This window comes from Hemicordylus capensis, chromosome 2 (assembly GCF_027244095.1).
Source record: "Hemicordylus capensis ecotype Gifberg chromosome 2, rHemCap1.1.pri, whole genome shotgun sequence".
Classification (NCBI taxonomy): domain Eukaryota; kingdom Metazoa; phylum Chordata; class Lepidosauria; order Squamata; family Cordylidae; genus Hemicordylus; species Hemicordylus capensis.
In genome coordinates, this window is record NC_069658.1 from 124,842,394 (window position 1) to 124,914,482 (window position 72,089).

At 44.8% G+C, this 72,089-nt stretch overlaps 1 long non-coding RNA gene across 2 annotated transcripts; it reads right to left on the reverse strand.

Annotated features, from left to right (window-relative positions):
• Positions 1 to 28,606: 28,606 nt before the first annotated feature.
• Positions 28,607 to 59,399, reverse strand: LOC128342417 (uncharacterized). Of its 2 annotated transcripts, none has more exons than XR_008314968.1 (4): positions 59,279 to 59,399; positions 47,701 to 49,435; positions 46,004 to 46,104; positions 28,607 to 30,237 (listed from the first exon to the last, which is right to left on the reverse strand). It is a non-coding gene; the product is annotated as an uncharacterized LOC128342417 (long non-coding RNA). The 2 variants fall into 2 exon arrangements; XR_008314969.1 differs by lacking the exon at positions 28,607 to 30,237 and adding an exon at positions 35,104 to 35,984.
• Between the last annotated feature and the right edge of the window lie 12,690 nt (positions 59,400 to 72,089).

Genomic DNA, 72,089 nt, shown 5'->3' on the forward strand with positions numbered 1-72,089 from the left:
AAGCAGGCCTACAAGAAAGAACAAGTCAAGAACCAAGCAGAAAAATGAAAAATTAAGCCACTGCATGGTCAATATTTGCACAATATAAGTGGAAAATAAGACATCACCAAGACCTGGCAATGGCTTAAGAATGGCAACTTGAAGAAAGAAAAAGAGGGTTTAACACTGGCTGCACAAGAACAGGCACTAAGAACAAATGCAATAAGAGCAAAAGTCGAAAAATCCACAACAAACAGCAAGTGTCGCCTTTGTAAAGAAGCAGATGAAACCATGGACCACCTAATCAGCTGTTGTAAAAAGATCACACAGACTGACTACAAACAAAGGCATGACAAAGTAGCAGGGATGATACACTGGAACATCTGCAAAAAATACAAGCTACCTGTAGCCAAAAATTGGTGGGACCATAAAATTGAAAAAGTTGAAGAAAATGAAGATGTAAAAATATTTGGGACTTCCGACTACAAACAGACAAACATCTGCCACACAATACACCAGATATAACTGTAGTTGAGAAGAAAGAAAAACAAGTCAAATTAATCGACATAGCAATACCAGGGGATAGCAGAATAGAAGAAAAAGAAATAGAAAAAATCACCAAATACAAAGATCTACAAATTGAAAGGCTGTGGCAGAAAAAGACCAAACTAATCCCAGTGGTAATTGGCGCCCTGGGTGCAGTTCCCAAAGACCTTGAAGAGCACCTCTACACCATAGGGGCCACAGAAATCACCACCAGCCAATTACAAAAAGCAACTTTACTGGGAACAGCCTACATTCTGCATCAATATTATCATAGATCTTTTAAACTAGCTCATAGTTGTTCTTGTATGCATTTATGTTGAAATAATGAGCCTATTCAAACATTGAAACTGTTCTCATGAGCAGCTTAGCCCAGGCTAGGGCAGCCTAGTCTGGGCTAAGCTGCTTGTGTGGAGCACCAGGATCCACACGGATCCTGGCACTCCCACCTGGCCTAACTTCATTCTTAAGCTCAGCTGTTAGCCGAGGTTCAGGGAGCAAGCACTCCCTTAAACCTGATTGCCGGAGTTGTATGTCGACTCGGGCTCCATGAAGCTCAAGGAGACACAGAGATGGGCACCTTGAGTGCCCATCTGATGGGGGAATCCCCCAAGAAACTGTGCTTATCACGCGGTTCATTGTGGGATACATGGAGGCCTGTTGATCCACGCTGCTCCTGGGTGGGTGGATGGCTTGCATGCTGCAAGGGCAAAGAGGGATCATCTGGGGGAAGGTAAGTTGAACCCTGCCTTCTGCCTGCCTGCCTGCCCGCCCGGTCCTGTAAATAACCCCATGTAGTACCTGAGTTCAGATGTCCATACACTTACTTATTTACTTATTTTATATACCACCTGACTCCACAGAGTCAGGCACCTCTAGATGGTTCACAAAAATAAACACAACAAAAACAAAATAAGACAAACTGTTAAAACAATTTAAAACATTAAAAACAATTCAAAATGTTGTACATCTTTGTGTGTAAATGACTGTTTCTGTATTCATCTTAAAAGAGAACCTGGGTACAAGTCCCTCAAATGCAGGATAAAGAGATACTTGCATTCAACATACAGTGGTCCCTCGACTTACAAACTACTCGACATAAGTATTTTTCGAGTTACAAACGGCAGTTTTAGATCCGGTTTTAGATGCGGTTTTTTCGACTTACAAATTTTTAGATGGGGTTTCCTCGACTTACAAATTTTTAGATGGGGTTTCCTCGACTTACGAATTTTACATGCGGTTTCCTTGACTTGCCTGCCTGTTTACTGCCTGTTTATTCTTGAAAAGAAATGTTCCTGTGCAGTTTGCAAGCCTTACTGGGGGTCTGGGTCTTTTTTCTAGGCTCCGGAATGCATTAATCCGTTCCCAATGCATTCCTATGGGAAACCGCTTTTCGACTTACGAATTTTTCGACTTACAAATGTGCATTCGGAACAGATTAATTTCGTAAGTAGAGGGACCACTGTAATGTGAATTACAGTAGCTGTGTGCAGATTGGCATAGATTGTACGGACATAACTTATGGACAGGGCTATGATTAAGTCTTTTCACTAAAGTAAACAGTGTGTAGAGACAAAGCACACAATTGGTTGTTTCACATGATGTATTTTGTCCCTAACATATATCACTTCAAATTATAGGTGTGGATCAAATAGTTGAATCTCCCTTCAAGTCGAAAACTCCCTGAACATTCAAAGCAGGGGCGTAACTACTATTAGGCAAGGGGAGGCGGCTGCCTGGGGGCCCCCATGCCTCGAGGGCCCCCCCCCCAGAGGCAAGTCACATGTGAAGTGTGTGTGTGTGTATCAGTGAGGGGCCCATTTTAAAATTTTGTCTCTGGGCCCACTCCAGCCTTGTTATGCCCCGATTCAAAGCTAGCATATCTCTAGGCTTGAAATGTCTAAATAGACTTTTTCCTCCTCTGACATGCAAGATTTGTATGTCCAGAGCTTTTATTTTATTTTATTTTGTAAGTGGGGGGGGGGATTTTTAGCATTCTAATCCAGCCAATAGTGGTGCAGTCTACCAACAGATGCATCAGATGCTGTAGCTAAGAGGGATGTTAGTTAAAAGGGATGAATTTGGTACAGGAGCAGGGAGGTAATTGCCCTCTGGGTCCTACATCTACGGAATCATTTTTCAGAATGACATCCTGTGCTTTCCTATACTTTTTCTTTTTTCTTTTGCCTCACAGATGTATATTTGAAGCTCATTTGCTGCGCACAGTCCATATACCCTTGAGACTGCCATTCGTTTGTGGGAATATTGAATTTTTGCAGCTCTCTGACCATGAATATTTTCTCCTTGGAAAAATGAAATTCTTCTCCTAGAATCCAGGGCCTAGAAAGCACGGATCCATTTTCATTGTAACTGTTACATGGAATTTGGCTGGCTGTATGAGACTCACAGGCCCCTTCTGGATAGTGTCTGTGACAATAAATAGCTGCTTCGCCATTTTTTAACCTTTAGGAGCAGAGCCAAGAAGATGAGGCTGCGCAGGCAACACATCTTTAATATCTAAAAGAGAGATGTATCAAATGTCTTACATTTTTATCCTCCCCTTCTTCCAAAGAGTGGCACACATATTTCCTCCGCCTATTTTATCCTAATAACAACACGGCAGGATATGGTAGGATGGGATACAGTGATCTGCCAAAGGTCACCCAGTGAATGGTGCACCATCTTGCCACCACTTAATCATATGGGAGCAATCTTTCCAATTCCACCCCCCCACACACACACCCGGATGTGCATGGAACCAGTTTGCCTAGTTTGGTTCAAATCTGGAAAGGATTCAAACCAAACTGGGCATGTTCGGTTCTGGCACCCCAAATGAGGGCCTGTCTCAGTTCGAATTAGAACCGGTTCAGGGCTGGCTTGGGGGTACTAACAGGCATCTTTATTTAAAGTCAGACTCACCACTGCCACTGGGTTCAGCGGCTCTGGGTGGGGTGCTACTGCAGCTGCTGGGGGGTCTCCAGCAGCTCCCCCTCCTCCTCCCAGCCTCCTCCCGGTCTCCGAAGGGCCGGTTTGGCTCATTTCAGGACCGTTTCAGCCCTTTGAGAGTGTGTGGTGGCTATCACTGAGGCAGTCATGCATGCACACTGGCCATTTGTGTGGCCAAATCATGACCCGCTTGAGCTCGAACTGACTCACACATTGTCCACCACCACACACATTTAAACAATACTTTGAAGTTTAATTTCATAGGCACATTGAGGTGCTGTTTGAAGCTTGAAGAAAAGAACTTAACAATTTTACATAGGCTCTTGCATGACTCTTCTGAAAATGAAACTTCAACATTTAGGAAATTGTACCTAGTGTAATCCAAATTTACTGAAGGAAATTCCAAATTTCCATCTTTAGTAAAATCTGAGGATGTTTCTCTGATCCACAGAGTTTTCATCCAGTCACTGGAAACACGATTAAATGTAGTTAAAAATCACCACTTGTTGAATATTGTAACAAACCACACTGAATAAGAGTGATAGACTGCACATAGGAAGAGAGGAAAAATATTAGCAAAAGTTCTTGCTGGGTATTGTTGGGCAGGGAAAGTGGAGGTCATCTCTGTGTCAACTGCAGAGGTATTTGCAGGAAAGAGGTGATAAGGAAAAGTACAAGATGTGCAAGAAGTCAGCAGGAGAGGGGGATAAACCGCTAATCTGATTGAAATGCCTATGTACAAGTGACTTGCAGCTTTGCCTTGTAATAAAAGCACTTTTCCCAATGCTGAGCTAATAGAAATTGGTCCACTCCCTAAGCAAGATGGCAAAGTTTGCACTACGCCTACATGCTTTCTCAAAGTATTTAAAGAATTTAAAGCAAAGGTCCTGAAAATCCATATTCTTAGGTTGTTCTGTTGAAACCACTTGAACGACATCAGATTCATATTTTGATCTTGTGGTTCAGTGCCCTAATCTACAGAGGACATAGAATCAAGCTTGCAAATCCCTTCAGGCCCAGCTCTCTCCAGATTCATGCCCCGCTCATAATGAGGTTCACTGCCACCATCCAGGCCCTCCTTGCAAGCTCTCTATCCTCTGGGCAGCTTTTGGCAAGAACAGCCAAACATTGCCAAGAAATAAGGTGACATTTCAGAATGGGCAACTTCTGTATGCACAGAAATGACTGTTGCCTTTTTCTCCAGAAAGTGTTCCAAGCATCAGAACTGTAGTTTGCCACCCAAACTGATTTCAACAAGCAGTCAGGTTTCATAAATAAATTTGGTACTGCCTAGCAGGAAAGGATTCACACACTTACATAACACAGGCTCCTGGAGCTACAGAACTCAGAGCATGATAGAACAAATGTAATGAGATATATAATCTTAACATGTGAAATGTCACATTTCTTACAACTTGAAAACATTGTTGGCAGGGGGCTTAAGAAAGACACTTTTGGCTAATTGTATGTGTTTGTAAACCTTGACATTTAATTTATCTGATAGCCTTCTGTACTGCCCCATCAGCACCACAGGTTTGGTATGTATGAAAGTATACCAATATGTGCGGCAAAGAAGCAATTCTTTTCTGCCCATATTGCTTCTGCAAATTCATGTCCAGTGGAGTTGTTCAGGGTTGTGAGGGAACTAGTATCTGCCCCCCCCTCCCTTGAACCAGAATTTGGAAGCATCAGTCACCTGTTGTGATGTGTTTAATGAATTTTTCGCAAACAAAATCTCTCGGATTCGGGCCGACTTAGATGGAGACTCCACAATTAATTTGATGTCTGAACTAGAGGTGTCCAACAATTCCTCTTATACGATTCGACTAGATCAATTTCAGTTTGTGACTCCTGAGGATGTGGACAAGCTGCTTGGATCGGTGAGGCCTACCATTTGCTCTCTTGACCCTTGTCCAACATGGCTTATTCTATCTAGCAGGGAGGCTGTTGTAGGCGGCCTGGTAGAAATCATAAATGCTTCTCTGAGGGAGGGCAGGATGCCTCATTGTCTTAAGGAGACAATTATTAGACCTCTTCTAAAGAAGCCTGCACTAGATCCCTCAGAGTTGAGCAATTATAGGCCTGTCTCCAATCTCCCATGGCTAGGCAAGGCAATTGAGAGGGTGGTGGCCTCTCAGCTCCAGACGGTCTTGGAGGAAACTGATTATCTAGACCCATTTCAAACTGGTTTTCGGGTGGGCTATGGGGTGGAGACTGCCCTGGTTGGCCTGATGGATAATCTCCAATTGGGAATTGACAGAGGAAGTGTGACTCTGTTGGTCCTTTTGGACTGCTCGGCGGCTTTCGATACTTTCGACCATAGTATCCTTCTGGAGCGTCTGAGGGGGTTGGGGGTGGGAGACACTGTTTTAGAGTGGTTCTGCTCCTACCTCTCGGACAGGTTCCAGATGGTGTCGATTGGAGATTGTTGCTCTTCAAAATCCGAGCTTAAGTATGGTGTCCCTCAAGGCTCCATACTCTCTCCAGTGCTTTTTAACATCTACATGAAACCGCTGGGAGAGATCATCAGGGGATTTGGAGCTGGGTGTTACCAGTACGCTGATGACACCCAGATCTACTTCTCCATGTCAACTTCTTCAGGTGATGGCATATCCTCCCTAAATGCCTGCCTGGAAGCAGTAATGGGGTGGATGAGGGAGAATAAACTGAAGATGAATCCAGATAAGACGGATAAGACTTATTGTGCGGGGTCAGAACTCCAGAGATGATTTTGATCTACCTGTTCTAGATGGGGTCACACTTCCCCAAAAGGAACAGGTCCGCAGTCTGGGAGTGCTCCTGGATCCACACCTCTCCTTGCTTTCTCAGGTTGAGGCGGTGGCCAGGGGTGCTTTCTATCAGCTCCGGCTGATACACCAGCTGCGTCCATTTCTTGAGATCAGTGATCTCAAAACAGTGGTACGTTTGTTGGTAACCTCCAGACTTGACTTCTGTAATGCGCTCTACATGGGGCTGCCATTGTACGTAGTCCGGAAGCTTCAATTGGTTCAGAATGCGGCAGCCAGGTTGGTCTCTGGGTCATCTCGGAGAGACCACATTACTCCTTTGCTGATGGAGTTACACTGGCTGCCGATAGGTTTCCGGGCAAAATACAAAGTGCTAGTTATAACTTATAAAGCCCTAAATGGCTTAGGTCCTGGGAATTTAAGAGAGCGTCTTCTTCACTATGAACCCCACCGCCCATTGAGGTCATCCGAGGAGGTCTTTCTCCAGTTACCGCCAACTCGTTTGGTGGTCACACAGAGACGGGCCTTCCCGGATACTGCCCCGAGATTGTGGAATGCGCTCCCTGCTGAGTTATGATCCTCCCTCTCTCTGGCAATTTTTAAAAAACATTTGAAAATCCATTTTTTTTACCCAAGCCTTCTCAGGTTTTTAATTAAAATGTACTGTTAATTTTATGGTTTTTAAATTACTGTATTGTTTTAACTTTTATATGTGTTATATGTTTAACTGTTTTAACTTTTATATGTGTTTTAATTGTTGTTAGCCACCCAGAGATGTAAGTTTGGGTGGGTTATAAATTTAATAAACAAACAAACAAACAAACAAATAAATAAATAAAGTAGCAAGTCAGGTTAAAATTGTTAGACTTCACGTTGCTGAATGTAACTCTAGAAAAACAATTTAGTTTATTTTGCTAGATGAACCAGAATCATGTTGTTCAGGTAAGCAGAAAACAGCTAGTACAGCCTATTCAGAATCAATGTTTGGTAATAGATTAGTAGGGCTGTCTCAGTCTGAGAGCCAAAAAAACACTGGCTCCTCATTTGTTTGGGCCTTTCACCTTTTCCCTGCCAGTCCTACCAGTAGCAGAAAAGGGCCCTCTCTGGGAAATAGGCCTTCAGTCCTCATCTGAACCCAGCTGAAGACAATGGCCTTTTTACCCTAATGGGTTTAATATCCAAGTATCACCAATCTGAATGAACACATTATGAGGAAACAGCATCTACTATATGTGACTTATTCTTTGCATGTTAGACAATAAAAATCATTTAACCTTCGTAGATGATATCTCGTTTGAGTAGACTGCATGAAATCATCTGATGTTCAGAACACCTTCATTTCCTATGATTATGCTATATACTAGCTGAACCCGCACAGAGTTTCTGTGCGATAGTTTACTTACTTTTTGGAGTTGTGTTGTGAGAATTTGGCTGGTTGTGAGAATTTTGCCTTCTGCCCCAGTGTCTCGCCTGCCATCTCCCCGCCTTCTGCCCCACTGTCTGGCCTGCCATCTCCCCGCCTTCTGCCCCACTGTCTGGCCTGCCATCTCCCCGCCTTCTGCCCCACTGTCTCGCCTGCCATCTCCCCGCCTTCTGCCCCACTGTCTCGCCTGCCATCTCCCCGCCTTCTGCCCCACTGTCTGGCCTGCCATCTCCCCGCCTTCTGCCCCACTGTCTGGCCTGCCATCTCCCCGCCTTCTGCCCCACTGTCTGGCCTGCCATCTCCCCGCCTTCTGCCCCACTGTCTCGCCTGCCATCTCCCCGCCTTCTGCCCCTCTGTCTGGCCTGCCATCTCCCCGCCTTCTGCCCCACTGTCTGGCCTGCCATCTCCCCGCCTTCTGCCCCACTGTCTCGCCTGCCATCTCCCCGCCTTCTGCCCCACTGTCTGGCCTGCCATCTCCCCGCCTTCTGCCCCACTGTCCGGCCTGCCATCTCCCCGCCTTCTGCCCCACTGTCTGGCCTGCCATCTCCCCGCCTTCTGCCCCTCTGTCCGGCCTGCCATCTCCCCGCCTTCTGCCCCACTGTCTCGCCTGCCATCTCCCCGCCTTCTGCCCCACTGTCCGGCCTGCCATCTCCCCGCCTTCTGCCCCACTGTCCGGCCTGCCATCTCCCCGCCTTCTGCCCCACTGTCCGGCCTGCCATCTCCCCGCCTTCTGCCCCACTGTCCGGCCTGCCATCTCCCCGCCTTCTGCCCCTCTGTCCCGCCTGCCATCTCCCCGCCTTCTGCCCCTCTGTCCCGCCTGCCATCTCCCCGCCTTCTGCCCCACTGTCCCGCCTGCCATCTCCCCGCCTTCTGACCCACTGTCCCGCCTGCCATCTCCCCGCCTTCTGCCCCTCTGTCCCGCCTGCCATCTCCCCGCCTTCTGCCCCACTGTCCCGCCTGCCATCTCCCCGCCTTCTGCCCCTCTGTCCCGCCTGCCATCTCCCCGCCTTCTGCCCCACTGTCCCGCCTGCCATCTCCCCGCCTTCTGCCCCACTGTCCGGCCTGCCATCTCCCCGCCTTCTGCCCCACTGTCCGGCCTGCCATCTCCCCGCCTTCTGCCCCTCTGTCCCGCCTGCCATCTCCCCGCCTTCTGCCCCTCTGTCCCGCCTGCCATCTCCCCGCCTTCTGCCCCACTGTCCCGCCTGCCATCTCCCCGCCTTCTGCCCCACTGTCCCGCCTGCCATCTCCCCGCCTTCTGCCCCTCTGTCCCGCCTGCCATCTCCCCGCCTTCTGCCCCACTGTCCCGCCTGCCATCTCCCCGCCTTCTGCCCCTCTGTCCCGCCTGCCATCTCCCCGCCTTCTGCCCCTCTGTCCCGCCTGCCATCTCCCCGCCTTCTGCCCCACTGTCCGGCCTGCCATCTCCCCGCCTTCTGCCCCACTGTCCCGCCTGCCATCTCCCCGCCTTCTGCCCCTCTGTCCCGCCTGCCATCTCCCCGGCTTCTGCCCCACTGTCCCGCCTGCCATCTCCCCGCCTTCTGCCCCACTGTCCGGCCTGCCATCTCCCCGCCTTCTGCCCCTCTGTCCCGCCTGCCATCTCCCCGCCTTCTGCCCCACTGTCCCGCCTGCCATCTCCCCGCCTTCTGCCCCTCTGTCCCGCCTGCCATCTCCCCGCCTTCTGCCCCACTGTCCCGCCTGCCATCTCCCCGCCTTCTGCCCCACTGTCCGGCCTGCCATCTCCCCGCCTTCTGCCCCACTGTCCGGCCTGCCATCTCCCCGCCTTCTGCCCCTCTGTCCCGCCTGCCATCTCCCCGCCTTCTGCCCCTCTGTCCCGCCTGCCATCTCCCCGCCTTCTGCCCCACTGTCCCGCCTGCCATCTCCCCGCCTTCTGCCCCACTGTCCCGCCTGCCATCTCCCCGCCTTCTGCCCCTCTGTCCCGCCTGCCATCTCCCCGCCTTCTGCCCCACTGTCCGGCCTGCCATCTCCCCGCCTTCTGCCCCTCTGTCCCGCCTGCCATCTCCCCGCCTTCTGCCCCTCTGTCCCGCCTGCCATCTCCCCGCCTTCTGACCCACTGTCCCGCCTGCCATCTCCCCGCCTTCTGACCCACTGTCCCGCCTGCCATCTCCCCGCCTTCTGCCCCTCTGTCCCGCCTGCCATCTCCCCGCCTTCTGCCCCACTGTCCCGCCTGCCATCTCCCCGCCTTCTGCCCCACTGTCTCGCCTGCCATCTCCCCGCCTTCTGCCCCACTGTCTCGCCTGCCATCTCCCCGCCTTCTGCCCCACTGTCCGGCCTGCCATCTCCCCGCCTTCTGCCCCACTGTCCGGCCTGCCATCTCCCCGCCTTCTGCCCCTCTGTCCCGCCTGCCATCTCCCCGCCTTCTGACCCACTGTCCCGCCTGCCATCTCCCCGCCTTCTGCCCCACTGTCCGGCCTGCCATCTCCCCGCCTTCTGCCCCACTGTCCGGCCTGCCATCTCCCCGCCTTCTGCCCCTCTGTCCCGCCTGCCATCTCCCCGCCTTCTGCCCCTCTGTCCGGCCTGCCATCTCCCCGCCTTCTGCCCCACTGTCCGGCCTGCCATCTCCCCGCCTTCTGCCCCACTGTCCGGCCTGCCATCTCCCCGCCTTCTGCCCCACTGTCCGGCCTGCCATCTCCCCGCCTTCTGCCCCACTGTCCGGCCTGCCATCTCCCCGCCTTCTGCCCCACTGTCCGGCCTGCCATCTCCCCGCCTTCTGCCCCTCTGTCCCGCCTGCCATCTCCCCGCCTTCTGCCCCTCTGTCCCGCCTGCCATCTCCCCGGCTTCTGCCCCACTGTCTCGCCTGCCATCTCCCCGCCTTCTGCCCCACTGTCCGGCCTGCCATCTCCCCGCCTTCTGCCCCACTGTCCGGCCTGCCATCTCCCCGCCTTCTGCCCCTCTGTCCCGCCTGCCATCTCCCCGCCTTCTGACCCACTGTCCCGCCTGCCATCTCCCCGCCTTCTGCCCCACTGTCTCGCCTGCCATCTCCCTGCCTTCTGCCCCACTGTCTCGCCTGCCATCTCCCCGCCTTCTGCCCCACTGTCTCGCCTGCCATCTCCCTCACCTCTTTCCCCAGTGTTGTCTCTAAAAGCCCCCAGGTTTTTGTGTTTGTTTCTTTGAATGTTTTTATGGAATCACACAGAACATCTTTCTCCTCCCTAGCTCTTACCCCTGTGTTTGCCCTAGAAGTCCTTGGGGGTTTTGTTTTTGATTTTAGTGTTGAGTGTGGCTACTGTTGGACCGATGTTTTTCAAGGTAGTACTTGGGCGGGGCGGGGGGAGAGATCTGGTGTTTGTTTCTCCTCACAGTCTGGCTCTCCGTGGCTTCCCCCCCCCCACCAGCCCTTCAGTTTTCTCCCCCGCTGATACAGTGTGGGAGACTAAGCTGAGTCTTGCCTGTCAACCGTCTCCTCTGTCCCCGCTTGCCCCTACAGCCGGGCCCCCTGCAATCTTTGGCCTCCCAGACATGCCCGCGGATGCTGCCTCCACGGCCGCCATGTCCTCCACCGCCACTTGCCCTCAGGCTGCGCCTCTTGCAATCTTTGGCCATGCCCCCCAATGCTGCCTCTTGTTTGCTGCCGGCCAGGCCTGCCGCTGCCGCTTGGCTCCACGGCTGCCGGGCCCGCCTGCCACCTCTGGCGTCCTCGGCCATGCCTGTGGGGCCACCAGCCAGGCCCGCTGCTGCTGCCGCCGCTTGCCTGCGCAGCCGCTGAACCCTCCGCCGCCGCTTGCCCCTGTGTCCGGGCCCACCTGCTGCATGTCTCCCCGGCCATGGCCTCCTCCTCCCTCCACACACCCCTTTTCCTCCTGGCGGCGGCGGCGCTCCGCCCGCCGGCCCAACCTGCTCCTGTTGCACGCTCTTTCCTCCAGTGCCCGGCCCCAGAGTGCCACCACCGCTGGCCCCAGAGTGCCGCCGCCAGGCCCGCCACCTCGCCTCCATGGCCGGGCCCAGCCCACTCCGCCTCTGCAGCTAGGACTGCCTGGCTCCCCGGCCATGGCCGCCGCCGCCTCGCATAATTCTCCTGGGTGTGCCACCAGGACCAATCAGGTTCCCCCTGCAGCCCAGCCAATCAGCTGGGCTGCCGGGATGCATTTTTCCTGGGCACACCCAGGAAAATTATATATATAGATTTCTGTCTCAAGGTTGCATGATATCTTTGTTAAGGTGTGTATGCATTTTATCTTTGCATCATGTTGAAAATGCCAATAAAAATCACTTTAATTCTTTAAAACACTTTCCTCACAAGTGGATTTTTAAAATCTCACCTTGATTAATGTTTGGAGGGCCCTCAGGACCTAAGGAACTTGGTTCATAGACCACACTCTAAATGTGGGCCACATGTTATCCATCCCAGCTGCAGCTTCCCAACCTCATCAGTGCTTTCTGGATTAATGGTTGTAACCACAGAAGACAAAAGAGGGCCTGAGTTGAAATTCAAGCTATGTTGTGAATGATGGTTTCAGTACTTCTTAAATACACTGCTTGTGCTCCACTTGAGTAGCCAAAAAGCAAGCAAGTTTACTGACCTGTTAAAAAAAGGCATCTCCTATTGAGCTTTCAGAAAAAGAGAGAATGAATCCGGTTGCTGTGTAATTAACTCACAATTATGTGGGCAATAAAGACGTAATTTAGGATTATTAATATGTTAAAATTGTGAGGAATTTTCTGGCATTTAATTAACATTTACCAAGACAGTCTATGGCAAATTAAATATCAATTAATAAAATAACTGACATTTAGATAGATACTCTATTAGTTGTCGCAATTATTAACTTGATATTGCTGGCTTTTTAAATTCTAATTAAGTGTCTAAATATTCCTTACAATTTTTATGTGTTGAAAATCTAATTATATTTGTGTCTTATAAATTTAAACTTGATTACACATCATCTTTCCTATTAAATTTCAATAAATGCTCTTTTAACTGTCAATTGATGCTTAATTGACACAACGGTCTTGTATAATGGCAGACATTTCTCCCCTCAAACACATACACTCACTATATAAAGTGTTAGGCATGTTGTGTGGTGGGTTTTATTTCTATGTACTGTAACTACAATTGTCTAAAAATAGTGCCTGACACAAGGAAGAAAATTACTCAGAGTAGTCACACTGAAATTAAAAAGATAATTGGGCAATGTCCTTTTGATTTCAATGGAACTACTTTGAGTAATTTCCTCATGTCAGCCACTATTTTAATAATACAGTCATCTCTTGTCAGCCGCGGATTTGCCTATCATCATTTTAAGTATACGTGACTGGAGGTGTGTAGAGTGTAGACTATCTTGCCTACCATGCCTTGAGCATGCTTGAGACAGAGAGAAGTGGGAGAGAGGGAGAGGGATAGGAACAGAGGAGAGAGGGGACAGAAGTGAGAGGGGGCAGAAGTGAGGCGGAGGGAGAGAGTCCCCCCCCCCCAGAGTTCCTCCACCCCACCCCAGCATGTGCTGAGGCAGCAGTGTTCCTCCTCATTTGCTGTTCCTTCTACCACCAATGTTTCTCTCCTCCCCACCCCACAGTCTGAAGCTGGGGCGGAGGCATTTTCTCAGCAACGTTCCTCCCCACTTGCAGTTCCTCCCTCCCGCCTACTACCACTGTTTTTTCTCCTCCTCACCCCACACTCTGGAGCTAGGGTCGAGGCATTTCTCCTCCTTCTCCCCTGCCGCTCAGGCACCAAGTTTCTCCCCCCTATGCAGAGAAACAGACATGCTGAATTTCTACCCCCCCCATGCCCAGAAGCAGAAGTGACAGAGAGGGGGAGACAGTCTCTCCATGCTGTCCCACACACCCCCATCCTGGCACGTGCTGAGGCATCAACATTCCTCCCCATTTGCTGTTTCCTTTCCTTTTCCTCCTGCAACTACTGTTTCTCAAGATGAAGTGGGTGGAGGGCTGGGGAGGGAGGTGGAAAGGATTGATTCCTGGTTATTTCTAGTAATTTTTAACCGTTTTTAGTGGGGGGTTTTCAGCTTTTCATGGCCTTGGTTCCCCTAACCCCTCATTCCCATTTATTTCTGTGCCTTGCCAACTGCAGTTTTGCCAGCCACGGGTTTTTGCAAGAATGGAACCTTTGCAGTTGGCAAGAGAGGACTGTAATATTGTTGATAATCCCTAACTCACCTATACACTTTGCACTGGAAAGGGTGCATCCTTTCAGAACCTTGACTATGAATATCAGAATTACTAAAACTGCAAGCCTGGCCGCATATACTTCAGAGTCAGAGCAACTAAACTCATAAAACATAGGCAAGAATTAGGCCCAACTGCATGCATAAGAGACACATGCAGCAGAATGAGTTAGGAATGGGCTGGAAGAGACCTAACTTAAGACAAGCCCTACTGGATAGTACTAAAAAACCATCAATTTCAGCATCCTGCTCCCCACAGAGGCCAACCAGAGGCAGTAAAAAAGTTTCTGAAGTGGTGGTAGAATGGTTGTAGAATGAATCCCAAGATGGCAGAATAGACTGTACCACCACAGCAGGTCTTGTATTTCATTTATGAATGTTCTTCCACACTGAAGAAGAAAAAAACCCCACCTTGTAAATAGAAAAATATCACAACAAGCAACAAAATTGGATTCTCCCGTGGTAAGCTAGTTTGCTTTTTAAATTTTCATGGAGCTTTTTCCCCCAAGAGGGAATACCCTAAAACAGTATCCACTTGCTGTCAGAAGTGATACAATCCCCACTACCACATGAGGATCCTACCTCATCCTGCTGCATGTATAGATCAGGTCTTACCTTTGAGTTAACATGCATAGGATTGGGCTACATATGTTGAAGTTTAACTAAAGTGTTGAACAAACCATCTCCCCCCATGAAAAATAAAAACCCCACCCCCACATGAGTTAGGTGCATAATTTTTACAGTTCTTCTCCCTCCCACCCCCCATGTTTCCCCTTCAGTGGTGTTCTTATGTTCATTTTTCATGTTATGCTTGCTACATGGAGGTCATTTTCACAGAAATGTCTAAAGTTATTGTGGAGATGTGATTTTTAACTTCTATAGTTGGTTGTTGGCATTGGTTGGCCTTGTTTTCATTTGATTGGTGATCAGTTTAAATTTGATGATATTAGGGTTTGCTTTTTCTTCTTCTTCTTCTTCTTCTTCTTCTTCTTATTATTATTATTATTATTATTATTATCATCATCATCATTATTATTTCTTGTTTACACAGTCAGACAGGTGTTATTGACTGGTTTGTTTTAGCCAGACATTGAGTCCTTCCCAAGGACCTGGGATGGCTGAATTTTATTGTTATAGAAATAGTCGCAGAATATAGGCTGTTCCCAGTAAAGCTGCTCTTTGTAATTGGCTGATGGTGATTTCTGTGGCCCCTATGGTGCTGAGGTGCTCTTCAAGGTCTTTGGGAACTGCACCCAGGGCGCCAATTACCACTGGTATTATTTTGGTCTTTTTCTGCCACAGCCTTTCAATTTCAATTTGTAGATCTTTGTATTTGGTGATTTTTTTCTATTTCTTTTTCTCCTATTCTGCTATCCCCTGGTATTGCTATGTCGATTATTTTAACTTGTTTTTCTTTCTTCTCGACTACAGTTATATCTGGTGTATTGTGTGGCAGATGTTTGTCTGTTTGTAGTCGGAAGTCCCATAATATTTTTACATCTTCATTTTCTTCAACTTTTTCAATTTTATGGTCCCACCAATGTTTGGCTACAGGTAGCTTGTATTTTTTGCAGAAGTTCTAGTGTATCATTGCTGCTACCCTGTCATGCCTTTGTATTATTATTATTATTATTATTATTATTATTATTATTATTATTATTTCGATTTCTACACCGCCCTTCCAAAAATAGCTCAGGGCGGTTTACAAAGAGAAATAACAAATAGATAAGATGGCTCCCCAAAGGGCTCACATTCTAAAATGAAACATAAGACACACACCAGCAACAGTCACTAGAAGTACTGTGCTGGGGGTGGATAGGGCCAGTTACTCTCTCCCTGCTAAATAAAGAGAATCACCACGGTAAAAGGTGCCTCTTTGCCTAGTTAGCAGGTTTTTTTTAAAAATATTATATGCTGCTTTGCTTCTAAATATTATATGCTGCTTTGAATGCTGTGTCAGTAGTGAATGGACTCATTTCTTGAAAAGGGATTTTATCTCGCCTTTCTGCCCCAATATAGGACAGCTCACAATAGACCATGATGGTCTCAACACAACAATACAAAGCAACAACCATCCAAATAGTATAAATCAAACACAGCAGAGGGGGGAAATTTAACACACACACAATTCAGAGCCAAACAAAATCTTGAGCTTGATTAATAAGGAATGCAATTTATGATTTTTACTAACAAAATTGTGACCCAAAGAGTTTTGCGTATATCTTGACTTTTTAGTCCTGGATAGCAAGTGACTGCATGGTCCATCTGCCTTGCTCTTTCCAGTAATGCTGCTGTATGTGGGAAGGGTGGAACTAAGTGGTAGGTCTGCATTCTCTGCCAGGGGCCTCCTGCAACGTGACAAATCATAATAGGATACTATACTTTGAACAGGGTTTGCTGTTCAGATAACTTCATCTTCAGACCCTGATAACTTGGACTGTAATCTACTCCCAGCTTGTTTAATTAGAGAAACAATTGAGGGATTCAAAACAAAACCTAATAAACAAGTACTTAAATTAGACTTATTTCCTCCGAAAAAGAGATTACTAAAGAAAGGCTAGAATATATTGCACTGCTTTCCCACCACATGAATGGTTATTTAAGAGAGGCAGGCACTAATGTAATGCATAAATGAGGAAACAAAGCAGCATTTTTTTTTCTGGTGCGTTAAAGACTATAATCATCCCCGTGAAGGGTATCTGGGATAAATAAGCAAAGAGAAAGAAATTAGGGTTATTAGACTTGGATGCTGAGTACTATGTATCAAGCTCATGAAAGTCAAAACTCACTTTTCTTGAGCATGGATTTTGCGGAAGCTTTTCAGCTGCCTGGAGATAAAAGCTGTAATTATCACCGTTAACTCAGCCCAATCTATCAATCAGCAAGTCCAGGCATACACGGTACAAAGAGAGAAATGGAAACCCAAATTTTGTTCTCCCACTCCTTTAGTGTATACTACAGGGACAGGCAATGTGAGTGTGTTTGAGACTGACAGAATATCTTTTTCAGACATGGTATCATTCATTCTCTTCTAGGATGGGCATAACCTATTGAGACGTTTTGCTAATCTGATCAACAGTCTTTTTGCTTCATTTCACAGTTCCCCAGAAGTTTCCCCCCAAGCAGGAACCTTAAAAATTCACCTTGAAATTTTGCTTCAGACAAAGTTCAGTGACAACTTTAGCACTAGGTCTTATAAGCTTTACTCACTTCATGGAGGGAAGTGGCTCTCTACCAGTCCTAGACTTCCAACAGGACCTCTGATGGCGATGAGTGCCAGGCAGTACTTACAGCACAGCTTCACTAATAACTTTTGCTAGCAAGATGGGTCTCTGGGTCATGTCATAGATTTGAACCCTGGGTTTGTTTCCCAGCTTGGCTATTAAAACTTCATCTGTTAAGCCTTGGCATTTAAATCAGATCCCAGAGCTCTGTTTTGGTGAGTCTGCACAAATAAGCCCTGGTTGAGTCTCAAGAGCTTTTAGGTGAGCTTTTTGGGGTGTTTACAATTTCTGGCAGGTTCACCAAGCCGCAGAGTCATTAGAAAATTCCTACATTTAAAAAGCAATCCATAAATGCTAATAAAATGTCCTCCCCGAGTCTTTGATGAGTACTTCACTATGTATGCAGTTGCCGCCTTCTCTTCAGTGAGGCATAGAATTCCCATCATGCATATGGGAATTTCCATCACACACATTTCCTGCCTAAGGAGATCTACCTAGCCATTTCCCCTGTTCACTTTTTGCCTACAAATAAAGATCATTTATGTCCCTGGCCACTGATGTTGATGCTGTTTCTCTTTTTAACTTCCATTTTAATTAGTTTTCATATAAGACAGTAGAATGTATCCTACAAAGCAAAAATAAGATCACCACCAACAAAAATAAAATTAAAATAAACCAGCTAAACTCAAGATTTTTAGAAAGCTAAACAGATTCTCCTCTTTCTTCTGCTTACCTTACCTAGTAAAATATAATAATGAAGCATTTTTATTTTTTTAAACTGATACCACTCTTCTTGTAAGATCACAAGGGAGGCTTACAAAGGCCATATTTAAAATCATTTTTAAAATAAAAATATATAGTTTTATTGCTTCAAAACTATGGATAGATTCTTTAAACAAAGAAACAAACCAATGATAAGAGACAGAGGGCCCTTTCCCATGAGCAGAGAAAGGGCCCCAATGGGGTGAGGGGAGGATGCCTTGAAAAGCTTACCTCCCCCACAGATGAGCAGATCCTTGCCACTGACGATCACTGGCTACTGCCAGCTGCTCCGAGGGTAAGTGTGTTGGGATGCATTGCCCTGCATTTCCCGGCCCCCCACAGCTCCAATAATGCACCACGTGAGTGCGTAGTGCATTATGGGGATCTCCCCTCCCCTCCCCAAGTCTGCAAGCTGTGGCTGCTTCAAGCCGCAGCTGACAGACGACTGGAAAAAACGGGGTTAGGAGAGTGTTTACTCTCCTAACTCGTTTAAGAGGGAGGCTTCCAAGCTGGGTTTGCCGCCATGGTGCTGCTGGGATTGGGCTGGATCCTGGCAGTTCACATGCATGTGCAAAACTGGACTGGGTTCCCCTTAGCCCGATTTTGCATGCGCGTGTGAATAGCCTCCGAAAATGCTGGGAGTAAATTACTGTGAGAGAATACAAAAGGCTGCTTCAAAGAAGAGCATCTACTAGAAATGCATTGATCCCAATCATAAATAACATTTTGAGAGCACTTTTCTTTCAGGCTTCTTCTCCTGTTGTTTCTATATTGGTGTCCTACTTCTTTCATTAGGAGAAAAGTCTGGCAATAATAAATTGGTGCTGTGGAAAAGAGATAAGAAGAAGGCAGAACTACATGGTTCTGTAGAGCAAGGATGGGGAAAAGACAGGCCTACTGATCAATTTCTGGTGGACTGCTTATTGTCTGCTGCTTGGATTCTTGCAAAGTATACTGAAATGAGTGGACTCTCATCTAATTCTGCAAGGCATTTTTCTAGCAACTGTGCATACTTGGGATCACGTAACGCAGGTTTGTTAAGCTTTAATCTTTAAGTATGAAGCGCTACAATCCCCAACATGCACTCTTACTGTAAAACACATTGGTGGTCCGTGGGGTTTTTCTATATCTGTATAGCTATGTCTAAAGGTAAACCCAGCAAAAATAGTTCACCCCTGCTATAAAGGTATAAATCCCTGACTTAGTTTCATGGGCGTGCAGAACAGAACCCTTGGGCATAGGTAATTGCGAGCTCATAACTCTTTGGAGGAAATTAGCAGCCACTGCAATGCTTTCTAGGATTTTACAGGATACCCAGCTGGCTTTCACAAAATGAGCTCAGAGCATAATAGTGGTTGTGGTTTTAAAACAAAAATACCAATATTGACTAATTCCTGCAGGGTTAATCAACAGCATTTTCAGCAAGGTATTCATCTTTTTTCATAAATAATATTCAAATATAAGGCTTGAGCATTTTGGTGACACTCATAAAGTCCTTTTTAAAAAAGAAAAGAAAAGATAGAAAAGAAAATGTGGAGTCTTGGATAGAAATGTTATGTGGAGCTGCTTTTGCGGAAGAAATTTATTGTATTAGGCCACAGCTGTAAATTTTCTCCCTCCAATCCTATAAATTTCCTCTAAATGTTTAATGGTTTATAACTGTAATTATTCTTGTGTGCCAACATTAAACTTTAAAAAGTTTAATTTGGAGACTATTCGGAGAAACTCATCTTTTTTACAGCCCCATAAATAGTTCTTTGATGAAATGAGCAGAGGCTCACTGTCTGCCCTCGGTGAATACAAATGATATGGTGTCATTTCTCACTTCACAGAAAAGGAGATAATACTTTGATGTCTCAAGCGATCCTCTGTATATTAGGTGCCAACCATGGTATGAAGTCATGTGTCCTTAGGTGAGTAAGCATGAGATGTGACAGCAGTAATTCCCAAACAGTGTGCCATGAAAGAACAGCTCAGGTGCCATAAGTGAATTAAATAATTAAAGGCTCCTGTGTGGCCGAAGTGTCCACCCCAAAAGGAGGATATTTATCGCTACCTGGCCTTGTCTATCAAATCCCTCTCTGCTGGAGGCTGGTAGTACTATTATATCTCTGCATTGGGTATGACAGAAAGGAGGCATACCCAGAGCAATGGGCATGGATTTAGCATTCAGTCTCCTCTCAGAAGAGGTAATTCTGCTGTCACACCCAGTTCACAGACACTAAAGGCTGTCCTGCCCTCAGAGGAGGCTTCATCATCATCATCATCATCATCATTATTCATTTCAGGCCCAAGCATCAGTGGCTGGTCTTTAAGGGCAAGAAGGGTGTCATTCCCCCTCCACCGAACAGACATAATCAATCTGTTCTTCAACCTCCCTCTCTCCCTCTCGCTTTCTTTCTCTGATATCTTACTAGATTTGATTTGACTGCAGTCCCACTGCTATCCAAGAGGGGGCTTCCTCTGCCTCTGTTTGTTGTGTGCAAAGACAGGTTCCAAAGAAATCTGGTGTGTCACAAATGCAACAAATATCGTATGAAATCCTGATCTGATCTCGACAGCAGTATTATGCAAGTTAACATCAACATCTCATTGATATGGTGCCGATTCATATTAATGCTTGCTAACACACTGTGCAGGCTCAGGGACATATATTCAGGTGGCACAAACAACTGAGGAAGGAAGGGGAGATCATTCCTCCCCATGAGTGCCGCTACAACCTTAGTCTGGAACACAACACTGCTGCAACAGCACTTTGTTAATCAGGATATCAGCCATGTTTAGCTTACTTTCCAGTAGGCTTATGGGATCACCTGGCATTCTATGTGTGTCCCCTCCCCCCCCGCCATCAACTTCGCAACGCCTGGACCACTATGAACCAAATCGGATACAGTTGTAGGGACACATAGGGACACTTCAACGGCATTGTTTGTGATGATGTCATCCACCCCAATCCAATATGGCGAACGTGTAAACTTTTGAGGCGCAAGTGGGCTAACTTGTGAACCGCCTAACCGATTAGACCCAAATTTGCTACAGATGTAGGGGCACATAGGGATGCCCAAAGAATGTGGTGTGTGATGATGTCATCCACTCCAATTCAAGATGGCGGCCGCATTAACATCTGAGCTGCAAGCAAGCTAATTTTTGGACTCTCTAACCAATTTAAACCAAATTAGGTACAGTTGCCGTGAGTGACACATAGGGACACCTCAATGGTGTAGTTTGTGATGATGTCATCCACCCTGATCCAAGATGGCAGACACATAAACTTTTAAGGCGCAAGTGGGCTAACTTGTGAACCACTTGACCGATTTGAACCAAATTTGCTGCAGCTCTAGGGACACATAGGGACACCTCAGTGGCAAAGATTGTGACTATGTCACCCACCTCAATTCAAGATGGTGGACATGTAACCCTTTGAGGCACAAGTGCACTAACTTGAGGACTGTCTAACTAATTTGAATCAAATTTGGAACAGCTGTAGTGAATGCCACATAAGGACACCTCAATGGTGCAGTTTGTAATGACGACATCCACCCCAATCCAAGATGGAGGACACATGAACATTTGAGCTGCAAGAGATCTAACTTGTGGACCTTGATTTACACCAAATTTAGTCCAGATGTAGAGACATTGAAAGGAATGTAGGCTGACTTGTGGACCGATTTGAACCAAATTTGCTACAGATGTAGGGACACATAGGGATGCCCAAAGGGTGTGGTGTATGATGATGTCATCCACTCCAATTCAAGATGGTGGCCTCGTTAACATCGGAGATGCAAGCAGGCTAATTTGTGGACTGAACCAATTTAAACCAAATTAGGCACAGTTGCAGTGAGTGACACATAGGGACACCTCAACGGCATAGGTTGTGATGATGTCATCCACTCTGATGCAAGGTAGCATACACGTAAACCTTTGAGGCACAAGTGGGCTAACTTGTGAACCGCCTAGCTGATTTGAACCAAATTTGCTACAGATATAGGTAAACATAAAGATGCCTAAATGGCATGGTATGTGATGATGTCATTCACTCCCGTTCAAGATGGTGGCCTCATGAACATCTGAGGTGCAAGCGGACTAATTTGTGGACTAACCTATTTGAACCAAATTTGGTACAGTTGCAGTGAGTGACACACACAGACACCTCAATGGCTTGTGATGATGTAGCTTGTGATGATGTCATCCACACAAATTCAAGATGGCAGACACAAACTTTTGAGGCGCAAGTGGGATAACTTGTGAACCACTTCACCTATTTGAATCAAATTTGTTGCAGCTGTAGGGACACATAGGGACACTTCAATGGCGAAGATTGTGACAATGTCATCCACCTCAATTCAAGATGGTGGACACGTAAACTTTGGAGGCAGATGTGCACTAACTTTGGAGGCAGATGTGCACTAAATGGACACATAGGGATGCCCTATGTGGGGTCCTGCAGGGTTAGGTCTTGTCTCCTTTGCTGTTCAACAGCTACATGAAACCACTGGGAGAGGTAATCCGAGGGATTGGACTGAGTTGTCAGTAATATGCAGATGACACTCAGCTCTATCTCTCTTATCATCTGATACTGGGGAGGCAGGGGATGTCCTGAACCAGTGACTAGAGGCTCTGAGGGGCTGGATGTGGGTTTGTAAACTGAGATTGAATCCAGACAATAGGTACTGTTGGTCAGTAGGAAAGCCAATTGGGATGAAGGGATTCATCTGGTTCATGATGGGGTTGCACTCCCCTTGAAATAGCAAGTGCGCAGCTTGGGAGTACTGCTGGACACTGCTGTGCTTTAGGATGTTCAGGTGGAGACAGTGGCCGGAGGTGCTTTTGCACAGCTTTGACTAGTAAGCCAGCTTTCCTGAGAAGATAGATTTGGCCACTGTTACCCACACATCACAGCTAGATTACTGCAATGCACACTACATGGGACTGCCCTTGAAAAACATTAGGAAGCTTCAGTTGGTGCAGAATGCAGCTGCGAGGGTTCTCTCTGGAACTGCTCACTCAGAGCTTATTACACCTATTCTGAAAGAGCTGCATTGGCTACCAATTTGTTTTCAAGGTGCTGGTTTTCCCTGGTGGGTCCTGGATATCTGAAGTACTGTGTCAAGCGTTTCTGCCTGTTTAACAAGATCGTCAGGGGGCTCTGCTCTATGTGCCAATGGTGAAAGAGGTTCGGCTGTCGAGCACGTGGGACATGGCCTTCTCAGTCATTGCCCCCAGGCTTTGGAATGATCTTCCAGCTGGTATTTGCTTCTCTGCTACTATCTTTACTTAGGAAACAAGTAAATATGTCGGTCTTCATGCAGGCTTTTCAATGAGATTAGCTTTTACTTCTGCTGTTCTGTGTTTTGTGCATTATTGTTTTATATTGGTTTTTAAATAGAGATTATTTATATATTTATATTAATAGCTGTACTTTCTGTATTTTAATTGTATATTTTTAACTATATTGTAAACTGTTTTGAGATTATTTTAATGAAAAGCAGTTTATAAATTGAACGATAAAATAAATACTCACATACTGTACAGAGAAATGCTGGTGGGCAAGAGAGGCACCTGTACTACTGTGAAGCTCTCTAAAACACATCGGCACTGCTGCTGAGGCAGGCTGCTCCATGCCTACTAACTGTTGCACAATTGCAGTTGTGACACTACTTCCATTATTATATGACATTACTTCCAAAGGGCTGTTATAGCCCCCTATTTCTCAGGACATTATTCTATTGACTCCTAGTCCTTTTCTCACCAGGAGATCCCACAAACTCATTCCGAGAACTCCTCCCTTGAAAATGAATCAAATGGGGTTGCACTCTTGCCTTCCTTTCTGCCTACAAAGTGGGAGCACCCAAGGTAAGACCCCATTTGATGTCATCCCTTCAGGCATTGACCCACCACTGGTAGTGACCAACCTCCTTTTTCAGGCCTAGGGAATATCCTCCTCTCCCTGCATTTTGTGTCTCTACATGATTTCCTGCCCTGGGCTTACCTTCTTTTACTCAAGATGCAGACCCACAACAGTGCCTTTTGCTGACCCGTAGATGGGCTTCTTTACATTCTGACTCTTACATACTCTAAAAGTCAACTTTTTCCAGTCTAAGAATGAGGTATGCCTCCAGTTTTAATGCCAAAACAAGTACTTCCTTCTTCCTTCACTATCAGAAAGTGTCTGGAAAACACTTGCCATGACTATTATTTGTCAGGACAGACTTTTGCTAATGAGACAAAGTAGTTTGAAAGAAAATACCACATGACAACCAAATCTCAAGCACGTTGACACCAATAATTCTGACTTGCCATGTCTGAGCATCATGTTAGCATGAAAAGTGCAATAAATTGCCTAGCTAGCAAATCTATCTCATCCAAAAGGTAAACTGCTCTAACAAATTTCATGTGGAGATAAAGAAGACTTGAGAAGAATAATAACAGCAAAGAATTACTTAGTCTTTCAGGATTAGTAATGGAAGGATGCTCAGAAGCGTCTACTGAAAATAGTAATTGTGTAACATCATATTACAGTTACCTGTTCTAAACCCTCATGTTTAGAATGGCCTTTGCCATTAGCTGAGGATAATGGGAGTTGTGGTCCAACAACATTGGGAACCAAAGGCTACTGTAAGCTTCTTGTGTTGAGCTGTATTTTTTATTTTATTTTATTTATTTTATTATACTCTGTGTGCATCTTTGGGGCAGATACTATTGCTTTTATGCCTTTTGCTATGTTAACAGCTTTGAGAACTCTTTGTGGAAAGGCAATATATAAATACTAACAATCATCATGGTGCATTATGGGATATTTCTTGGGGCATTAGGTGGGCAGAGTTCATAAAAGTGACACAGTATTCTTTAAATTACAACTCATATTCCCTGAGGCAACCTGAGAAAATTTAAGTGACACTTCTTCCTTTTTCCTTATTCCTAATTCCTCCTTTTGAGTTTGTCTTCAAGACAGATTGCCAGAAGTATGTACAACTGTGGGAATTAGATAATAAAACAGAGAAAAACACTGTGGCGTTTTTCACACAATGGTGTGAATGCACTCGAAGGCTGCAATCTTAAGCACACTTACTTAGATGCAAGTTCTGCTGAAGTCAATGGGATTTCCTTTCAAGTAAATATGTTTAGTATTCAGTGCCAATCTTTTTAGGATCTGATTTCAACTTTGGAATGAATATGTCTTTTTCTACAACTCACCCTGCTGTTCCCAGCCGCTTCAGGAGTCATAGAGCAGTGTGTGATCTTACATACCATATGTTTGGCAATCATAAGGAAGCTATATACATAGTGAGAAGTTCTTCTCCCCATGTTACCTTTCGTAATGCTGTGCTGAGTAAGACAGATGCCATTTCCTTCCACATGTCTGATGCTAATTATTTCCCCTTTGTTTTTCATGGCTGCTTGAAAAATAACCTTTTAAAATGCTAGTGTTTTGCTAGCTTCAAAAGGAACTTCAGAATTGAACCCCAGTTTTGACTGTAAGGGAATAGTACCTAAATATCAATTGGGTTTATAAAGAGAGGAACACAGACGCTGGCATGTAGAGATGAAATAACTCACTGTGCCAATTGGCATATATGAGCTGAGCAACTTCAAGGACCACATATTCCCTCCTGCTTGCACACAAGCAAAGGAAGAGGTTTTACTTCCTTCAGAAGGCAGTCCAATATTTAGTACAGTCAAAAGCCGCTTTAGAATTCTGGTACCATCTTGAAGGTTGATCTCTAGGTACCAAAAGTTCTTCTGGTGATGACTCAAACTGGGCCTTCTCTCTAGCTGCTCCAGGCCTGTGGAATGCACTCCTGGCAGATATCTGTAGTTTGGGCTAATTGTTGGCCTTCTATAGAGCCTGAAAAACTTACTTGTTTGGCCTGGCCTTCCAAGGTTATATTGCTTTTATATTGCTTTTAAGCAGTTTGTTTTGAATGGTCTTTGCTTTTGCTTTTGTTTTACATGTTGTGTACTGCCTAGAGTTGTTGGATGAGGCGGTATAAAAATGTATAAATAAATAAGGGGAGGGAAATGGCTTCCATGGAATATCAAGGAGTCACTTGGCATTGTGGTGCACTAAATGCATTCTATAGAGGGGTTGATGAAGAAAATCAATCAGGAGGTGGAAGATGGCCAAGAAAGAGCTAACAGGTAAGCAGGGAGGTGAGTTGAGTCCAGGAGTTATGTCCATGTCTTTACTCTTCACTGCAGAGGCTTTTAGTCTCTTCGTGTAACCTGGGCTGGAAAATGGCACTGGAGACCCCAGTAGACACACAGAAGGTAAACTTTGTTTTTCTTTGAGAAGGAATGTATCCAAGAAAATATTCTATGTATTAAACCATCCAATGTGTCTTCCGGGGGGAAATTAAGCTTAGAAGGGTTAAGAATCTTATGCATCACCACCAGCATCACAAAGAGAACCTAAAAAATCCCCCACAAAACTGTCCAAAAAGAATAAACACAATATGATAGAGTATTATTATAGTAGAAAATATATTCTTTGTAGATCAGTTGATGAATATGGATAGAACAATTGTATTTTCAACAAGAAACAATAGGAACCATAGTGGAAATGAATAGGGATATGCGAAACGTTTCGGGTACAGAACAATCTGTACCCGAATCTGCCTCTTTCGGGCAATTTGTATACAAAACAAATTGCCCCTCTGCAAGCCTGGAAAGATTCGGGTCCAAAACAAATCACCCAAATTTCAGAGCTGAATGTTTTGTTGTTTGGGACCTCCATTTTGTGTCGATCTCCGTGTAGTCTCCATTTTGTGTTTGACATCAATTTCAATATCCCGCCCTTCCAAGCTTCAGATCGGTGAATGAAAGCATGGGCTGATCTGTTGATGATTCCCTCCTGGTTTCAGATTGGCTCTTTTGGCTCTTGCCACTCCTGATTGACCCCACATTGGCCAGGGGAAGGGTTGAATTAGGGGCAAGGGTGGGGGGAGTTCAAGGAGGGATTTTCAATGAAATTTAAAGAGGCAGCAGCCACCATTCTGCCTTTCTGCCTCGTGGGAGAAGAGAGAGAGAGCTTTGCCTTGCCTAGTGCCTATTGCCTTCTGCCTTGCCAGCCTGAGCCTAGCCTGTCTTGCCACCCCGCCTGCCTGCCCCTGCTGCATGCCAGCCTGGAATGGATTATCTGCTGCATTGCTTTTTTGTTCCTGAGAAGAAGAGAATTCTTTTTTCAGCCCCTTCCTGCTGCTGAGAGAATCACTGCCTGCCTGTGCCTGCTGTGTCTCTGTCAGCCACCAGCCCCAGCCCCTGTGGCCACTGGCCACCTGGCCAGCCACCCCTCCCCCCTTGATTTTCCAGGCTTTTGCTCCAGCCACGCCCCCCCCCCGCCAATTCTGAAGACTGAAGAAGGAGAAGGAGACTCAGACCAGTCCACAACTGGACACACAATATGGGTGAAGCCCTAGACTGAGTGAGTACCCATTTTAACACACACACACCATACACACAAACGTCTCTGGAATTGTGTATTCTTTGGGGTTTTTTTCCTGTTTGGAGGGAGGTTTGGGGTTGCAATTGAATTTTAAAAGTTGTGTGTTGTTTAGTTTAGAAGAAGTTTAAACAGGGGTTCTGTCTGTGGGAGGGATCCCCGTTAGCTAGTACTAATAGGTGGTTAGAAGGGTAGTGTAGCCTCGTTGTTTTAAAAAACAATTCTGTCTTTTCCCCCATTCCATATATATATATATATATATATATATATATATATATATATATATGGCATTTAAAAAAAAAAAAACAGAAGGCTGTCCTCCAGCCCTATGCACCCATAATATATCAGTATTAATATTCTCTGCCCAGCAGCCTACAGGCTCTGAGGGGCAGGAAGGCACAGACTCTAGCCTCCTCTCTGTGCCCATTTACCCCCCCCCCCCACTGCAGCATTCTGAGGCCATCGCAAAAATGAACTCTAAATCCACTAACCCTTTCGCAGAGCACACACGCACAGGTATACTGTGCTTCCCCCCTACATAATCTCAAGTCTAGCAGTATATATATTATGCAATTCAAATGCTTTGGATGGTTTGTTGTTGTGCCTGTATTTTCGGGACCTCATGGATGGGCACAGGACAGGGTGTGTGTGTGTGTGTGTGTGTGTGGACTTTGCAATGAAGATTGGGTCATATTGTGACTTCTATCATCATCATCATTTTTATTCAAACTAGATTGCTTGCATCTACAATAGGTTGTGCTGGTGCCACAGGCTCTAATCCATTGCAGAAATGTCCACACATACACCCCCCCCCCCAAAATGCACCAAAAATTGTGTGCTGTTGTTATCATCATTATTCTACAGTGAGGGGGGAACCTCGCTGTTCCTCTGGCAGGATATTGTTTTGCATCCTTCCTTACTTAACCCGCTTTTATGGCTGGGTGCCACAGATGTAGCTGTGTCTCTCTTGCTTGTGGACAAAAATGCTTGTGGGAGAGAGGGCATGGCACCTTTGATGCTGTTGTTGGCCCTAGTCTGCTGCATCTGTGATATTATACTTACTGTACTTACTTGCTTGTTGCTGGCTGTTGCTGTTACCCTGCATTGGGAGGGGCGCATGGGGCAGTTCATGTCATTGTTGTTGTTTCCAACTGTTGTGTGTAGATCAATTGCATTTCTGTTGCGGGGGATGGTGGGGCTCAGTGGATTTGCATGACCTTTGGAAACCTTGTTCTTTCAAAGCACTGCTGTTGTTGATGATGTGTGCTGCATCCACCCTATGGAACAATGAGGATAGATAGTGCCCATTTCTGCCTATGGGTGCTTCCCAGGAGTGCCACAGTGGGTCAGGTGGTAGTGCCCCAATGGATGCCTGCTACCACCCAGGTTGCAGAGTGATTGGGCAAATGGTTGATTTTTAAAGGATTTCTGAAGTTTGTGTCTTTGGTGGAGAAAAGGGGCTTTGGGGGCAGAACAGTGAGTTGAGTAGTAGTGCCCCAATGAGTACCTGCTACCACTCAGATTCCAAAGAAATGGGTGAAAGGGGTGATTTTTAAAGAATATGTGAAGTCTGCGCATCTTTAAGCTTTTCCCCCATAGGGAATAATGGGGATTTCATCAGCCTCATAACTTTACTTGGGGGACACTGGGGTGGCCCAGAGTGAGTGGTGGTGCACTAGCACATAGGGTGCCAACCACCCCCATACCCACAAGCCCATGGGGGCACTGGGTTTTGTTGTTTCTGAGGTGTTCTGAGGAAATGAGAGTGGATTCATTGTTTGTCATTTATAACAATGTGTAAACTTCAAAAATTCATAAAAAATATCACCCCCTTGCCCATTTTTTTTGAAATTTGGGTGGTAGCTCCCACCCATTGGGCACTACCACCACCAGCACTCTTTTGGCCCTGGGACCCCTTTTTATCCAAATTGATTTGGATTTGGATTCAAAAAAATAGGGTCCAAATCGAATCTGGTGTGATTTGTGGTGGGGGGGGATCAGATTCAGACTCCAAACAAATCAGAGGTGTTTTGATTTGGGTACAAATCGAAATGAAAAAATCAATTCATACACATCTCTAGAAATGAATACAACACATAGGTGATAGAGTCTACAAACTATCAAAATGGAGCAATGGAATCCATAAGGTGAAAATATGAATGAAGAAGTCCACACACTACATTGACCCAGTGACCTCCCTTTCGAGAGACTTCTTTGTCAAGTGCCAGTGGACATTGGTATTGTGAATTGACGTTGGTCAGCGTACTCCAATGTATTGATCTTAATGGACTGGTTATATTGCCAAATATAGTGGAAACATGTTTCTGTTTCAATCCCAAAGGTAGAGAGATATTTGAGCTGGAAAAACACTCAATGTTATGCTACCTCTTCTATTACTTCTAGCAAATTCTCTTACAGAAGTAGGAGCAAGCTTTGATACATTATCAACTGATTTACCATCATCAATATTCCACTTTTCAGGAAAAAGACTCAAAGTGATCTATAAATAAAAATAATAATGGTTCGAAGTCCCCCAAGGACTCATAATACAAAAAGAATCACAAGGTAGACACCAGCAGCCAGTGTAGAGACACTGATTGATATCCTGACCATTGAACTTGCATGTGTTAAAAGGGTCTGTGAGGATGTGTCGGGAGCTCTGGTGCAACTCCTCCATTCCTCCTGCACATGCTCCGTTGTGCAAGAAAGATAATTCTTCCAAGTGCTGCTCACATTCCGGAAGACTGGAAATACGCCGCTGACCCTCTTCGGTCATTTAGCACAGTAGGAATACACAAAATTGCACTTGTATATCTCCTGTAGAAAGTTCTTTGAGATTCATCCTATTTCTGTTTACATTGGGTTCATTCCTCCTTGACTTGACGTGTTTGCTATTTGCTACTCTCTTGTTGTGTTCCATCTATTGCCTTTAGCTATGCAGGACACAGCCTGATGTACAACTACAAATGTTTACCTTCCATTGATATCAAAGAAACTTGCATCTTGTGGCTGTGCAGGTGGGTTATATATTGGTGATCTATTCAGAGAGATGCAGCAAGGAAAGTGTTTAAAAGAACATGAAGATGAGATTTCCTTGATATATCATGCTTAAGAATGAGAACTTTGTTCCATCACAGTCAACAAGATCTCTCACCACCATCCCCTCCACTTCATGTATCCCAGTGTTTCACGAGTATTGATCAGGGGAGAAAGCAACCTGTAATGTTTTGTTTTTTTTAACAAAGGAGGAGAAAACGTGCTTGCACAAGGGTGTTCTTAACCTCATGAAGCAAAGCAAATGTCCACCTCTCTGCTCTCTAATCTGCATGAGCAGGGGAAATTAAATTAAAAGGTAATTAGTTCAAGTTATTTATTGTTGATGAAAAAGTCAGCTTATTAGATTTTCCTTCCCCTTTTAATGATCACACTCATGTAGAAAAGATAACTAATAGTGACTTGGTAATGAATAATTTTCTCTGAGATTAACAGAAGATACCTGAAATGGCATCATTAGCATGGCAGAAAAATTATGACATGGTTGGCATTTCAGTTCAAACCGGAGAGAGATTCCAGAAGCTTTAGAGTGAGTTCCTGAAGGTCAGCAACAGTTTACAGTACTGATCTTTCTTTTCTGTGGACTATACACATACAAGGGGTGAGTGAGAAGGCTGTTTCCCTGTGATTTGATCCCAAGCTGCTCAGGAGTGTGAATATGAATGAACCCACCCTACATAGGGAACTAATTATATGGATCTTTCCCAACTAACTGTTGCCATCCCTCCTGGCTGGGCTGTGATTAGGTGGGAAGAACTATTCTGTTTACCCATATGGTTGCTTTATTTAAACACACATTTCACCAGCCCTGCTAACTGAGCAAGGAGGCACCTTTTCAAGTGCTGGTTCTTTTATATTTAGCAAGGGAAGAGGAACTGTTCCCATCAAACCCAAGCACAGCACCTCCAGCGGTTGTTACTGGAGTCCAACGTATGTTTCTGTTTAGATTGTCATCCCTTTTGGTACAAGGCGCCATCTTATTTATTATTTATTTTTCTACATAAACCACTTTAAGAACTTTTGTTAAAAAGCAGTATATAATATACAAAGCAATGGCAGAAACAGCATGGGATCACACTACGCGAAACTGGCTCTCATGTCACTGAAGGTGTATGTGCAATGGACTTGTATCACAATCGGAACTTGAAATGGCTTGGACTGATGCAATACAATTATTTACTCCCTTTTCTATATGACATACTTTCTGTATGAATGAGGAGAACTTCCTCTTCCAGCCAATCATCCAATACTACAAACTCCTATAGACCTCAGAAGCTGTCCTCTCCTCCTTATGATCACCTTTCTCCTCATGATCACCTAGAGCACCTTCCTTATGAGGCTAGGCTACAACACCTGGGGCTATTTAGTTTAGAAAAAAGATGACTGTGGGGAGACATGATAGAGGTCTATAAAATCATGCATGGTGTGGAGAAAGTGGATAGAGAGAAATTCTTCTCCCTCTCCCATAACACTAGAACCAGAGGTCATCCCATGAAATTGATTGCCAGAAAATCTAGGACCAGCAAACAGAAGTACTTTTTCACACAATGCATAATCAACTTGTGGAATTATCTGCCATGAGATGTGGTGACAGCCAACAACCTGGTTGGCTTTAAGAGGGGTTTGGATAACTTCATGGAGGAGAGGTCTATTGATGGCTACTAGTCGAAGGGCTGTAGGCCACCTCCAGCCTCGGGGGCGGGATGCCTCTGGGTACCAGTTGCGGGCAAGTAACAGCAGGAGAGAGGGCATGCCCTCAACTCCTGCCTGTGGCTTCCAGCGGCATCTGGTGGGCCACTGTGCGAAACGGGATGCTGGACTAGATGGGCCTTGGGCCTGATCCAGCAGGGCTGTTCTTATGTTCTTATGTTCTCCTCCTGTTGTGGACATCATATTTTAATTTCATTTGGTAAACTTTGCTTGCTATTTGGAGAATTGTTTCTGCCTTTGGTTCTTCAGCTTTGTTCAGATCCTTCTTTTCTTGAACCAACCATCTTCAAATTCCTGATAAGCAGTGTAGCCTTTTTCATCCTCACCCAAATATTATTTTCCTAGTTTGTGCCTTCATGCACACATACGTCTAACATTTAATAATTGCATGAAAGGCAGATTTCATTAACATGGCCTCATATTTCCCAGGAGCAGCTTTCTCAACTTCTGCTGTTGGGAATATTGGTGTTTTAATAGTCATACATATGAATTTTCATTCATATCTACACATTTCCAAACATACATTTTCCAAACATACATACATATTAGTTGCCTTTGCACATGATGGCAAACCATGGGTCCAATGGGCCCCCAGTTTACCTCCATTCCCGCAGCATGCTCCCAGATTATCCTCATTTGCAGTCTGGGAGACTGCAGAGGAGGAGGAAGTGGCTATGTGGGCTTCCTCCAATGCAAGAAGGACAGCCATTGCAGCCAATTGTGTTTAAGAGAGGGAGGAGCTTCCCACACTTAACTCCAGTTTGTGCAAGCTGCACAAACTGGATAACACATTGGAGGCAACAGACCCTCAGTCTGGTGAGTGTTACTTGATTCTGACCAAGAGCTAATTCCCAGGTTTGGGAGAAGAATTGGAACCATGGATGGGTCCAGGAACCATGGTTCCGATCATCTGGACGTCATCGGAGGTGAACCTGAGGTGAGTTTGCCTCAGATTCCCTGTGACCTCTGAAGGCTCCAATGGATAAGAGGTGCTCTTCAAAATATTTAAAGAACAGAGATTTTACAATGCCTCGGTTGTTAACAATGCACACTACTAAGTGCCAAAGACAGTATTCTTTTTACATCGAGCTGACTAAAAGTCGCATCAACAATTCAAAGGAAACTCAAATAATTTTCATTCTAATTATTAAGTAATATGCTATTTCATTCAAAGTATCTTATGAATAGAAACCAATATAACTGCAATATTTATATTCCTTCTCTTCTTTCATATGCAATCATCCTGATGCATATACATCCCATGTAGATTTGGAACTGCAGGAGCAAACATTTCCTGTCCTATGGTTCCTCTCTCTGATCCATCAGCTGGAGTCATAATCCCCAATCCAATTCAATTACCTTTCATTATTTCTTGGCTAAGTTTTCATACAGAAATTTAGATACCCACACTTCTATATGGAAAAAATACCTCTGACAAAATTATGTTGTCCTTATGTTGTCCCTATTAAAAATAGGTAACACCATCAAAATAATACGGAGCAGCCATGCAGGTTCAAGAGCAGCTCAGTCCATGCAGGAGCAACAGATTCTTCAGACCGAAGCACTAGGCCAGAGTTAGGAGCTTTTTGTAGCACTAGGCAAAACCCAATTGGCTTCTTGTGTCACCTGATCCCTGCTCAGCTGCCATGCTACTCTCTGGCCATAAGCATGATATTGCTGCACAACATAGAGAAGATATCAACAGCTCTGCCTCTGAAAGATAATTATCTTATATAGCATGAAATTTGGTGCCAGACTGAACTGACTCAAGGTCAGTTTGATGATACATGACAATATGGTTTGAAGCCAGGGCATAGCTACAATTGAACAAGGGTGGCAGGGACCACAAATGTCCCTGGGCCCCTGATGGAGGGAGGCTGCTAGTTGGGTGACAGCTTGCTCTTTGCTCTCCCACTCATGGGAGGAGGAGGAGGATGATTCTCCTGCTAACTGAGCAAAGAGGCACATTTTTAAAGTGGCGGTTCTCTTTTTTTGGAGCAACTGGCCCTATCCATCCCCGGCACAGCATTCCATCAGTGCCTGTTGCTGGTGTCTATCTTTTGTTTCCTTTTAACATTGTGAGCCCTTTAGGGACAGGGGCTCATATATTCTCATTCATATATATATATATATGTAAACTGCTTGGGAACATTTTTTGAAAAGTGGTATATAAACATTTGTCATATTTGTATTTGTAAGAAGAATATTTTTTATTATTATTCATTATTAATTAGGGGGGCAGGGCCCCTATTTTCATTTTTTGTCCCAGGCCCACTCAAACCTTGCTACACCCAAATTGAAGCAGAACAAAGTTTCCACGTTATCTCACATGCATAAGACATGCCCCTGCTACTTGGCAAAGAGGCACCTTTTAATGTGGTGATTCTCTTTATTTAGTAGGGGGAGAGTAACTGGCCCTATCTACCCCCAGCACAGTACTTCCAGTGACTGTTGCTGGTGTCTATTTTATATTTCTTTTTAGATTGTGAACCCTTTGGGGACAGGGATCCATTTTGTTTAACTTATTTATTTATTTCTCTGTGTGAACTGCCCTGAGCCATTTTTGGAAGGGCGGTATAGAAACTGAATAAAATAAAATAAAATAAAATAAAATAAATAAGACCCAAAGCTATCTGTTTCTCCTACCATAAACATTTCAAGGTGAAAAGCTGTCCTTCTAGTTAGGAAAGGCATCTCAGGTAGACATGATCAATGCAGTTCAAAAATGAAACACATGTTCCATAATCCTTTTAGCTCTCTTGTACTAGTGCTATGGGACTGACTAATGAAATACAGTGTAAAGAGGTGAGGAAAGTGTTCAGGGGATTGGCTACTACCATGTGTTTCAGAATGATGAAATATTTTTTCAGTAGGTGAATGGAGGGGAAATAGTGGAGATTAGTGTTTTGCTGGGTCATATTACTCCACAGAAAAATCAAGCCATAAACAGGAGAATAAAGCCATAAGCTAGGAGACTGGACTTTGCACCAAGAACCCCCTTGGTCCATTAAAGCCCTTTCTCTGTAATGAACTCCCAAGTGGTCTTAAGGAAGCCTATATTAGCTCCACCTCATCTGCGATGTGAGCATACTGAGCTGTCTTGCAAGACCGGCTTATGAGACAGTTGTTGTAAGGAACATTGAGACATATGAGGTTTTATTAAAATGCGACACAGAATGCTACATATTCTTATTGTTGCTATTTACTGAATAAAATGTGGCAAAAGAAATAAGATAAAACATTCAGCTTTGCAAGGAGCAGCATCTTGGATGCCAGTGTCAATCAAATGGTAAGATGGCTTCTCCCTTACAAGCCATGAAATAATGCCAACTGGATCGTGTTGCGGATGGATCACCAGCAACAGATAGTAGGCACAGATCCACAAAGCTCTGATATGCTGTAGAACAGGTCCTCATTTCTGAAGAATTGTTTCTACAAATATCTAAAAGCCTTGTTAGACCTGATCAAAGGTCTTAAAGGTCTGTCTAGTCCAGCATTTGGTTCCAATAAGTACTCAGTAAAATATTTTGGGAAGCTTGCAAACAAGGATGGTAGAAGCAGCTTTCTTCTAATTTGTCCCAAGCAACTGGTCATCAGAGCCACATTAGCAAATTGAATATTAGCAACTGGTCATCAGAGCTATACTGCCCTTCTTTCTTTGCTATTCCAGCTATTGATAGGCCTTATTTTGCTGTGGCCTTACCTCCTTCCTGCTATATTCACTGCAAAGATATGGAAGAATTACCCACCTCCAGGTGTGAGTTATTGACAGGAGGCAAGGGGCAGTCATGGAAGTGAACCACGCAGCAGCAAACCACCTTCTCCTTAGATGAACATTTCAGCCACATTGCAATCTTTAATTATAATTAAATGTACTGATAGGGTTATATGGTTCTTTCTGCTAAACACCGGAAATGAATGGCATGATATGCAACTTTTTGTAGCCTCTTGCTATGTTCCCACTGAAAGTCATCCTTGCTGGAGACTGCTTTGATGAACGGCTGATTCAAATGTAGGTATCTGTAAATGTGTGGATGGGGAGGAAAAGAAAAGGAATGTGTTTGGCTTGAAACAATCCTGTGTGGATGGGGATTTGGGCTGTGTATATTTCATGCCTATACTTTAACTTTGCCTTTGATATTCCAATTTCTATAATACAAGTTTGCTTCTCCTTTTGCCACACTTGCAAGGTAATTCTGGATTTGTTCTGGCCACGTTCCTAGTATAACTATTAAAAGGGAGATTTTTTTGCACACACATCCATCACTGTTTCCTCTAAAGTGTGTGCATGTGTGTGTGCTCACAGGTTTTTTGATGTCCACTCTGCACACAGATGAAAGAAATTAGAGGGACCACTGACACCCATGTGTGTTTGTGTGTAGACATACATATATGCACTTCTTGCTGCAATGAAGTGTCTGTTTATTGAAGGTGTAAGCACTTAAGGTGGAAACACATAAGAGCAACCAGCACTAGCTGCCATTAGACCATAGCCAGCCTCTGGCTAGGAATACAGCAAATGTGCACAGCAGGTTTGTGATCATTAAGGTCAAACAGCAATGAGAATCTATTAAAAGTGCAGTCAGATGTGTAGGAGAGAAAAAACTCTTTTGCTTATGGATGTTGTTCATCTTCTGTATCTACTAAATACTATGACTGAGTCAGGTAGGGCCTGGGAGATCCTGAGCCCTCTCAAAGATTTTTAGCAAGGGTTGGAAGAATTACTTCATGGTGGAGTCATCATGAAGTTAACCTCTAATAGGTTCCCTCTAAGGCATGCACCAGTATTCCCTCTAAGGTGTGCATGTGTGCACATGCTCACACGTTTCTTTATGACCTCTCATTTAATTTATATCCCGCTCAGGTTGAATCAGGAAGGTCCCACTCTGAATGCACATGCACACACACACTGCTTTGATACTAGGAGTACAGCAGATGTACACAGCAGGTTTGTGATCATTAAGGTCAAACAGTTCAGTCGAACCAGTCAGCCGGTCAGGTCCGCTTGACTGAACTGGTTAGGCAGTTTGAGTGACTATACTTGTAAAGGGGATTCTGGTGCGGGTGAGGAAATTGACTGATTTATCAGCCCGGCCCCGCTGCCAGCACAGCTGCCCCCTCCCCCAGCCAACACAGCCCAAGCTAGCAGCTATCCTTCTTTAAGCAAGCCACCCACTCGATGGTGCGGTTCCAGCCTCTGTGGATCTGCAGAGGCCGGAACCATGCCACTGCCACACAGGCAGCTTGCTTAAAGAGAGATCACCACACACTTGGGCTGGGGCAGTGGTGGGGTGAGCGGCAGTGCCGGCAGCCATGCTGGGCCAATAAGTCCTTCAAACCAGGAATTCTCAACGTTGGGTCCCCAGATGTTATTGGACTTCAACTCCCATAATCCCCAGCGGCCTTTGGTTGGGGATTATGGGAGTTGAAGTCCAATAACATCTGGGGACCCAATGCTGAGAATCCCTGCTTTAAACTACTTTTCTCTCTGCCCCCCGCCATCCTTCGATGCCGAACAGGTCCGCTCAAACGGGGCTTGGTTCAATTAGATCACAGACTGATCCCCCCCCAGTTTGGTTCACGACCAAGCCCCCAAACTGGCCTGGTTGAAGAGGAACTGGTTCGGCATTGAACAGTTCGTGTACACCCGTAGCCTCTAAGGCACTACGCAAAAATATAAAGGCCTTTGGAAGCTTTCAAGAGAGCCATAAATACCCAGCTTTTCAGCCTGGCTTTTAATAACATTTGAGTGGTTTAAATTATTTTAAAATAAGTTTTATGTTAATATTTTAATTGCTTTTATTTTATGTTTTAAAAGGTTTTAATTTTTATTGTAAACTACCCTGAGTTGCTTTAGGATGGGTGGTATATTAATGAAATATTTATTTATTTATTATTTTATTTATTGTTAAATTTATACCCCACCTTTCATTAAGAAAATCCCAAGGTGGCTCACAATAAAATTTAAAAACAAGACTATAAAATATAAAAAACAAGATTATAAACACATTAAAATATTGAGCTAAAAATATAAACACAAATCTGATTTTTAAAAAATTAATTAAAACAAGCATAAACACAGTACGAAATATAAGAAGCAGCAGTGGAGACAGTCATATAAAATAAATAAATAATATGTTAGGCATTATAGGTTGCTAAATGCTCTCCTTTTGCTTCCCTCTTGCTTCCAAGACACTTCTGTTGTTGTTGTTGGGCTGACATCCAGAGCAGCCATCTAGGAATGCAGCTGTGCTATGTCGCCACACAGAATGGCTATTCTGAACTCAGAGTGTTGCCAAGCAACAGAGCCCATGAAGGCTGTGTGACCCTCAGGGTTATATTTTTGGAAGGCAATGAGCACTTACAGGGGCAAGGAAGAGCAGCAAAAATCTCCCCGCCTCTGCTGCTCAGGAAGACACTGGCTAAGTTAAGAACATTCTCTCTGCATGGGGAACATTATCTGTGCCTGAGGAAGCAACTCGACTGCATCCCTAGATGGCTGACCTGGATGTCAGAATGAATGAATGAATGAATGAATAAATAAATAAATACAGTGCTTCAGAATGGAGTACAGGGATTGGTCATGGCTCAGTAGTACAGCAAATGCTGTGTATTCAGAAGGCCCCAGGTTTGATCCCTGGCATTGCCAGGTAAAAGGTACTCAGACAGCAAGTGTCATTAGGAAGGACCTCTCTTTCTTAGTTGGAGAGCTAATGGCAATCAGAATAGACAATTCTAGACTTGATAAACCTGACTCAATATAAAGCAACTTCATATGAGTATGGGTATGAAGATGGGACTTTATTGCCAGAATGCAACCAACACGAAGGGAAGAGAAGCAAAGGGCGGAGGGTGGGGGGTGGAATAGGAATCTGCATTGCCCATTTGCCTTGTGTATTTAATTTGCGCACACATATAGTTATAAAAGAAAGGAAGAATAGAGAGTACCTAGGTATGACCTCCCCACCACCCAAATTTGCCAAAAGGGTAGAGTATTTTGCTGCTTCTGAATGTTTTCTTGAAAAGCACATTGCGTGGTTTTTTTTACCCCGCCTTAATCTGTCAGTGTTATTTGCTAAGCTCTGTCCCAAAAGGCAAGCAAAAACAAACCTTCCCTTTTTTCCTGCATGTAGATATGATTTCTTCTGCAGGATGCTAATAACTAATTAATGAGCAGAAAGGGAGTGGGAGCACAACTGTTGAAACTCACAAGCAGTTTTGCAAAAGAAAACTTGGAAATTTCCATTATATTCAAGAAAATTTAGCCAAATGAAAGCATTGCCTAAGCAATGTTTGAATAGTGTATAAATTAAAGCATGAAACCATCTACTCCCTCATTTTAATTGCTAAAATGCCTCAGAGGGGTTATATATTAGATGAAGAAGGACCCTTAAAAGGATCTTAATATCTCTCAGGGGAAACACTGATAGCAAGACAGAGTGACTATGCCTTTTGTGTTTTATAGATACACAGAGTTCAGAAAGAAATCTGACAGACATGCCACTTTTGAATCCTTACTGTTTTTTCCTCAAAAAACCCAACATAGTCAAATCTTGCAACAGCTTAGATGGGGCACATGTCCTGTGATGCTCTAGCAAAGAGCTTACATTTCAAACAACTGTAGCAGTTTGATGGGAATTCAAAAGAGAACTAGCCCCCACACATTTTTTTGAGGGGAGGATCTGTATTGACACAAAAATGTGCTTATCAAAGCCTTAAAAATGTTATTAATCATCAGTTCTGGATGCATCAAAGCCACTTTGTGACCTGGCCTAACCTGTATATAAAAAGGACTTGGGGAATTAAAACCAAATTTTACACAATCTAATTCTTCACAGGCTCAGATAGTATGCCATTTAAAATGTCATCAGTAGATGGAATGGACAAATTCCCTCCAATGAGTCATGCAGAGGTAGGGCCGTGTTGATGGAAATGGCATTGATTAAAAGGTTAGAAAGTGTTATAGATGCATTACGCAGAATGTAGCAAATGCCCTGCATTTGTGTGAAATGTTGCTATGAGGGAACTTGGATGTACAGACAATTCAGTGATTGTCCAGCTGATTTCCAGAGTGTGGGTCTAGTGCTCTCTTGAAGTCTGATGAAAGCAGCAGTTGAGAATCTTTATTGTAGTTGTTTGCAGGCAGAGTAGCTAACCTGTTGATGAACACTGCAGGCCAGTTTAGAAGTGCTATACAGTGCCATAGCTCAGAATGAAGAGCATCCGTTTCACACATTTGGGTGCAACTATCCTAAGGCAATCCTGAACGACTGGTGACCTTTTGATCCAAGTGTCCAACAATTATTGATTGATTGATTGAATTGATACACCGCCTAGTATAAAAATCTCTAGGCGGTGATGTGCATGGCAATGTGTATGGCAGTTCGACAGAGGCTTGAGAAACCTCTTGTTGTTTTTGCTGCCTGCTGGGACTGTAACCATGTGGCAGGATGTCAGGATGCAGTATTGTCATGCCCGTGACAGGCTACAAAGTGTGGCTTGTGGGCTGTGATCAGTTTGATGGTGCAGGCTTGTGCTAAAGAATGTGTCATCTTGGCATTGCAGCAAACTATTAGGCCATGTTTTGGTAAAGTACTTCACCAAGATCAGATATTCTCAGGCTTGGGTCTCCTGATGTTGTTAGACTACATCTTCTAACAACAACTGGGGAATCAAGGCTGAGAACTCATGTCCTAGACTATAGTTTGTGGGCCTCCAAAATGTAACAAGGCAGCTCATGAGGCTGCCATATGCTCTTGGTTTTGAATGAGATTATGTGCCCTTGGACAAGGAGGTGAATCTGCATAGGCAAACCATCCAAGCACACCCATGATTGCCACTATGTCACCAATAGTAAAACATTTGAGGCAACTGAGTCCCACTTGGGCACAACATCTAAAGAATTCTGAAGAAAGCAGGAAGAGTTTTGGTAAGACTGGTGAAACTTCTCAAAGGGATTTCACAGATCCCTAAGCAGGTCACATACACAAAAGGCCCAGAACATGCTTTAATTGGAGAGGGTTACTTAGCAAATAAAAACCTTTTGAAAAAACCAAATGCCCATCAATCCCCAGCAGTCACTAGCACACCACAGATCACACACCACAAACTGCACAGACAGGAAGTGGCACATTGCCATCTTGACACTGGCCCAATCAAGTTGCAAAGTCTAAAAGGTCAAAGAAGCTTTCTACCTGGGCTACAAAATGCAAGGAGCTCATATACCTACTGGCAACTAGATCTTTTAAAGGATGCCCCCATCATAATTTGAATACTAAAGCACTGGCTACAAATCCTCAGCAGTTATACCCACTAATTTCTATAGAATTTAAGTATCCTTATGGTGCCTGCGTTGCTTTTTGTTCCAGTCTAGACCCGAGTAATTATGTCATGCTTTCAGAGAATCTAAATCCCTTTTCCAAGAAAAAGGAGCCCCCAGTTCTTCAAGTGACGCTATATTTAAAGCAAGGTTTATTAAACTATTGATCAATTTAATTGGCATCCTTCAGGACCATTAATAAATACTGTCACAGATTACATTGTGGCTTGTCTGAGAGTCCAGAAATTCTTAAGAAACTTTTACATTTACTTTCTTCCAAATTGTTGCTTTTTAAGGTGCTGTATTAAGGCTGCATTCACACAATCATGGCAGATCACTGAGCCTGAGGAGCTGATTGTGAGAACCCAGAATTTCTAGGCAATCCTGATCAAACCACTGTAGTTAAACCACATTTAACCAGGATAGATAACCAAGATCAGATCCTGATTATCTATCCTGATTAAATGAGGGTGAATGTTTTAAAAGAAGAGTGTATCATATGACAAGCTGAAAACTCAATTTCTCATCATTAACATGGCTATGCCATTTACTGGATGAATGGGACATTTGCCCCAGATGCATGCCCTTTGGGGGACACACACTGCTGAGCATACAAGTGACTGTGTGTTTTGAGAAAGAAGAGAAGTTAAACTATTTCAAATGTTCACCAAATGTTGGCTAAGCAGCTGACTCCAAAGGACAATGGCTAACTGTAGCCATTATAAGATTCACCAACATTTTCAGTTGAACAGTTTGTAGTAAACCCAGCTCATACAATTGTTTTGTGTGTGTGTGTGTTGTTGTTGGGTTTTTTTTGGGGGGGGGAACAAGGTAATGTAGAAGGTTCCCTGTTGCCACAGCAGCAGAATCACTCATTGCAAAGGAATGACGCCTTCCTTTTATGATTTGTAGATTGTTTTCTTTGGGTTGGACTGTGTTCCCTCTAAGCTCTGCAGGGGTTTTAAGGTTGCAACCTCTGATTGAAAGCCAAGTCTGAGGTAGCAAATCGTGTGCTGCAGAGTTTTGGAGGGAAGGGTACTAAGTGTTCTGATTGGATGTCTCCAGGCAGAGACAGAAGGTTGTGGCTGCCTGAGGGAAGAATCTCTTTGGCTGGTGTGTATATAGTCATCCCTCACCAACCATGAGGGTTCCATTCTGGGAAAGCCTTACGGTTGGCGAGCCATTGAAATCAATGGCAAACGGGGGTAGGGGAATCACAGTCATGAAAGGACCGTAAAATACAGTACAAAATAGAAAAAAATCCCTCCAAATCACCATGAAGCAGTAACAGGAGTGAAGGGGAGCTCCCAGAAATCACCCCTGACACCCCAAAATTACCCCAGAACACCAAGGTTCGAAATCTAATTGAGTAGGGTTGAGCTGAAGCTTCTGTGAAAGTAGCAGTGAGGGAGCTTGGCCTCCTGGAACCTGCTAGGCCTTAATCCAGAAGGCTAGTAAACTTGTTTGTTTTAGATTTTTTAATTGTGCTCTTGCCTGACTGAATTTTCTCATTTGTTCCTGTACTGTTCTTTGGGATTTTTGATGACTTTATTATAGTAAACCTATCCTTGTTTTTTCACTATTTTACTAGCATCTCTGCCTGTTATTTTTGTTCGCACAACACACCTACTTGCCCTCTTTATTTACCTCCCGACTGAGTTTTTGATATTTTTTGAGAGACAGAGTTCAGTGACTGAGCATGGAAGCAGTTAAAAAAAACAACTAAAAATTTTCTACTGGCAGCAGCAGATGTTTAGACTGAGGCCAAGCCCACATACTCACATTATCCAGCAAGCTTTTAAAAAGCTTTTTAAGCAACACATGCTCTGACCTGCTCCCTTAAGATGCTTCATTCCTGCTCTGGCTGCCATCTCTGTAGCTCTCTCCTTTGGCCAAAGCTGGGGTTTAGTATTCAACAGAGGTGGCCAACCTCAGGCTCTCTGTCTGCTGTTGGACCATAATCACATGCTCACCAGCCACAATTTATTGAAGCTGGAGATTTGTAGTCCAGAAACAGCTGGAGAGTCTAAGGTTGGCCACCCTGCTATACAGCCTCAAATCCTACTTGGCATTTCCAAGGTTCAGGGCCTGTTGCAGTCGTAGGTTCTAGCAATAGTAATAAATGCTGTATTTACTCAAATAGAAGACAACCCTGAATTGAAGACGACCCCTGTTAAAAATATGGGTTAAATTTAGGTTATACGTAGGGATATGCACAAAACCAGTTTTCTCGGCTCGGCTCAAATCTGAACTGGGTTCAAACCAGGCCAGACTGCTTTGGTGTTGCTTCTCTCCAGACTGGAACCCAGTTCAGTTCAAATTTAAACTGGTTCAGGCCCGGTTCAGAGCCCTACTGGAAATGGGAATCCAGCAAAGATTCCCCTTTACTGGTAAAGAGGAAGTAGGAGTGGGGGCTTCCAAAAGTGTTTTTAAAAGCAGTAAAAAATCTAGAAAATTACTCACTAAGTGTGCAGCTCCCCCGACCCCCACTGGCCTCCCCCCTTTGGGCTGGTTTTGTCCTTCTTCAACCCATTTCGGGCCTCTGCTCATGCATGGAGGCCATTTATTTGAGTTCTGCACATGTTAACTGGCCATTTCATGACTCGAGTAGTGCAAATGGCCAGTGCACATGTGCGGAGGTCAAATAAATGGCCTCCATGCATGCACAAGAGGCCTGAAACAGGCTAGAGAATGCTTAAACAGTGTCCGAGCTGCACTGGACACTGGGGAGGGAGGCCAGTAGGGGTTGGGAAAGCCACTGCCTCACTACCCCTGTGGCTGCTGCAGCTGCCACCAGCATGCTTAGTGAGTATTTTCCAAAAGTTGTTACTGCATTTAAAAATCCTCACCAGATTCCCCTTTGCCGGTAGGGCTCCAAACTGGGCCCAAACCAGTCTAATCAAATTGGTTTGGACCCAAACCGAATCGGACCTCTTCCAAGTGTGAGCCACTCAAACTGAATCGGTTCAAGTGTGAACCAGCTCGAATTCAAGCCAGTTCTCATATCCCTAGTTACAATATTTAACCAAAAGGAATAGGTCTCTGAATTTAAGATGACCCTCCTCCCCTTTCTAATATCAAATAACTTAGAGGGAAAACCTAGTCTTGGATTCAATTAAATACTATGAGGCAGTTCCCACAATCAGTGGGAACCGCCAAGATGGGGTTTGCAAGGAGAGTGGGCTTAGCCCGCTCTCCTCGCAGATGACCCGTCAGTTGGCTGCGGGCGGCTGAACCAGCCGCCCACACGACTGACTGCTAGCTCTGTTATGGAGCCGGCGGGGGCTGGGGAGTTCGGGGGCCGCATGGTCCCCAGAAGCTCCAGCATGCCCTGCGAGAGTTCACAGGGCATGCTGGAGAGACCCCCCAAGCCGGGAGGCTGCATTTAGCCTCCCCGCTGGGGGTCTCCTCGTGAGTTGTTGTGGCACGGAACTACGCTGCGACAACTCATGATAAAAAAAGCCGGGTTAGCGGAGCACTTGCTCCACTAACCTCAGCTAAAGGGAGGGGTATTCAAGCAGGTGCCCCGCTTGAGAACAACCGGGCTTGGCTGTGAGCCTGGTGGTTCTCACAGACATACCAAATCAGGCTAGGCTCCCTTAGCCTGATTTGGTATGACCGTGAGAATAGCCTCAGTGTTTGCTGGATTTCACTCAGTATCTCTATAGTTGCAGCACAATGCTTCATTCTGAACGACAATAGAATTCTAAAACTGTGACAAAATTCTCTAAGAACTGTCCATGGTAGAATCCCAAGCTGTCTAATGTGTATTTTCCCCTGAATCTTGGTAAATATTTGTAATAAGGCTCATTGACAGATCAGAGCAATTCAGAGACTGTACAACCCTGTCATTGTTTCTCAAAAAAGAATATTTACATATTCATGACCTTTATATGAAGTATTCATTAATTAAAAGAGAGGATTAAACTTTGCCTTTGGATATGTATGAGCAACAGCCCACTGACTTTGATAAAAAGTTTGGCTTGTATATCTCAGGGTGTAATTCTGCTGAGAAAACACTCAGCTAAAACGTTGTGCTAATAATCTCAGAGTTGCATGGTAGAGTTTGTATGTAAAGGATGTATGGCTGCAGGCAGGAACAAATAACCATCAGTCCACAAGTGTCTCTACTCTGACTTAAAATCCCATGGGAGGAAGATCACCATTATCAAAAATCAAACCTTATGGAGGTTCCCCCGCTTCCAAAGAGAGATGTACTGTACAAATGACACAGAAAATGCCTGTGGCTTGTAAAAATGTAAGTTGAATCAATTATATTTAAACATAAAATTAAAGGTCAGCATTTCCCCCTCTTTATTTTAGAGTACAGCATTACGAATATGCTGAAGATTTTCTAGTTTTCAATAATCTACTGCCTCCAGGGGCATTGCTATAATTGAAGGAGGGGGGACAAATTAGGTGTGTGTGCAGCACCAATTTCCGTGGTTCAGTCCAAATTTGGACAGGACCAGTGTCTGCAAACCGGTTTGGTCAGACTGACCAGAATCTCTTGAACTAGTGTTGCTGACCATGCAAATGGCCTCCACGCATGCACTGCCATGGCAAGGATCTGGAGGAGCAAGTCAAGGCGGTATACAGAGATTAAAGTTCAAAAACCATAAAGATGTAAATATATTTTTAAAGGAAAAATACAAATTAGTTAAAATGAAACACAAAATGAAACAAAAAAAATTAAAACTACTAAAAATAACTAACCTACCTCACAGGCTTGTTGTGGAAATGAACATGGGGATAACCACGTACAGCACTCCGGGCTCCTTGGAGGAGGAGCAAGATATAAAAGAGCAGGATTTATATTATCTGGAAATATAACATTACCAGATAACCTGGTTAAATGAATTCTTAGCTTAGCACTCATATATTCACAGACTGATATGAACCAAATTCACAACACATGATGGGGGCTTTGAATACCATGATGGGATTCACCATCTTGAAACAAGATGACAGCACTTAATAAGAACCACTACTAGGGATGTGCACGAAGCAATTCATGAAGCTGCTGAGGGACAGGGGGCGGAGCACAGAAGCTTTAAAAGGAGGCCTGCAGGTCTTACCTGCACCTTTGCTGGCCCCCACTGTTGGTTCTAAAAAGCCACGTGGTACAGCTGCAGTGCTGCTCCCAGCATGCACAGTGGCTGTGTGCATGCCAGTGCCATGCACAGGTTGCAGGGAACAGCACTGCAGCTTAGCTGTGCAGCTTTTTTGAACTGACAGTGCCACAGGGGGATGGCGGGGGGCCGTGAAGGAGCAGATAAGACCTGCAGGCCTCCTTTTAAAACTTTCACCCCCCTCAAAGCTTAAACCTTAAAGCACCCCCCCCCAGTGATTCTGCTGAGGCAGCTCAAATCATTTCAGTGCCTCTGTAATGAGGCACCCAAATGATTTAGGCACATCCATAGCCACCACCTCTTTAGAACTCATATGTTTGCCGTTTAATATTAATCCAATTCAAGAACATGGGAGGGAGTCCTAGGTTATCCTGATGGATGTATTCCTATATTTCTTTTTCATTTTTCTCAGCTAATTTGTTTAACCCTCATCCAGATTTTGGGTGGATTTCCCCCCCCGCTGTGTAAACAAGCAAACCACTGCACTCCCAACTATATTCTTGTTGTCAGACTCTTACCTTCCCTCTGGTACCCGATATATCCACAAGTATGGCCCCTCACCACTTATGATATTTATGTTATTAATAAAAATATTATGGAGTAGAAAACTACCCCCAAATGAATGAGCTTTCTATGGCGGGGTGGTTTCTATCCCATCCCCAGTATAACTCAATTGGGAGAAAAATGACCCCAGAAATGAATGGCATCCCTATGGTGGGGTGGCTTCTATTCCATGCCAATGTTAAGCTGCTTGAGATTATTATTTATTATTTATTATTACATAATAAAGATGAGGGAGAACACTCTTTTTCTCTTTGGAAACTTCAATTTTGTTTCTCCTGATTATGATAGTGGATCAGAACCAGTCTAAAGCACTGCATAGTTCTGTGCTTCCGAGTTAGGGCAGATGAAACCAGCCCCCTCCCACAATTTCAGATCCAGTGTTTGGAATAAGTAAAGGATTAGGAAGTATCTGACCTCGCAGAAGCAGGGACTTAAGCCAGCAGAACAAAGCAAAAAAGATCACAACAGCAGCAACCACTACATGTCAGCTTCAGTAAGTGTGGCATCAGTCCATCAACCATCCACAGTATATAGCTGGTCCTTTCACATTTATCCTACTGGGATACAGCCCAGAAGGTGGGGAGAGCAAGAAGATGTTGAGGAGGGATGTGTGGCACTGAACAGTCTGCTGAACCTTCACTGCCAGTGAAGGTACCAAAATAATGGCTTACACAACAAACAGAAATGACAAAAGGTGGTTTACAATCAGTCTGTCACTCACCCACTGTACAGTGTTGAAGCGGGGTCTGGGCCCTCTGATGAGATCCCAGACGAAGGAAGGTTTAGTCCAGCAGGAGGAGGCAGTGAGTGAAGCAACTCCCTCCCCTGCAGTCTAAGACCAAGAGAGCACCAGTGTGAACCCTGAGGGAAGAATCCAAATACTTCCTAAAGTCCTAAAGAGCCACTGCCTCAGAGTAGACAATAGGGATGTGCACAAATCAATTTTTAATTCAAATTGTGCCTGGATTGAATCACCCCAATTTGTTTTGTGTCCAAATATGTCCTCCTGAATTACCCCAGATTCTATTTAAATTTGATTCAATTCAGATTGATTCAGACCATTTGTACAGGACCCAGGGGCACCAAATTGGGGTGGTGGGTAAGTCTCCATGGGTGCCACCTACCACCCAAATTTCAAGGCAGTTTGACACTTGGTTGATTTTAATTATTTTCTTTTGTTTTTACTAGTTTTGTATATTTCCACCATAGGAAATAATGGGGAATTGTAGTCACCCTATCCTAACTCTAACATAGACCCCCAGCTTTAATTTTTTTTAAAGAGCTAAGCTCTAGCCCTTGTAGAAGTGGAGTTATGGAGCAATATGTGCAGTCACTCTTCGGTGTATAATAACTTTTCCTCATAATGTATCCCTATGAGGATTCATTGCACACCTTCATTTCTTCTGTTCATTTTTACTGTCATTGGACAGTGCCAGCTGTCAACTTCCATGTGCCAACTACATTCTGCCCCCACCTGCAAGGTAGTAGGTTACTCAGTTTATTTTTTAGGAATATTGAAGTGTTTAGATTCTTTGGTGTCTAATAACATTTCCTCAGAATGAATCCCTATGAGGATTCATTATATGCCTTCATTTCTTATATTCATTTTGACTGTTATTAGACAGTGCTAACTGTCAATTGCCATTTGTCAACTACACCCCCATCCCACCCCCCCCACACTGGGGTACTCAGTTTATTTTTTAGGAATTTTTGAAGTGTTTAGATTCTTTGGTGTCTTCATTACACACCTTCATTTCTTCTGTTCATTTTGACCCCACTGCTTTGCAGGTGGGGTGGGGAATTAATGGCATCCCACATGCCAACTACCCACAAGCCACTAGGTACTCTGTTTATATTTTAGGAATTTTTTTTGATGTGTTTAAACTCTTTGGTATGTAAAGAATCCTCATAGGGATTCATTATGAAGGAAGGTTATTAGACACCAGAGTCTAAACACTTGAAAAAATTCCTAAAACATAAACTGAGTTGTACCCCACTTCCTTACAGGTGGGAGAGGGGTGTCACTGGCACATGGCATTGGTTGACAGTTGGTACTGTCCCAAGACAGTCAAAATGAATAAAATAAATGAAGGTGTGTAATGAATCCTCATAGGGATTCAGTTGTCACGAGCTCATCCTTCCAAGGCTTGGTCCAAGGTCACCATTAACAAAGCCAGTAGCTCTGGGATCCTTCTGCATCTGCAACAAAGCACAAGAGAAACAAATCACTAGCAAGTATCAAGTTCAACAGTCTTCCCCTCACCTAGGTCGCTCACCAGATTCCAAGAGTCCTGAGCCTAAGGTCCACAGCATCACCAAGGGAGGTCTCAAGGCAAGGTGAAGCAGCCCAGGAAACAGCGCAGGAAACAGCTCAGGAACCAGGTCTAAAGCAGCATGAGTTAGGGTCTCAAGGGTCTGGACAAGGAGCTGAGAAATCCAAGCAGCTGAAGACTGGTCTGCAACAAACCCAAACAACACATTGCTTACCAAAGCTTGGATGTTATCTGCTGGCTAATTTATAGTGCTTGATTAATGGCTCTCCTCCCCCAGCCAGCTGTTGGAGATTTCAGCATTTATCTCATCTGTTAAGAAGATGCTGACTTTGCCTTAATGGCTGCAGCTGCTGGTGGTGTTTGTCACGCCTTTGTTCTTGAGGTGTAAATGGTTGTTCTGCTTCCAGCTCAGGACTTGTCTGCTCACCACCCATCTCTTCTGCTTCCAACGGCCCCTCTGGAGCTGCAGCTTCGTCTTGGCCTGTCTCAGCTGTCTCCTGCAGCCTGACTGTTGAGCTCTCCCCTTCGGGTGCCTCTTCCTCTGCTGGAGGGTTGCCAACTTCCCTCTCCTCTTCACTGTCTGTGGGTGAGGGCAATAATAGGAGGAATCCAAATCTTGAAGCGATTCAAATTGAATCTGGCATGATTAGATTTGGATCCAAATCTAGCTATTGGACCAAGGGGGTGATTTGTTCAGTCTCCAAATCACCAGATTTGGGTACAAATCAATTTGTACCCGAATTGATTCACACACCCCTAGTAGACAATGGTTCTCTAGATCAGGGATTCTCAAACTTGGGTCCTCAGGTGTTATTGGACTTCAACTCCCATAATCCCCAGCCTCAGTGGCCTTTGGTTGGGGATTATGGGAGTTGAAGTCCAATAACACCTGAGGACCCAAGTTTGAGAATCACTGCTCTAGATGGACCAACAGTCTGACTCAGTAGGCAGCTTCCTCCTATGTTCCAATGGAACATCCTACCCACTGACGGGGAATGTTGCCCTTGGGAAGCAAGCTGGAGGACTGCAACAAAGACATGTAGGCCTGCAGGTTGTGTACCAATGCTTACAGTCATGAAACAACACTTGGGGCCACTTCAGGTGAATTGCCCCTCTATATGCACCCCAGAAGCTTGTTGAAGCACATGTAGAGGGGTGATTCAAATGAGCATCCCTCACATGTAATTAAAGGATGTGCCAAGAACGCATTGGCACATTAGGGATGTGCATGAATTGAGGTTCGTGCACTGAGGCTCATGTACTGGTTTGGTGCCAGTTCGTCACCAGTTCTGCATCGAACCAGTTCAAGTGAATGGTGAGCAGGATCTTTAAAAAGGAGGAGAGCAGGTCCTTACTTGTGCTCTGCTGCCGCATGTAGCTTCCTGCTGTGGTGGCACTCATCCCAAGAACCTGCATGTGTTGAACATGGTGTCTGCACATGTATGGGCACCATTTGCGTGGTCAGCAACACCACTTTGTTGGAAGTGCTGGTGCTTCCTTTATCTGTAAGTCAACCATTGTGCCTGGAACTTCCCATGATCTGGAACTCTGGGTACCCAAACATTGTACTCTGGTATGTAATTTCTAAACAGGGCTCAAGGTATATTCTTAAGCATGGATGAACAAACCAGTTTCTATATTGGCTGCAAATGAAACACTAATTAGCAACAACCATGGTTAGCATTGAATTGTGTATGGTCTTAAACTACAGTTAAAACCAGGAACAGAAGAGGATTTTTTGCTGGAGAGGGAAGAGAGTACACAAGCCTTCAGTCTCTGAACCATGGTTAAAAATTGGGAGTGTCTGCAGTGAGCCAGGATGGCAAAAATCCTAAAGTTATGCTTGGGTAGTGGGCATAAAAAAAATCATACATCTTCACAAATCTGTTGCCCAGTGGAAAACCAGAGGGATGTGCCATAAGTAGCTTATATATTGGTGGGAGGTAATGATTCCCTGTATATCTAGAACACAAGTTGTACTGCCAGTTACAGAGAAGAAGAATGGATGGGGCAAGATAGCTATTTAGATTCACCAGGGAAGACTCAGAATAGGTTTGCAAACATACACACAGCATTTAGGAGCATCTTTCTGTTGCTTAATGTGCTTTCCCCCCTCTTTCTTTCTTTTTTTTCCAGGCAATAGCTTTCAAGGTTTAATGGCTGATGATAACAACAAGTAATTTTGTGTCACTTACTGGCTTCACTTTGGGATTAATTCATGCTATTTAAACAAAGTTTTTGTCGTTGCAAAAGTGCACACACTCTTCCACCCCCAGCCCCCACCTCCCCTGAGGAATATTTGCCTTTGTCAAGAGTCAAAACAGATGGATTGAAAAACTAGGGGCCTGATTATTTTGAAAAGAGATGGAATGTCGGAAAACATTACTGGCACAACACAGGAAGCACTGAGGCAAGAATAGGGAGCTGTCAGCCCCACATCAAAAGGGAAGCCTTTAATAGAAAAGCGACTAGTAATCACGCATCCCTGAGCGAGTTAAATTGCTTTATTCTATGATGGTTGCATGCTAATTGGGAAAGGCCTAAACTTGGGGCCAGAGCTAAGGATAGTAAAGTAAAAGTGACAGCCAGCAATGCAAATTCTTTTCTAAGCCTTATGCTATGCTTAATTACCAGCAAGATATGGGTGAGGAATTCTCCATTTGTTTCAGTATGCTGGAGGGTTCTCTGACAAGCTTTCCAGGGTTCAGAAAAGGAGTGGCCAAGTACCAAAAGTGGCTTGAGATGTTATCTTGCTGCACTGTATAAGGTAGTGGTCTGATTTGGACCTACTCTGGATGTTCCTGTGCAGCAAGATAACATCTCAAGCATGGGGATTGACGTGGCAGGGTGGGACTTCCTCCATCTTTGCCCTGCTGTACACAGGGCTTTTGGATAACATCTGTATTCAGATGTTATCCAAAAGCCCTGTGTACAGCAGGGCAAAGATGGTGGAAGTCCCACCCTGCCACGTCAATCCCCATGCTCCCCATCACTCATGGTTTCAACAGGGCTTGTTTGAATAGGGAAAAGCCTTCGTTGTGATGGTGGGCACATCCATAATTGTGAGAGTGGACATCTTGCCCACTTTACCCTGCTATGCCTGACTACTAGGCCTGTGCAAATTCAGATTTTATCCAAAATTGCCCAATTGGTAAAAATCAGTAAAATCCTAATCCTTTTAAAAACAACAACAGTTGAATCAGTAAAGTCAGATTTAATACCAGAATATCAAAATTAATATCAGAAATACTTTGGAATTTTGGAATTAGCAAAATGGACTTTGCAAAAGAATTCTGGATTTGAAACCTCTCCTTGGATTATCATTCCACCCCCATGTGGAGGAAAAATGACATTTATTCATTCATTCATTCCATTTTCATACTGCCCTTCCCAAATGGCTCAGGGTGGTTTACAATTAAAACAAAACGATTAAAACCAGTTAACAAAACAGAAATTATAAAACAGCATTAAAAAACAACAATTAACTATTAAAACATTATAAAACAGCAATTAAACAATCAGAACAATTTAAAAACCCTGAAAACCAGGTTACAACATTAAAACCAGTTACAACTATTTAAAAACCCTGGAAGCCCAGACCAAACAGATAGGCTTTAAGGGCTTTCCTGAAGGCCAATAAAGAATTCAAATAGCGGATTTCTGCAGGGAGTGCATTCCACGGTCCAGGGAGCAGCTACAGAGAATGCCTGCCTCTGAGTCGCCACCAGACGCACCAGTGGTAGCTGGAGACAGACCTCTTCAGATGACCTTAATGTGCGGTGCAGATCACACAGAAGAAGAGGAATGTGCAGTGGGGATCATGCAGAATAATAATAATAATTTGATTTTATATTAATTTCCCCCTTCCCCATTGCAAGAACAGGCAGAGATTTTAAAAGGGATTAAAAGGACTTAACACCTTGTAATCCTTTAATGGCTAGAAAAGAAAGCCAGGAATTCTTTCTAACCACAAACACAGAAACATTCAAAGTACTTTCACTTTTACTGACTGTGTGCTTCTCCAAAGGGGAAGACAAAATTTAATATAAAATATAAGGAATGTCCTTGTTCCCCCATATGGGGTTGAATGATGGTCATGGGGAGGGCTTCAGATCTAGATTTGTTTGTAATGTTTTGGCTGAAAACAAGCCAGATTTCACCGTTTTTAGCCATTTTGTTTACCAAAAATTCCAAGAATTCACCAAAAATCAAGGGATTGATCAATTATCCTCAAATTTACTACAGAGGGGCCTGACATCTTTACCCACATGTCTCACAATTTTTAAGGTTCTAATACTAATTGCTTATACCCAGTGATTTTTTAAAATTTTCCCCATTCACCTCTATGGAGGAAAATCAAAATTTAAATCAGAATTTGGATTTGAATTCCAAATCCGATCTGATATCCAATATTGCCAGAGCCCATAAAATCCAGATCAGATATCTATCTCTCTATCTCTCTATCTAATCCACATACCACCCCAAACCTATGTTTCTGGGCAGTTTACAACATAAAACAAGTTAAAACACAAAAATAAAAACCTTACAGCAATTTAAAACATAGTTAAAATTTAAAAAACTTGGGTGAAAAGATAAAGTCTTTAGAGACTTTTAAAGTCGTCACAGATAGGGAGGCTCTTATCTCAACAGGGAGTGTATTCCAGAGATTCGGGGCAGCAACAGAGAAGGCCTGGCCCTGCGTGGCCACCAGACAAGCTGATGGCAATTGCAGATGGACCTCTGCAGATGATCTCAATGGGCAGTGGGGTTCATGAGGAAGAACATGTTCTCTTAAATACCCAGGGCCTTAGCTGTTTATGGCTTTATAGGTTACAACCAGCACCTTGTATTTTGCCTGGAAATCTATTGATAGCTGGTGTAGCTCTATGGTGTAATATGGTCTCTTTGAGAAGCCCCAGAGACCAACCTGGTTGCTGCATTTTGTACCAACTGCAGTTTCCCAACTATGTACAAAGGCAGCTTCACACAGAGTGTATTGCAGTCATCAATTCTAGAGGTTACCTGAATATGTACCGCTGTTCTGAGGTTGATCATCTCAAGAAATTGATGCAGCTGGCATATCAGCCAAAGCTGATAGAAAACACCTCTCACCACTGCCTCAACCTGGGGCAACAGGGAGAGGTGTAGATCCAGAAGCTTCCCATACTGCATATCTGTTCCTTCTAGGGAAGTGGGACCCCATCCAGAATGGGCAGATTAAAATCGTCTTCGGAGTTCTGACAACGCACAAGAAGTACCCCTGTCTTATCTGGATTCAGTCTCAGTTTGTTATCCCTCATCCAGCCCATTACCGCCTCAAGGCAGGCATTTAGGGAAGTCATGCCTTCTTCTGATTATATGTAGGTGGAGAAATAGATTTGGTATCATCAGCATACTGATAATACCCAGCATAATATTGTCAAATACGAATACAAATTTTTTGATATTGGCAAATTCAAATCCAAATTGTCTAAACTCGCACAAGCCTAATGGCTACAGTGAGGCTTTTGGATAATGTTTAAAAGATCCTATACTGCACAGGGAGCCACCAATCCAAGAGAGGGGGATGTGCATTCCTTGTGAGGCTGCTCTGTGGCTACTAAGCATTGCATAAATGCATTCCTATTGGGAATGATGGGAGCACCTTTGCAACTGCATTTTTGAATTGTTTGGTATTCATGGAGCAGCTTTGCCTCTGCAAACTGTGGAGATGTGCTTTACAGTGGCTCACTAGGAGGAGGCACATCTCTCTCTTGGATCAGCAGCTCCTTCTGCAGTATGTAAGCCACCATTCCCTAGCCTGGTAGATTTCAAACTTCCTAACCTGAGGAAATCCTTTCCAGTTTGATTTGTCACCTGAGGAAACCCCCACTTCAGACATCTGCCATGACATCCCTGCACATTGAAAATCATTCTGGGGTACATTCTGGGCCACACTTGTACCTGCCAGGCCTCTTCAGCAAAGTCTACATGCTAATGAGAGAACCAGTGGGGCAGTTGCCACTGGTAGCAGATTAGCTGTTAACTAGCCACACTCACTACACCATTTGGGGTGCTTCAGTGTACCTCTCAAACTTAGCCACTAAGCCATTTTCTTTACTCAGCTTGCTTGGAAGGAAAACGGTGCCTGCATTCCAGAGAAAAGGTTGTTCTGGCAAGAGTTTCCCCTATGGTGCCTTTCAGGTCATTTGCAAATGACTGTAATAGACTAAAGGGAATGTTTGACTGCACCAGAGCATAGGCAGAGAGAAATGCAAGGTAGACCCTAATTAGAATATAGTAAAGACAAAGGGAAAGGAATGCAAGCTCTCTTCCTCCCATATATGATGATAAGAAGTTTCAAGGCTAAACAAAACTTCACTGCTATTAGAATTGAAAGAGTAACACCTGACTGCAGTTTGGTTCAAATTCGGATCAAATTTGAACCAAACCACCTGTCACCCCAAGTGACTAGCTGGTCCAGTCCATTTGACCAAACCAGTTTGGAGGTCCAAGCTCCTTTCCCTATACTTTTAAAGGGAAATCCAGTAAGGATTCCCCTTTACAAGCAAAGGAGTGGGGGAATCCTCTAAAAGGCAGCTGGTGGGCAAAGGAGAGAAGAAGTTTAAAGTTCTTACCGGCCTGGCTGCTGGTGCCACCGCTCGCCCACCTGGTGCAGCCCAAGCGTGCGGCGATCCCTCTTTAGTAAGCTGCCCCCCACAGAAACAGCACAGTTCCGGCCTCTGTGGATGTGCGGAGGCCAGAACCACACCACCACTGTATGGGCGGCTTACTAAAGAGGGATTGCTGCATACTTGGGCTGCACCAGGGCGGCAAGTGGAAGCGCCAGCAGCCATGCCAGGCCAGTAAGAACTACTTCTCTCGCCGTCCCTCCAGCCATCCTTTTGATGCCAAACTGATCCACCCAAACCAGGCATGGTTCAGTTCATGATCGAGTCGCCAAACTGCCCGGTTCGAGGTGACCCAGTTCAGCATCAAATGGTCCCCTCCCATCTCTATTCATATGCTCACCCTCTGCAATTTCTTTGCCAATCAGTACTCAATAGTCATGCCTTATTTGGTCCAAGACTTCTACAATACCAAGAATTCCTCAAGGAGGCCCTTTATCAGTCTTCTCCACTGAAACTCTTCAATCATGCTTTTGCCTATACACTCCACCCCTAATGGCATTTCACCTTCTCCACTCTTGCCACTCCATTGTGATCTTGCGCTCTTACCACTCACTTTTGCACCCTGCAATCGTCACCGGGTTTTGCACCCCATGCTACCTGAGTGCACCTCATTGCTCACCTCATGCTTAAGCCAACCAACTGGAGAGACGAACCCTAGCTAGAAGCAGGTAGATATGACAAACAGCTTTTCTCTTTCTCTTTCTTTCACCATCAAACCTCCTTCGCTTCCCAGCGGTAAGATCTGGTAAACATGCTTCCCAATTAATCAGCCTCTTTTCAGTTTTTGTACCCCATTACCCATGAATAAAGCAACTCTATGTTTTCAAGGTCACGTGTCCACCTACCTTTCCTGCAGCATTTAAAGAGTAATATTGCTGTTGATTGCTGTTAATTGATCTGCATTCATTTAAAGCTAATTTCCCTCACTTTGAGCAAAACATAGCCATGGAGCATGATAGTTAACGCATGTTCACACAGGCCTCATAACAGAGCTGCCCCCATCAGCCCTCCACCTGCCTCACCACCTCTACTGATCAGTAGGCAGGTAGCTGCCCCTAACTGCCGGTGATGGCATCAGTGGCGGTTGTCTGGTCATTGCCATCACATCTCCTTCTCCAGCACCTCCTGTCCCATTCTCACTGCATTTCAGCAAGGCAGGGGACAGTGCAATGAGGTTCCCCACACACTTCCTATTGCTCCATGTTCCATCCCCTGCCTTTTCAAAAGTGGTTGTAGGAAAAGAAGTAGGGGAACTAGTAATAGCAGTAGCAACTAGTGCTGTACCAAGTAAAACAATGAAGGGGATATCATCTAGTGTGGAGGAGGGTTGGATTTGAGTAGTTGGGGGGAGACTGAAGAGGACATTACACTGCACAGGGGGGTGGAGGGTCACATCTTGTCACAACACTTCCAGCACTAGCGGGGCTTGAGCCAGGCTTGTTCTTAGTGGTTGCCATTGCTCCATGAAACCGATTGAGTGTCCTAGGACACATCTAAGACTTTCTGCTGCTTGTACAGCAGGACTAGTAATGATGGGCAAGCTGCCATTAAGGGACGTTTGTCTTTCATCGCTGTTGGTCTTAGTAAAGATTCAGAAAATAAAGGATCCAGAGGCAGTTATATCTATGAACATTAATAATAATGTAAAAACACATCATATGGAGTTGAACATCATGTTCCAAAATGATAAAATGTGTGAACTCTAAATACAGATTGTAACAAGCAATAGCTCAAATTAATTATAAACACACACACACCCCTATTTACCTGTTCTTTTTTAAAAGGGTAATTTAAATCAGGGATCCTCAACGTTGGGCCCCCAGATGTTATTGGACTTCTGCTCCCATAATCCCCAACCAAAGGGCACTGGGTCTTGGGATTATGGGAGTTGAAGTTCCACTAACATCTGGGGGCCCATGTTGAGGATCCCGATTTAAATGACACATGAAAGGAGGAGTTTGTTCTGAGGAAATCCAATCCTGGGGAGATCTTCCTGGGAACACGGTTTGAAAGCTTCTGCTTAGGACCAATGCAGTCTATTCTGGCTGGCAGCAGCGCTCAAAGGTAGGGGTGTGCACGGAACCGCCACACTGCGGTCCGGCACTGGGGTGGGGGGTAGCTTTAAGAGCGGCGGGAGGGTTTACTTACCCCTCCCGCTGCTTTCCCGCTCTGGCACTGTAATCTTCAGAGTAATTGGGGCGGCAGGATACCTCCCTGCCACCCCTTCCCCGCTGCTGCTCTGCAAACCTCCCAGGAGTGCTTTGCGCGTGTGCACGTTGTGCGTGCGCTTCATGTCTCTGACGTGTGTGCGCTCGCGCAAAGCACTCCTGGGAGGTTTGCAGAGCAGCAGCGGGGAAGGGGCGGCAGGGAGGTATCCTGCCGCCCCAATTACTCTGAAGATTACGGCGCCAGAGCAGGAAAGTAGCGGGAGGGGTAAGTAAACCCTCCTGCCACTCTTAAAGCTACCCCCCAACTGAACCACCAAGGTCCGGACCGGTCCGTCTGGAGGCCTTTACAATGGCCTCCAGACCGGTCCAGGCCCATCCCTACTCAAAGGTCACAGGCAAGGGACTTTCCTATTCACAGCAGCACGTTTCGTACCATAACATTTGTCAAAGCATACATTAATTGTGAGGGCCAAACTACTAGATGTGACATGAAATCCATGGGGCCATTCACAAGACATACCAGGTGGAGGGAAGGCTTCTCAAAGGTGGGAGTGCAGAGCATGCTCCCACACAATCACCCCTGCTATTTGCAGTGTGGAGCAGGTGGATCAATCTGAGGCTGGTGCTCTAGACATGTGCTGCATTGGAGGATTCCGCCATGAGACAGGCACTCTAAGCCAGGGCCGTCCCTAGTGGGGTGCAGGACGGGGGGCGAACCATCATGTGTGGGGCCTCCTTAACATTTCACATCATTACAGAATCATACTGATTGATGACATACAGCATAAATAGTGTGAGTGAGGTTTTTGGACGTGTCCAACCACCCTGGACATATAATGCATTTCTAAAGAAATAAAAATAAAAAGCACAACAGATGCTTCACAATTCCCAGACCTTCTGGGTTACAAATCAACTTGAGCATAGTGTGTTCATAAATAAATAAATATTATATATTGTTCCTGAAGTTTTTGTAATTTTCTGCCATGAAACAAACCACTTATAGGACTTTTTGGATGGTTTAAAAAAAACCAACACCCAACTATTTGTCCAATACACTTCAATTTAAATATACATATTCCTCCCACCCTGCCCTACATCTCTGCTCAATACCAAAGCCGAATGGCAAGCCAGTCTCTAAATATTCAACGGGGCGGGGGGATGACCACAAAAAGGAAATAATATCATACCTCCATTACTACAGCTGGGCTGGGCAGAGGGCCTGCAGAGAGATCTGGCGCGGGACACTCTCTGCCTGTCTGCCTGCTTCCTTGCTCAGCTTCAGGCTTCAGCAAGGCATGCATGGAGGCCTCTCTAGAAGCCCCGCCCACTCAATGAACAGCTGAGAGGCGGGAGAAGCGGAACTCTAGCAGCTTGCCTGAGAGCCTTTCAAGCTGCACACAGACACAAAAGATCGGCTGCAGGGAAAGATAAGTGGCTGGGTTTGGGGGAGAGAAGAGGGCAGGCTGCACTGCAGTGTGCCAAGAGTGAGGACCGTGCCAGCGCGGAGCTTGGGGCAATTGCCCCAGTTGCAAGACGGCCCTGCTCTAGGCACCCATCTCTCTGTGTGGCCTGGCTTGAAGCAGCCTAGGCTTGCACATGAGCAGGTAGCTGGGGATAAGAGAGTGCTAACCTTGGCTAACAGCCAGACTTAAAAGCCAGGCTTGGCAACGCTGGCCCACTGAGATCGGGCCTGATCCCGGCAGTTCTCACTCGCAGACTAACCCAGGCTGGGCACCCCTAGTCTGGTTAGGCTGCACGTGAGACCAGCCTCCATGTTTAATATATCTTGTTTCTTTGGAAATTAATAAAATAAAATAATAATAACAACAACAACAACAACAACAATAATAATAAATAAATAAAATATAATGCCCACGCAGCTTTTGCAAGACAGGAAAGGGGGCCTGATTCAGACTGTGACCGCAGCAGAGTCAAAGTCCCCTCCCTTGAGGTCATGATCCTGATTTGAATCTGTGTCTCCATAGCTGTTGCTGATGTTAAATAAAACTCGCAGGGCTAAATAATATAATTAGTGTCACATCTTGTTTGGCCCATATTTGAAGGGTGGGATACACATTTAATAATAAAAAATAAATACATGTAGGGTGTATAAATATAGCAAAAGGTGCAGCTGTAAAGTGTAACTCAGGGTATTTGCCATTATGATTTTCATTGTCATGGATTTTGTCAGTGTACTAATGGACATGTCCACCAAAAATTGAACAAAACTCTTTAACGTTTACATATCCTTATTTTATTTAATATGCAGTAGAACCTCATTATCCACTGATTCATTATCCACAGATTCACATATCTGCGTTTGGGGAATAGATAGATAGATAGATAGATAGATAGATAGATAGATAGATAGATAGATAGATAGATCTTTATTGTCATTGTCCTGTGCAGAACAACGAGATTGAAAAGAATCTACAACCACTACTACAGGACCTAACAAGAATAATCTAAACACATACCCATACGCCCCCCCTCCCATCAACCCACTAAAAACCCACTAAAAACCTCTAAAAACTAAATACAAAAAACCCCTCAGAAGCTGTGTTTTGCTGCGTTCAAAGCTGAGACCGCTTTTGGGTAGAAGCTACTCCTCAAGCGGCTGGTCCTGGTCTTTAAGACCCTATACCTCCTTCTCGAAGGCAGAAGCTGGACCTCAGCATACACTGGACCTCAGCATACACAGAGGAAAAAGGAAAAAAACCATGTTGACCTCATGTATCCATGGGTTGGAAGTGACTGGAAATGGCCACAGAGGTCATTTCCAGCTGCTGTTTTATTCATCAGAGCCACAAAATGGCTCCCGTCTTTTTTGAAAAATCAGCTATTTTTGGCTGATTTTCGGGCATTCCGGCGGCACAGTTCAACTTATGGGGAGAAGCAAAGCACAGAAGCTCCCCCACAAAGCAGTAACTCCCCCACATCTTCCTCCCCCACCACCACCAAATTGGCCAAGTTCTGGTAATTTTGTAGCATTCTCGACTGACTGGGAACCTAACCCCGGCGAATACATTGACTTTAATGCCTTGATATTTGTGGTACAACTGTGGAACAGAATCCCCACAAATATCAAGGTCCTCCTGTATGGTATATATCAATATGGAGTAACAGACTTTTTTCCTTCATGAGATTTGGAAAAATAATGTTTCTTCTGTATGATGATAGAGGACAAAAGAGGACACAGTTCCTATACTTTTAACGTTTGTATAGAAGAAGAAATTGATTCCTGGGTGAGAAAAGTTTCAATTGCTGAAAACCTCTCTTTGTCCCCATTGTGAACAATACAGGAACTCTGCCTTTGACCCAACTGTTAAAGGAACCAGAGTCCTTTTTTCTGTTGCATATGGTCACCATGTTCCCCTCACCCCGGCTTTAAATTTGCTCTGACAACAGAGCATTCTGGCCTGCTTACAAAGTCAATAGAATTTTGCCATGAACTTCAAGAAACTGTAGTCTTTTGCCCTCCATAATGATGACAGTGATCCTTTTGGATCTCTCACGATGTTAACATTTATTTATTTGTTTGTTTCAAGTTAGGTTAATGAATTAGGGTTGTAAGCTTTAAACAAAGCTTTTGGCAAAGCTGTTTCACACTTCAGTGCAACCCTTGATAAAAGGTGTCATTTGATTTTTCAGGGACCATCATTAAATGCAAGCTGACATTAAATATCATCTAATTACTGTACAACATTATTACATGCAAGTCACTTATTCTGAACAATACAGATTACATAGAATACCCTCTACAATTTATGTAGAGCAGGGTTTTTTAAAGGAATGTGAAAAAATGAGAGTTTGAAATTTATCTCTTGGGAAGAAAAAGAAATTTCTTTCTTGTGTTAATGTTCTGAAATGCTAATGAGGATTTCTTTTCTGTGCATGTAGATGATTACAGGACAGCAGGAAACATCGATTCGTATCTAATATTCTTGCTTGCAGAGTTCTAGAGGAAAACGGTTGTATTTTTAAGGACTTTAGGGTTGGATTAACCATTACACTGGGTGGGCGGGGGGTGGGAAGGCTGCTCAAAATCACCTCTCCCCCTCCCTGAAGAGCACAAACCAGTTGCTGGGAACAGGACCGTGATCCCAAATGGTCCACACTGCACCACACAGCGTGGATCTCCGAAGCCCAGGATGACGCATCCTGGCTTCCCGATGTCCCACAATGCACTGTGCCATAAGTGTGATGCATTGACAGGATTCCCTCGTCAGATGGGCACTCTAGGTGCCCGTCTCTGTGTCTCTTTGAAGTGCATGAATCGCAAGGAGACACACAATCTCGGCAGCCGGGCTAAGGGAGTGCCTGCTCCCTTAACCTCAACTAAGAGCTGGGTGAGAGCGCAAGGTTAGACTGGACGGGAGTGCTGATATCCCTGCAGATCTTGATGCTCCACACAAGCAGCCTAGCTCAAGCTAGGCTGCCCTAGCCTTCTCATGATAACAGCCTAGGCCAAAGTTAATTAGTTTCTTGGATTAGAGGAAATTTGAACTCAAGCCAAGTTTTTAAAAAAAACAAACACTACTGGTCTCAGATGCCTTTTTACTACTAAAGGGACCTTAGGAAAAAAGTTTAAAGAATGGCAAAAATATGCATTTTAAACACCATTCTCAGAAGGGTGTGTGTTTGTGTGCTCCCTGTGAGTTCAAGCAACATGGAGCCCTGTTTCCTGCCTCCACCTAATAATAATAATAATAATAATAATAATAATAATAATAATAATAATTCAATTTCTATACCGCCCTTCCAAAAATGTCTCAGGGCGGTTTACACAGAGAAATAATAAATAAATAAGATGGATCCCTGTCCCCAAAGGGCTCACAATCTAAAAGAAACATAAGATCAACACCAGCAACAGTCATTGAAGGTACTGTGCTGGGGGTGGATAGGGCCAGTTACTCTCCCCCTGCTAAATAAAGAGAATCACCACGTTAAAAGTTGCCTCTTTGCCAAGTTAGCAAGGGTATATAAAAAGTGAATTGGAAGCCTACTCTGTAAAGAGCAGATGCAGCTAGAGGAGGTGAGCAAGCTTTTCTAAACAGAATAACATCGAGCCTTTTCCCACTTCACACTAACAGGAGGAGGGGAGATTTTGAGGGGTTGGTTTCTCTTTAAGGGATGAGTCCTAGCACGTGCGTGCGTGTGTGTGTGTGTGTGTGATTTGCCAGGGCTAGCAAACTCCAGTGTTTTTGTTTGTCCCTGCCTGGAGGGGGTGGAGTCAGCTAGGGCTGTGGGAGGCCCCACATTCCTTTGACATTCCTTTGACCCACATCTTGTGTCTCAGTTGGAAGCCTACTCTGTGAAGAGCAGAAGCAGCTTGAGGAGGTGAAGACCTGAGAGCATAGCAAACAGGGATAGCAAACATGACGTTGGAGTTTAGCAGGAGTTTTGCGGGAAGTGTGCAGGGGAGCCTAGAACAAGCCCCGGTGATCACAAGGAGCCTGGTGGAGAACAGAAGGTAAGTACAAATCCCTCCCTCAAATTCTTGAGAAAGGCTGTTTGGACAGTTAAATAGCTGACCATTATAGCTGAGACCTATCCTTCCAATAAAATATCTCAAAATACTGTAAACAGCCAAAACAACAACAACAACAACAACCAGTATGAAGATAGAAAGTCAATAGGGGAGGGGGCACTTCCCAGTGTATTGCACAGAGTTCCTACTTGCCCCATTGGCAGAAGTCATGGGTGTGAGCTCGGTGCAAGGAGCTCCTGGATCTCAGAGAACAAATCCATTCCCTTGAGACCAAGTTGGCAGATCTGAAGAAGCTCAGAGAGACAGGGAGGGATGTGGACGAGACCTTCAGGGATGTGGTAGAGGCATCCCACTCCAGGGCTGATAGTTCCTCTGCTGTCAGGAAGAATGAAGGTCTCGGGCAAGGAGGACATTGTTCTGAGGAAGCAGGAAATACTCCTTTAGAAGGCACCCCTTCCATGGATGATGAGCCCATATCCTCTTGCACAGGGGATATGCCTCCGGGGGGTGGGGGCCTCCTTGTAGTGGGTGATTTGATCATTAGAAGTATAGAGGTATGGATTTGTGACCCACGTGTTGACTGCACGGTGAATTACCTGCCTGGTGAGAAGGTTCACACAGCATCTAGATAGACTGTTAGGCAGTGCTGGGGAAGAGACAGCTGTCGTGGTGCACGTTGGCACCAACGTTGTGGGGAAATGTAGTTGGGAGGTCCTGGAAGCCAAATTTAGGCGGATAGGTAACGTGTTGAAGTCCAGGACCCACAAGGTAGCATTCTCAGAAATGCTACCTGTTCCACACGCAGGTACAGTGAGACAGGCAGAGCTGAGGGGATAAAATGTGCGGATGACAAGTTGGTGCCGGGAGGAGGGGTTTAGATTTCTTAGGCACTGGGATACATTTTGGGGCAAGCAAGGCCTGTACAAAAGGGATGGGCTGCACATGAACCAAGATGGAACCAGACTGCTGGCGCTTAAAATCAAAAAGGTTGCAGAGCAGCTTTTAAAATGAAGCCTGGGGAATAGTCAATAGGAGCTGGGCAGTATCCAGTTTGGCAAATGCCATCCTTTAAAGTGTGAGGGTGCAAAGGATTCAGATAAAACAGAAGGGGACAGAGCAGAACCGCATAAAGAGCAGACAGGACCCTGTGCCAGCTGGTCAAAGGGTCAAAAGAAAGATAGCATATATCAGGAGAGAGATTCAGCATATAGGTGCTTATATGCCAATGCCAGAAGCCTCCGAGCCAAGATGGGTGAGCTGGAGTGCTTGGTTGCTAACACAGAAATAGATATAGTGGGCATAACAGAAACATGGTTTAACAGTGAGAACCAGTGGGACACTGTTATCCCTGGATATAAACTCTATAGAAAGGACAGGGAGGGGCACCTTGGAGGTGGAGTAGCACTATATGTTAACGAAGGGATAGAATCTAACAAGGTAGAAAACCTAGGAGGACCAGAGTCGTCCACAGAAACCCTGGGGGGACAATACAAGCCTTGAAAGGAAATGTGCTACTGGGGACGTGCTACCGCACTCCGGATCAAAATGCTGACAGTGACAGGGAGTTTAAGGAGGAAATCAGGGAGGCGTCAAGGAGAGGCAAGGCAGTAATAATGGGTGACTTCAATTATCTACACACAGGCTGGGTAAATTTACAGTCAGGTTATGACAGAGAGGTCAAATTTCTAGTTACGCTGAATGACTGTGCCCTAGAACAGTTGGTATTGGAACCAACCAGAGAGAAGGCAACATTGGACTTAATCCTGAGTGGCACCCAGGACCTGGTGCAAGATATCAGTGTCATTGAGCCTTTAGGCAACAGTGACCATAGTGCCATCAAATTCAGCATACATGCGGGAAGAGAATAACCAAGGACGTCCAACACAGACATTTTGAATTTCAGAAGAGGAAACTTCTCCAAAATGAGGAGTATGGTGAAAAGAAAGCTTAAAGGGAAAATCAGGAGAGTCCCTTCACTCTAGTGATGTGCACAAAACCGGTTCGGTTCAGATTCGAACCGGGTTCGAACCAGGAGGGGGTGGTTCGGTTTTGGTTTTGTTCGAACCACCCCCTGGTTTGGTTCGAATTCAAACCAGTTTGGACTGGTTTAGACACCCCAAAATTGGTAGGATGGTAGCAGGCATCAAAGGGTACCTGTCACCCAAACCCCAAAGCAATCGGACACTCGTACGATTTTTTATGAATTTTTGAAAAATATTTTTATTTTTTTCTCATAGAGTATAATGGGTCTCGAACCAGGACATTATACCTTATTGTGGAGCACCCATGGGTGCCAACAACCATCCAAGCCCTGAAGCAATGGGACAGTCCTACGATTTTTAATGAATATTTGAAATATTTTTAATTATTTTTCTCATAGAGTATAATGGGACCAGAACCAGTCCATATCCCCTATTGTGGAGCACCTAGGGGCACAAAAGCAGGTAGACAGACAGGGGTGGTAGACAGACAGGGGTGCCTATCACCCACAAAACCCCAAGGAAATTGAACACTCCTCTGATTATTGGTGAATTGTTAAAGTATTTTTGAATTCCTCATAGAGGATAATTAGGATTGCAGCAAATGTATAGCTTCACGTCGGGGGGAAAGGGGTGTCGTAGAGTGGAGTGTGGTGGGTGGTAGTTTCTAGGGTGGGCAAGGAAGCTATCAGAATTATTTGAAAGGAATTGGGCAAAGGGCTGATTTTTAAGTGATTTTTGAAGTTTACGCGTCTTTAAAGTTTTTCTCCATAAAGAAGCATGGAGGTGTCAGTAAATGTATAGCTTCACATCGGGGGCAAAGGGGTGGCCTAGAGCAGTGTGGGGTTGGTGGTAGTGCCAGGTAGGGGCAAGGAAGCTACCTGAATTTTTTCAAAGGATTTGGGCAGAGGGCTGATTTTTGGTGAATTGTTGAAGTTTACGCGTCTTTAAGGTTTTTCCTCATAAGCTATAATGGAGCTTTCAGCAGCCCCATAAGTGCACTTGTGGGGTGCTGGGGTGGCCCAGAGCGAGTGGTGGTGTATGGCACATAGGGTGCCAACCACCCCCATGGGTTGCTAACCCATGGCGTACAGGGTTCTGTTGTTTCTGAGGTGTTCTGAGTGTGGATTCTATGATAGCAAATGAGAGTGGATTCATGGTGTCTTATTGAAAATCTCATTTGCTATCATAGAATCTACACTCAGAATACCTCAGAAACAACAGAACCCTGTACGCCATGGGTTAGAAACCCATGGGGGTGGTTGGCACCCTATGTGCACTACACCACCACTCGCTCTGCGCCACCCCAGCACCCCCCAAGTGCACTTATGGGGCTGCTGAAAGCTCCATAAATTACCTTATGAGGAAAAACCTTAAAGACGCGTAAACTTCAACAATTCACCAAAAATCAGCCCTCTGCCCAAATCCTTTGAAAAAATTCAGGTAGCTTCCTTGCCCCTACCCGGCACTACCACCACCCCCACACCGCTCTAGGCCACTCCTTTTCCCCTGACGTGAAGCGTTACACCCTTCATTATACTTAATGGGGGGAAACCTTAAAGACGCGTAAACCTCAGAAATTCACCAAAAATCAGCCCTCTGCCCAATCACTCTGAAATTGGGGTGGTAGCCTCTACCCATAAGGCACTACCACTGCACCCCAGTCTTTTGTCCCAGATCCCACGTTATGCCCCCAATCTGCCCCAAAGACACTAAAACTTCAAAAATTCACCAAAAATCAGCCCTTTGCCCAATCCCTCTGCAATTGGGGTGGTAGCCTCCACCCATTAGGCACTACCACCACACCCCACTATTTTGCCCCTGGGATCTGAAATTCGAGCAGACGCCACATCAGACCTTTTTTCATTGAAGTCAATTGGAGGCAAAAAGGAGGGAAATTCAAATAGACGTCATTGCTCCAAATGGAGGGGGGGGGGGAAGAAGGCCACAAAATGGAGGTCTGAAACATCTGAATATTTCGGATCCGAAACAGGGGTGATTAGTTTCGGATCTGAAATTATTCGGAAATTGTCGGGCTGCTTCGGTTCGGATCCAAATCACCCGAAATTCACTGTTTTGGGTAGAGATCGTTATGTACCCAAAACGTTTCGCACATCCCTAGTTGGCAACCCCTTAAAGACCAGATTTAAAACTTATTTTCCCCAGTATATTGACAGGACTAGAAGCTGATATTCACTGAAAGATGAAAGCTGGTTTGGAACAATTAGGAACCATTAGAGCAGAAGACATCACAAGTACTCTCCATGCAACAGGATCGTATATGAAATAAAACATGTGACTGAAGCCCTCCAAGGCACAGGATTAAAAAAAATTAGGCATCAAAACTAGTGGGGGATGCACCAGTTGATCACTGAAGGGATCTAACACATTTTCCCCTAGCCAAAGTGTTGGCCAATTGCAGGGATGTCTGTATGGAGAGAATGCTGGAATGTTGAATCAGTTATGATTTATGATCTACTTAAAATCTAGACTGTAATTGGCTTTAGCACTTGACAGTGTATTGGTAGTTTGCACTCCCTCTAAGTGCTCCTGATCATGTCAGTCCTTCTTCCCTCACTATATGCCTGTCATGTTGGAAGCACTGCACTGTTTTCAAGCAGACTGGATCCATCAGAGAGATTTGAAGTGACTGTGCAAAGGTAGGCCACAATCAGTCACTTCACCATGCCACTCTTGCTTGCCATCTATTTCGATTTAAATCATCTGTGCTTGCTGCTTCCCCGCACTGCCTCCACCCCGAATAAAACCTCAAGCTCTCCATTCAGATCAACACTGGTGAAGTAATGAAGAAAGACACTCTAGAGTGTATGTTCCAGCTGCCCCTATTTATGAAGGACCATCCTTGTGTTCTGGCCCCGTCCCACTTCCTAGGAAATTACTGTCCCCATTTTGTCCTCTTTTTGGGATGCCTTGTTTTAGTGTGAGTTGTTAGAGTTGTCATTCCTGAGGGTTTCGCTCCCTCCTGAGTCTTTAGAAGTTACATTTTGGAGTGGGCAGTGGATGCATCTTGTCTCTAGTGCTAAGCATGTGAATTCATGTGCATGAACACTAGGTTGCTGTGCAGTCTGCCACTTGCCATTCAAATCTATTCTGAACTGTTGATAGTCCGCTTTAGGGCAATTAAGCCTTTCTTGATCAACAGAAGTCTGGCTTTTGCAGGCTAAATGAATACATTAGGAAAACTAGTGCCTTCAGCAAGGTGTGATATCTATTTGATTCTTAGTTTACACCAACACACACACCACAGAAGGTGGTCAGTGTAAAATCCAGAGAATGAAGAATTGTAAAACAGGCAGATCAGGCAGTGAAATGCAATTAACAACATTAGTAATTTAATGAAGAAAGTATGTTGTACAGCAAGTCAATAATTGTACAGCAAGGAGTCCTGTTCTCTTGCTTGTGGTTTGTCTGCTGTGCCCTCAGACTAGGACTGGACTAAGTTGTAACTAACCTAAAGCATTATTCAAGAGCTGGCCTGGATAGATTCATTAGGAACACCACAGTTAGGAGGCTTGGGCAATGAGCTGTGGAAAGCGAAATGAAATGCTACAGGTGTTTTGATCAGTGAAATGTTGGAGGATATGCCTTTGAATGGTGGACTGCTAACCCACACCCTGTCAATCAGAAAATACTTGTATGGCCCTGAGACATATTGTGCAACATGATCCACCACCTACATTCAAGGATTTGCATTTCTCCTTCATTTTGTTCACATTTCTGCCTTGATGACCCTGTACCAATGCTAGTGTTGTGAACAGAGGAAAATGTGGTAGCACTGCTTGCACAGCTGCCCATTCTTAAGAGCATCAGGCCTGCCTTCCAACTATGCAACAGCCCAGGGGTGCAACATTATAGCTATGTAACACTGCACATCATGTCAGCCAGTAGAGATATGCATGGAACCGGTTGGGCTGGCTTGGTTCAAATCCAGACTGGATTTGAGCCAACCTAACCTGGTCCAGTTCTGGTCAAGCCAGGCTGAACCAGCTTGCAGACCAGCTTGGTTATGCTTGTAAAAGGGAATCCTTGAGGATTCCCCTTTACAAGTAAAGGGGGCATCCCAAACCTAAATTGGCAGGGTGGTGGTGGTGGTGAGAGAAAGCGACCTCTGTGCTTTTAGCGGAGGCTGCGGGATAGGTGGCATAGGTGGGCAGTGAGGCGGCAGCAGTGAAGCACCAGAGGTGGCGGGGCCATGGTGGGGGCTCCTCCAAGCCCCCCACCAGCCTCCCAAATCACAGCCCTGGCCAGCTGCTGCCCAGTTCGGGCCTCTCATAGGAACATAGGAAGCTGCCATATACTGAGTCAGACCATAGGTCCATCTAGCTCAGTATTGTCTACACAGACTGGCAGTGACCTCTCCAAGGTTTAGAGAGGAATCTCTCTCAGCCCTATTTTGGAGATTCCAGGGAGGGAACTTGGAACCTAGATGCTCTCCCCAGAGTGGCTCCATCCCCTTAAGGGAATATCTTACAGTGTTCACACATCAAGTTTGTCATTCATGTGCAACCAGGGCAGACTCTGCTTAGCTAAGGGGACAAGTCATGCTTGCTTCCACAAAACCAGCTCTCCTATCTTGGGTATACTTGTAAAGGGATTCCCTTTACAAGTATACCCAAGCCAGGCCACAAGCCAGTTCTTCAAATCAGGGGCTGGTCCAGTTCAAACTCAGACTGGTTAAACCAGGCTGGCTCGATGTGGAACTCAGCTCAAAGAAAGCCGGCTCACACATCCCTATCAGCCAGTGGGTTTCATCTGCATGGGTACTTCTGCAATCTCTCTGTCAATGAGAAGGGTGTGCCATTTAAAATCCCAGGGCAAGGAGGAAGTGCACTGGGACTGCACATGCCCAGAAGCTTTCCCACATGTGAGAAAATGTGGTGTACTACTAATATAAGATTATGAACAACAGTCCCTGAGGGACACCATCTGGAATCTGCCTGAGATGTAAGAGTGGAACCACTGCATAGCAGTGCCTCCCACCCCCAACCCCCTCAGATGCTCCAGAAAGATACTATGGTCAATAGTATCGAAAGCCGCTGAGAGGTTCAAAAGGTCCAACAGAGTCACAATTCCTCTGCCGATTTCCAATTGGAGATCATCCATCAGGCTGACCAAGGCAGTCTCCACCCGAAAGCCAGTCTGAAACAGTTCTACATAATCAGTTTAATCAAAGACTGCCTGGAGTTGGGAGGCCACCACAATCTCAATTACCTTGCCATCCATTGAAGATTGTAGATAGGCCTATAGTTGCTCAACTCTGAGAAATCCGACAGGCTTCTTCAGAAGTGGTTTAATAATTGCCTCCTTAAGGCAAGGAGGCATCCTGCCATTCCTCAGAGAAGCATTTATGATCTCTACTAGGCCTTCTTCAACAAGCTTCCTGCCAGATAGTATTAGCCATGTCAGGCAAGAGTCAAGAAAACAGGTGGTAGGCCACACCGCTCCAAGCAGCTTGTCCACATCCTCATGAGTCACACACTGAAACTGATCCAGCCTGGCCACATAAGAGGAGTCACTGGACACCTCCGATTCAGACAATGCAGTAATTGTGGGGTCTAAATCCAAGTTGGCCTGAATATGAGAGATTTTATCCACAAAAAACCTCATTAAATGTGTCATGGCAGGTAATAGATGGTTCCAAATTCTGATTCAAGGAAGGAGGGGCACTTATTAGCCCTCTCACAACCCTGAACAACTCTGCTGGATATGAACTTGCAGATGCAATACAGGCTGAAAAAAAATAGCTTCTTTGCCACCCGTATTGCCAGAGCATAGATCTTAAAATGTGTTCTATGTTGTAATCTGTCGGATTCGTGTCATCTTCCTCCACTTGTGTTCCAGTCATCCACCTTGCTGCTTCAGCCCCCATAGTTCTTCCGTATACCAAAGGGCCAATTTTGAAGCGGGTCAGAGAGGACACTTGGGAGCAATCATGTCTACTGCCCCGGTGAGTTTAACTTGCCTTTGTGGTTCCTGTCTGAAGCCAGAACATGACAGTATCTCAGATCCAATATCCTTAGAGGAAAAGTATACAAAAGTTAACATAAAATAAAGTAGTAAAGCACACAGTTCAAGAGGTGGCACTTCAGTTATATATCCTTTCTGGGGTGTAGCAAGGTTGTAGTGGGCCCAGAGACAAGATTTTGGACGATGTAAGTCATTTAATGGTACTAGAAAAAGACATGCTGTTCTGGTAGCTCCAGGTCTTAACACACACATCAATTTTGGAGAATGAATACAACTGAAGGAAGCCTGGGCGGGTGTGCAGCTCGTGGAGTCAGTCATGTGACTTGCCTTGGGGGGGTCCCCAAGGCAGTGGGCCCCAGACAACTGTCTCCCCTTGCCCTATTACAGTTACACCCCTGTATCCTTTCAAAATGCTCACACTACTGGGTAATCTTGCTGCTGTAATCTTCCAAGCATTTTCTGCCAGGTTGTTGCTCCCTACTAATTTTGCCCTGACTTCTACTTTTGAATAAAACAATGTATTTAAACACAAAAATCAAT